This window comes from Coregonus lavaretus, assembly GCF_964263955.1.
Source record: "Coregonus lavaretus genome assembly, chromosome: 38".
Classification (NCBI taxonomy): domain Eukaryota; kingdom Metazoa; phylum Chordata; class Actinopteri; order Salmoniformes; family Salmonidae; genus Coregonus; species Coregonus lavaretus.
The window spans coordinates 16,594,811-16,666,899 of NC_140025.1; the positions used below are offsets into that span (position 1 = coordinate 16,594,811).

A 72,089-nucleotide genomic window follows, 5' to 3' on the forward strand; every position below is an offset into this window, starting at 1 on the left:
TGTCGGAGTTCCTACTATACACTGAGTGTACAAAACACCTTCCTAATATTGAGTTGTACCCCCTTTTGCCTCAATTAGTCGGGGCATGGACTCTACAAGGGGTCGAAAGCATTCCACATGGATGCTGGCCCATGTTGACTCCAATGCTTCCCACGGTTGTGTCAAGTTGGCTGGATGTGCTTTGGGTGGTGGACCATTCTTGATACACACGGGAAACTGTTGAGCGTGAAAAACCCAGAAGCGTTGCAGTTCTTGACACACTCAAACCGGTGCGTCTGGCACCTACTACCATACCCCGTTCAAAGGCACTTAAATATTGTGTATTGCCCTTTCACCCTCTGAATGGCACAAATACCCAATCCATGTCTCAATTGTCTAAAGGCTTAAAAATCCTTCTTTAACCTGTCTCCTCCCCTTCATCTACACTGATTTAAGTGGATTAAACAAGTGATATCAATAATGGAGCATAGCTTTCACCTGGATTCACCTGGTCAGTCTATGTCATGGAAAGAGCAGGTGTTCCTAATGTTTCGTACACTCAGTGTATAATATGTCTCTGATTATTACTTATGTTTTCAACATGGTACTATTGCATTCATTTTACTTGTTTCATTATTTCATACTTGTTTCATTATTTCATTGTTCAACACAATACATTGCAAAAAGGAGAAAATATCCTTTACGGCATGATATTTTTTATTTATTTTCACTACTTCCAATCCAGAGGAGATTTCTCATTTTCTGTAAACAGTTTCAGCCCTATGGGCCCTGGTTAAAAGTAGTAGTGCACTATATAGGGAATAGGGTGCCATTTCAGACCCAATCAGTCTGATCTAAATAGTCCAGTCAGAAACCATTGGCTAGTCTGACTGAAATTATGATGAGGTAATGATCTGTGTCACACAGCAGCTCATTAATGTCAGTCCCATGATCACATATAAATATAAAAGTGTTTGTCTCGCTCTACTCCTCCCTCACTCCCATCCCTTCTCTACACAGTCAGCCGGTCACAATTCGATCCCTAACCTTCCCATTGGCCCCAACGTTTGCAGATGTGTAAGGTGGAAGCAATTTGGCGGAAGCTTTATTACTACACTGCTTACACCTATCCAGAACCTTCAGATGAGGGTTAGGGCCAAGGTGGAGGGAATAGGGAGCGATTTGGGACTGGCTTTTATCCCTCCCTCCTTTTCCCTCTCTTTCCCCCCTCCCCTTCTCCTTCATTCACAAAAATACACACAGTCAGGGGCATGTCACTAAGCCCAGTCCACGTATCCCAGGCCCAATAGCATACAACTGGATTCCATCACAGTTTCAACCACCATCCCGTCTCCATTTATCTGTGAGGACACAACAGAGGGGCAGAGGCCTTCCCATCTCCATAGAAACATCCCTTGATCCCCGATTCCGATCTGTCCCATTGGTGCGCAGAAACCGTGAGACCGTATCATTGGCTAAACCCAGGGAGGTCATTCCTAGATCACGTCTGCGATTGGCTCCTTGGGTTTCTCGGCGGTGAGAGCCAGACAGGGGTCAAAGGTGAGAGAGGTGGTCCGGTGGTCCAGGGCCAAATTGGAGTCGGGGGCAGGACGACACAGCCGGCGGAAACGCTACAGGCAACAGGAGAGATGGACGGGTTGTTAGTCACACACAACATATGCCTTAATGCACTGTACAGTATGTCTTATATGCTTAGTACAGTCTTCTGCACTGACTTACTGGCCAACCTAGTCACTATAGCATGATGGGAAGGTACAAGTTATTTTCAAGGCACACTAATTAATGTCTTGTATAATCATAGGGTAAGTCACAGGGGAGATGGAGGTAAGTAAGTGTAGAGTCAGTCCACATAGTGTTGGACGGTAGGGGCAAGAGTAACAGTTAATGTGAGAGTCAGGGTTATGGTAAGGCCAAGTGTAGTAGTTGGTTGTTGGTGTAAAAAATGTCACTGTGTGACTGACCTGTGTTAGGCTGCCGGGGGTGGTGGCCAGTGCGTAGAGCGCACAGATGGGCAGCAGGGAGACAGAGGAGAGGGTGAGGAGCCAGCCTAGGGCTGTGGCCCACCCCGGGGCTACTACGCCCTTCCCCAGGGACAGAGGGGACCAGCACACCAAGGAGAACACAAACGTTGCCTGGAGAGAGAGACAGAGAAAGAGAGTTGCACACACACATTGCTTGTCTGAATATGACCTAATGGATTCATCTTGGACCAGTGTATCAGTCTGATTCAAAATTGATCCATTTATAGGGTAAGAAATGTATAGAGAAAAGTCACAACAACTAGATTCTGCAAAAAAGGTAACCAAATAATTCACACAATTGCTCACATGTATACACAGATATCCAATGACAGACACAATTGGGATATGTGAAGTTCACAGGACTCCTCCCACACACAGGGGTCAAGGGTTAAAGGTCACTCACCGTGCACATGGCTGGTGTCAGGTAGCGCCAGCACAGCTTGAAGAAGGGCAGCGGGCTGTAGCCAATCATGTGCTTAATGTTGTCATTGAACCTGTCAGGCCCTAAGGAACAGGGTGAGGGTTATTACGTGGTTCTGTGGTCAAGGCCTGGTTCTGACCACAACAATGGTTGAACCGTGGTTCTGAATTGAAAGGACCATACAAGGTCAGTCTGAAGTCCAGGCACAATCTTGAAGACCAGTAATTGAAAACTAGAAAATGGTCCTAGAGACCCCAAACCACTTAAATCAGAGCACAGACCCATATAAGACCGTAGAACCGTAGAACAGGATATTGTCTAAGGTCCTGAATAGACCACCTTTAAATCCCACGGTCATAACGACCATAGAGGACCCACTGGAGACCTGACCGCAGTCTAAACGACCTTAGTCAAACCCAATTTCCACAGCTCTCCACAGGGATGTAAAGCATGCCTACCTCAACTCTCCCTGGGCCTATATACAGTGCATTCGGTAAGTATTCAGACCCCTTCCCCTTTTCCACATTTTGTTACGTTACAGCCTTATTCTAAAATGGATTAAATTAACTTTTTTCCTCATCAATACCTCATAATGACAAAGGGATAACAGGTCTTTAGAGATTTTTGCACATTTACATAAGTATTCAGACCCTTCGCTATGAGACTCGAAATTGAGCTCAGGTGCATCCTGTTTCCATTGATCATCCTTGAGATGTTTCTACAACTTGATTGGAGTCCACCTGTGGTAAATTCAATTGATTGGACATGATTTGGAACGGCACACACCTGTCTATATAAGGTCCCACAGTTGACAGTGCATGTCAGAGCAAAAACCAAGCCATGAGGTCGAAGAAATTGTCCGTAGAGCTCCTAGACAGGATTGTGTTGAGGCACAGATCTGGGGAAGGGTACAAAAAAATGTCTGCAGCATTGAAGGTCCCCAAGAACACAGTGGCCTTCATCATTCTTAAATGGAAGAAGTTTGGAACCACCAAGACTCTTCCTAGAGCTGGCTGCCCGGCCAAACTGAGCAATCGGGGGAGAAGGGCCTTGGTCAGGGAGGTGACCAAGAACCCGATAGTCACTCTGACAAAGCTCCACAGACAAAGCTCCAGAGTTTGTCTGTGGAGATGGGAGAACCTTCCAGAAGGACAACCATCTCTGCAGCACTCCACCAATCAGGCCTTTATGGTAGACTGGCCAGACGGAAGCCACTCCTCAGTAAAAGGCATATGACAGCTCACTTGGAGTTTGCCAAAAGGCATCTAAAGGACTCTCAGACCATGAGAAACAAGATTCTCTGGTCTGATGAAACCAAGATTGAACACTTTGGCCTGAATGCCAAGCATCACGTCTGGAGGAAACCTGGCACCATCCCTATGGTGAAGCATGGTGGTCGCAGAATCATGCTGTGGGGATGTTTTTCAGCGGCAGGGACTGGGAGACTAGTCAGGATCGAGGCAAAGATGGAGCAAAGTACAGAGAGGTCCTTGATGAAAACCTGCTCCAGAATACTCAGGACCTCAGACTGGGGTGAAGGTTCACCTTACAACAGGACAATGACCCTAAGCACACAGCCAAGACAACTCAGGAGTAGCTTCGGGACAAGTCTTTGAATGTCCTTGAGTGGCCCAGCCAGAGCCCGGACTTGAACCTGATCGAACATCTTGGGAGAGACCTGAAAATAGCCGTGCAGCGACGCTCTCCATCCAACCTGACAGCGCTTGAGAGGATCTGCAGAGAAGAATGGGAGAAACTCCCCAAATAAAGGTGTGCCAAGCTTGTAGCAAGAATGTAATCGCTGCCAAAGGTGCTTCAACAAAGTACTGAGTAAAGGGTCTGAATACTTATGTAAATGTCATCTTTCTGTTTTTTTATTTTTTATACATTAGCAAAATTCTATAGAAACCAGTTTTTGCGTTGTCATTATGGGGTATTGTTTGTAGATTGATGAGGGAAAAACACAATTTTATCCATTTTAGAATAAGGCTGTTAAATAACAAAATGTGGAAAAAGTGAAGGGGTCTGAATACTTTCCGAATGCACTGTAGGCACGCATGTTTGACGCTAAACGCACACACACACAAACACACACACACACACACACACAGTTCCCACTGCTTAGGAATCCACCAGAGCAGACAGGTTCCCACCTCACACAGACTGCGCCAGTCCCCATCATCATTCCTTTCTACAGCCCCTGTGTCTCTACCTCCTGGCTCTGGCCCTTATCGTAAAACAACAATTGCCTCTTACACTCTCAACTTACATGGAAACAAATTAAAGTAGAACACCCAAAATCCCTCTACAGCTCCACTGTAGACTATCTGCAGATTTACACCCTGGCTTGTCTATGTTAGAGACTTAGTGTTAGCATTAGTGTTAGCATTTGAGGCAGATCTATGCACAGGCTTTTCTGTGTGTCTGGAGTTTTTGGGATGTTAGCGTTAGAACGTTAGTATGTTAGCGTTCGAGGCAGATTGATGCTCAGGTTTTTCTGTCACCTGAGTTTTTCTGTGTTAGCGACTTAGCGTTAGCATCTAAGGGAGATTCATGCCTGAGCTTTTCTTTGTCTAATGTTTTTGTGTGTTAGTATCTGAGGCAGCTACTGTGGGCTTCCCAGGGCCCCATGGCTGAGACTGTGTGGCGACACGTTCAGCGGGAAGATTTAGGGGCTGGGGAGACAGTAACTAATTAATAGGGCTGGCGCTGGCTCTGTCTCCACTACACTCCAGCTCACACTGAATGTCTGCAGCTCACAATAGACTACTCCAGATTCATATACTGTTGACCTGAATAGAAATATGGAAGGTAAGGGGAGAGGACGTACAAGATTTGTGCATAGTTAAACAACACCACCGGCGGCTCACTTTGTGTGTAATTGCACAATTGAGAGAGACAGCCATAGAGAGATATATAGATAAAAGTAAGAAAGAAAGAAATTACTGTGTTTCGAGGCACCCATCAGAGGGTGTGTTCAATGTTAAGTGTACATTAGGGTGAATGATGTTGTGTTAAGGTTGTGATAAGGTATTTATTGTGCACAACCTCTGGACTCACCGTAAACCCAGCCCACAGCCACTGACTGGAAGATGGACAGGAGCAGCAGACTGGCCCCACTGCAGGAGTAGTGGTCATAGATCTGGAACACATAGAGACCACCCTATCCAAAGAGAGTGAGAGAACATTACATCACAGATTTATCACCACGTCATAGATCTATACAATTAAAAAGATAGAGGGATATTATTTAATTGGGAGAATACATTTGGATAATGTACTAATTGTAACAGAGTGTCTAGCGGTATGTGAATATGTCAACTAGTTGGACATTAGATCAAATAGACAGACAGACAAACAGACAACCAATCATGTAGACCAGTGTTTCCCAACCCTGGTCCTAGAGTACCCCCAACTGTACACATTTTCATTGTAGCCCTGGATAAGCCTCAATGAGTTGAATGAGGTGTGTTTGTCCAGCGCTACAACTAAAATGTGTACTGTTGGGGGTACTCGAGGACCAAGGTTGGGAAACACTGATGTAGACAGATAGACAGACAGGCAAGCAGACAGACAGACAGACAGCCAGCTAGCCAGCCAGCCAGCCAGCCAGCCAGTCAGCCAGCCACCCAGCTAGCCATGTAGCTAGTCATGTAGACAGCCCCCCAAGCTAGCCAGCCAGTCATGTGTCCAGTAAAAGAGACAACCATCCATCCACCTAGACTGACGACTCACACTAAGTTCTTCTGCTGCTCTGTCGTTCGCTACATACTTTAGTCTGGGACTGCCATCATTGAAGTTGTTTATGGTGAGGAGGGACACAAGGGGCATTGTACAATTACAAAGTAATCAGCGATTGGATCGTCTCTAACCAATCAGAGTATCAAAGCCAAAGACACATTTTCTAACCGCCGCTTTACCCACGTGTGCTCTTGCTCTGGCCCAACCCATTGGTTTCTGGACCAATCAGACAGCCCTGAATGTGTTCGCATTCGGTGAATGGTCGGGGAGGTACTCAGATTCAGACTTCCAGAGAAGAAACTAATGTCAATGGGCATGGCGTAGCGTTTGGCCGAAGCAAGGAGTCTGGGTAGCCAGGCAATCATCCACCCACCCACCCATTCATCCATCCACCCATTCATCCATCCAACCAGACTCACCGGGGTGACCATGACCAGGCCAACCAGGAAGCAGACGACACACACCATCAGCAGCAGCAGCTCACGTCGATAACCCAGCCGGATCACCGTAGGGTAGAGGTCAGTCACAGAGGTCATAAGGGCCTCCAGGCTCACAAACTGGACAGGGGGTGGAAGGGGGAGGGGAACGGGGTAGGTTGGTATGTGTAAGATGGTTGTTACATTGCAATGCTTGTCTGTTGCATACTGTGTGTGTGTCTGCGTGTGCATGTCGATACGATGCTTGTTACATTGTAATTATTTGTTATATACTGGATGCATGAGTGGAAGAGACCCTGTGTGTTTGTGTGTGAGTGTGTGTGTGCGTGCCACACACACACCTGTGTGTCCAGCCCCAGCATGATGATCATGAGGAAGAAGCACACAGCCCACAGCTGAGGGAGAGGCATCATGGCTACAGCCCGAGGGTACGCGATGAAGGCCAGCCCAGGGCCTGGAGAGAAACACACACAGTCAGACACACACAGCCATACACAGTCAGACATACAGTCAGACAAGCACAGCCATACAACACAGTCAGACACATTCAGTGCCTTTGGAAAGTATTCACACCCCTTGACTTTTTCCACATTTTGTTCTGTTACAAAGTGGGATTAAAATGGATTTAATTGTACTTTTCTGTCACAAAAAGACTCTGTAATGTCAAAGTGGAAGAATAAAAAATAACATTTATTAAACACTAATATATTTTGATTATATAAGTATTCAACCCCCTATGCCAATACATGTAACATTTACATTTTCGTCATTTAGCAGACACTCTTACCCAGAGCGACTTACAAATTGGTGCATTCACCTTATGATAGCCAGTGGGACAACCACTTTATAATATATTTTTTATTTTTTACAATTTTTCTTTTTTTTTTGGGTGGGGTAAAGGTGGGTAGAATGATTACTTTATCCTATCCCAGGTATTCCTTAAAGAGGTGGGGTTTCAAGTGTCTCCGGAAGGTGGTGAGTGACTCCGCTGTCCTGGCGTCGTGAGGGAGCTTGTTCCACCATTGGGGTGCCAGAGCAGCGAACAGTTTTGACTGGGCTGAGCGGGAACTGTGCTTCCGCAGAGGTAGGGGGGCCAGCAGGCCAGAGGTGGATGAACGCAATGCCCTCGTTTGGGTGTAGGGACTGATCAGAGCCTGAAGGTACGGAGGTGCCGTTCGCCTCACAGCTCCGTAGGCAAGCACCATGGTCTTGTAGCAGATGCGAGCTTCAACTGGAAGCCAGTGGAGTGTGCGGAGGAGCGGGGTGACGTAAGAGAACTTAGGAAGGTTGAACACCAGACGGGCTGCGGCGTTCTGGATGAGTTGTAGGGGTTTAATGGCACAGGCAGGGAGCCCAGCCAACAGCGAGTTGCAGTAATCCAGACCGGAGATGACAAGTGCCTGGATTAGGACCTGTGCTGCTTCCTGTGTAAGGCAGGGTCGTACTCTGCGAATGTTAGAAACACCTTTGGCCCCGATTACAGCTGTGAGCCTTTTGGGGTAAGTCTCTAAGAGTTTTGCACACCTGGATTGTACAATATTTGCCCATTATTCTTTTTTAAATTCTTCAAGCTCTGTCAAGTTGGTTGTTGATCATTGCTAGACAGCCACTTTCAAGTCTTGCAATAGACTTTCAAGCCAATTTAAGTCAAAACTGTAACTCGGCCACTCAGGAACATTCAATGTCGTCTTGGTTAGCAACTCCAGTGTAGATTTGGTCTTGTGATTTAGGTTATTGTCCTGCTGAAAGGTGAATTCATCTCCCAGTGTCTGTTGGAAAGCAGACTGAACCAGGTTTTCCTGTAGGACTTTGCCTGCGATTAGCTGTACTCCATTTATTTTTATCCTAAAAAACTCCTTAATCCTCGCCCATAACATGCATACCCATTACATGATGCAGCCACCACCATGCTTGAAAATATGAAGATTGGTACTCAGTGATGTGTTGTGTTGGATTTGCCCCAAACATAACGCTTTGTATTCAGGACAAAAAGTTAATTTCTTTGCCACATCTTTTGCAGTATTACTTAAGTGCCTTGTTACAAACCCCCACACCATCACACCATCACACCTCCTCCATGCTTCATGGTGGGAATCACACATGTGGAGATCATCCGTTCACCTACTCTGCGTCTCACAAAGACACATCGGTTGGAAATAAAAATCTCAAATTTGGACTCATCAGACCAAAGGACAGATTTCCACCAGTCTAATGTCCATTGCTCGTGTTTCTTGGCCCAAGCAAGTCTCTTCTTCTTATTGGTGTCCTTTAGTAGTGGTTTCTTTGCAGCAATTCGACCATGAAGGCCTGATTCACGCAGTCTCCTCTGAACAGTTGATGTTGAGATGTGTCTCTTACTTGAACTCTGTGAAGCATTTATTTGGGCTGCAATCTGAGGTGCAGTTAACTCTAATGAACGTATCCTCTGCAGCAGAGGTAACTCTGGGTGTTCCTTTCCTGTGGCGGTCCTCATGAGAGCCAGTTTCATCATAGCGCTTGATGGTTTTTGTGACTGCACTTGAAGAAACTTTCAAAGTTCTTGACATTTTCCTGATTGACTGACCTTCATGTCTTAAAGTAATGATGGACTGTCATTTCTCTTTGCTTATTTGAGCTGTTCTTGCCATAATATGGACTTGGTCTTTTACCAAGTAGGGCTATCTTCTGTATACCCCTACCTTGTCACAACACAATTGATTGGCTCAAATGCATTAAGAAGGAAATAAATTCCACAAATTAACTTTTAACAAGGCACACCTGTTAATTGAAATGCATTCCAGGTGACTACCTCATGAAGCTGGTTGAGAGAATGCCAAGAGTGTGCAAAGTTGTCATCAAGGCAAAGAGTGGCTACTTTGAAGAATCTCAAATATAAAATATATTTTGATTTGTTTAACACTTTTTTGGTTACTACATGATTCCATGTGTTATTTCATAGTTTGATGTCTTTACTATTATTCTACAATGTAGAAAATAGTAAAAATAAAGAAAATCCCTGGAATGAGTAGGTGTGTCCAAACTTTTGACTGGTACTGTATATTGGCATAGAAAACTGTAATGTACCTGACTGGGCCACATCTGCGATGTCCACGCCCTGCTCCTGAGCCATGAAGCCCAGCACAGAGAAGATGGCAAAGCCTGCCAGGAAGCTGGTGGCACTGTTCAGCAGGCACAGGGAATAACAGTCCCTGGCAAACAACACAGACAATCACAATCAATCACTGAGTAAATATAGGGAACAGACAATCTCAATCAATCACTGACTTCAAACTATCTATAAAAAAAGAAGAATTAATCAATAAAACAAAATGCTTTAAAACATTTTCCATTATGTTCCCTAATGAACACGACCCTGGGTTTGTAATTGCCAAGACCTGTGTGTCAGTGTGGGAAACAGGCAGTGTGGGATTTTGTTCTAGTTGGGGTACGGTCTCTGTGTTTTCCCTGTCATTCCAGGCATTCTTTATGTAAAACATCTGGGGACTGGGGGACTGGGAGTCGGGGTCTGCCTCCTAAATGTCTCCCTATTACTGGGTCATAAGTAGTACACTACATAGTAAATAGGGTGCCATTTGGAACAAAGCCAGGGAGTCCCTTCAAAAGCAAATGTTCATCAACTTCAAGTTCTACGGTTAATTTTGCCAAGTCATGAGATGAAAATTGAAAGGTTAAATTATTCCTTTGCTTTATTTGTCTTGGTGAGCTAAATTGATGAAATTAGTACCACTTTGTGAATTTGGTTTGTTGTATCATCTACTGTGTGTGTGTGCGTGTATGAGGCTCACTTATAGCAGTCGTTGTTGTATTTGTTGTAGCTGCCCAGGGCGGTAAGGCTCCCCAGACAGATGCCATAAGAGAAGAAGATCTGAGTCCCCGCATCCATCCATACCTAAACAGAGATGGACAGATAGATAGAGATGGATGGAAGGAAGGAAAGATGGAGAGAAAAAAATGAGGGAAAGAGAAAGGGTAAAAGTAGAGAGAGAGCGAGAGAGAGAAAGAAGGAGGGAGCAAGACAAAAAGAGAGAGAGAGAAAGAAAGAAAAGTAAGACAAAGACAGAGAGATAGAGAGAGGGTGGCTGCATAGATAGATGCATAGACTAGAGTGTCGAATCAGAAATGCATAATTTTAGCAATGGGTAATGTTATAAAAAAAAAATGTCTGCATATATATATATATATATATATATATATTTAATTATATTTTCCTTTATTATGTTCCCCTAACCCTTACACCCCTCCCCGAATTGGAGTAAACTAATGGACAGCAACACTTAGGCTTCTACTTCCAGTTTATACATACTATATCAATTTTACAGACACAATGTATTTTACAATAGTTATTTGTTTTCTGTTTTTAATTCCATCCATCCTTCAGCTACCCTCAACCCCTCCCATCTACAGTGGGGAGAACAAGTATTTGATACACTGCCGATTTTGCAGGTTTTCCTACTTACAAAGCATGTAGAGGTCTGTAATTTTTATCATAGGTACACTTCAACTGTGATAGATGGAATCTAAAACAAAAATCCAGAAAATCACATTGTATGATTTTTAAGTAATTCATTTGCATGTTATTGCATGACAGAAATATTTGATACATCAGAAAAGCAGAACTTAATATTTGGTACAGAAACCTTTGTTTGCAATTACAGAGATCATACGTTTCCTGTAGGTCTTGACCAGGATTGCACACACTGCAGCAGGGATTTTGGCCCACTCCTCCATACAGACCTTCTCCAGATCCTTCAGGTTTCGGGGCTGTCGTCGCTGGGCAATACGGACTTTCAGCTCCCTCCAAAGATGTTCTATTGGGTTCAGGTCTGGAGACTGGCTAGGCCACTCCAGGACCTTGAGATGCTTCTTACGGAGCCACTCCTTAGTTGCCCTAGCTGTGTGTTTCGGGTCGTTGTCATGCTGGAAGACCCAGCCACGACCCATCTTCAATGCTCTTACTGAGGGAAGGAGGTTGTTGGCCAAGATCTCGCGATACATGGCCCCATCCATCCTCCCCTCAATACGGTGCAGCCGTCCTGTCACCTTTGCAGAAAAGCATCCCCAAAGAATGATGTTTCCACTTCCATGCTTCATGGTTGGGATGGTGTTCTTGGGGTTGTACTCATCCTTCTTCTTCCTCCAAACACGGCGAGTGGAGTTTAGACCAAAAAGCTCAATTTTTGTTTCATCAGACCACATGACCTTCTCCCATTCCTCCTCTGGATCATCCAGATGGTCATTGGCAAACTTCAGACGGGCCTGGACATGCGCTGGCTTGAGCAGGGGGACCTTGCGTGCGCTGCAGGATTTTAATCCATGACGGCGTAGTGTGTTACTTATAGTTTTCTTTGAGACTGTGGTCCCAGCTCTCTTCAGGTCATTGACCAGGTCCTGCCGTGTAGTTCTGGGCTGATCCCTCACCTTCCTCATGATCATTGATGCCCCACGAGGTGAGATCTTGCATGGAGCCCCAGACCGAGGGTGATTGACCGTCATCTTGAACTTCTTCCATTTTCTAATAATTGCGCCAACAGTTGTTGCCTTCTCACCAAGCTGCTTGCCTATTGTCCTGTAGCCCATCCCAGCCTTGTGCAGGTCTACAATTTTATCCCTGATGTCCTTACACAGCTCTCTGGTCTTGGCCATTGTGGAGAGGTTGGAGTCTGTTTGATTGAGTGTGTGGACAGGTGTCTTTTATACAGGTAACGAGTTCAAACAGGAGCAGTTAATACAGGTAATGAGTGGAGAACAGGAGGGCTTCTTAAAGAAAAACTAACAGGTCTGTGAGAGCCAGAATTCTTACTGGTTGGTAGGTGATCAAATACTTATATCATGCAATAAAATGCAAATTAATTACTTAAAAATCATACAATGTGATTTTCTGGATTTTTGTTTTAGATTCCGTCTCTCACAGTTGAAGTGTACCTATGATAAAAATTACAGACCTCTACATGCTTTGTAAGTAGGAAAACCTGCAAAATCAGCAGTGTATCAAATACTTGTTCTCCCCACTGTATATATTTTTAACTGTGCCGTTTCACAAAAGTTCAGAACCTATGTACATTTTACAGACCCAGTATATTTTACATTAGTTATCTTGTTGTTTTTAGTCTGACCCTTCAGCTCCACACAACCCCTCCCATCCATCTCTTAACACAATCCAGTTTTGATTTCTACTTGCTATATATTTTCAACTGTGCTGTGATGTTTCACAAAAGTTCTGAACCTTTCTATTATCATAGTTTCTACAGACTGTAAATGAAAGATAAACATTTTTGCTAAAAGTATTATTATATTATTGATCGACTGACTATGACTTATGTTAATTGTGTAGATAATCCTCTGAGAAAGCCAATGGTCCAAACCTCATGTCTATATCACAAGCCGTTCAAAAGTCAGTGGAGTTTTTACCCTTGTAGAATGGCCAAAATTAGGGTAAACTAAATCAATGGAGGCCAGAGAAAGAAAAGTGGTAAAAAATAAGGAAAATTGCACAGCATCACGTCAGGTAGGCTGGATATACAGTGGGGAGAACAAGTATTTGATAAACTGCCGATTTTGCAGGTTTTCCTACTTACAAAGCATGTAGAGGTCTGTAATTTTTATCATAGGTACACTTCAACTGTGAGAGACGGAATCAAAAAATCCAGAAAATCACATTGTATGATTATTAAGTAATTCATTTGCATTTTATTGCATGACATAAGTATTTGATCACCTACCAACCAGTAAGAATTCCGGCTCTCACAGACCTGTTCGTTTTTCTTTAAGAAGCCCTTCTGTTCTCCACTCATTACCTGTATTAACTGCACCTGTTTGAACTTGTTACCTGTATAAAAGACACCTGTCCACACACTCAATCAAACAGACTCCAACCTCTCCACAATGGCCAATACCAGAGAGCTGTGTAAGGACATCTGGGATAAAATTGTAGACCTGCACAAGGCTGGGATGGGCTACAGGACAATAGGCAAGCAGCTTGGTGAGAAGGCAACAACCGTTGGCGCAATTATTAGAAAATGGAAGAAGTTCAAGATCAAGAAGAGAGTTGGGACCACAGTCTCAAAGAAAACCATTAGTAACACACTACGCCGTCATGGATCAGAATCCTGCAGCGCACGCAATGTCCTCCTGCTTAAGCCAGCGCATGTCCAGGCCCGTCTGAAGTTTGCCAATGACCATTTGGATGATCCAGAGGAGGAATGGGAGAAGGTCATGTGGTCTGATGAAACAAAAATTGAGCTTTTTGGTCTAAACTCCACTCGCCGTGTTTGGAGGAAGAAGAAGGATGAGTACAACCCCAAGAACACCATCCCAACCGTGAAGCGTTCTTTGGGGATGCTTATCTGCAAAGGGGACAGGACGACTGCACCGTATTGAGGGGAGGATGGATGGGGCCATGTATCGCGAGATCTTGGCCAACAACCTCCTTCCCTCAGTAAGAGCATTGAAGATGGGTCGTGGCTGGGTCTTCCAGCATGACAACGACCCGAAACACACAGCCAGGGCAACTAAGGAGTGGCTCCGTAAGAAGCATCTCAAGGTCCTGGAGTGGCCTAGCCAGTCTCCAGACCTGAACCCAATAGAACATCTTTGGAGGGAGCTGAAAGTCCGTATTGCCCAGCGACAGCCCCGAAACCTGAAGGATCTGGAGAAGGTCTGTATGGAGGAGTGGGCCAAAATCCCTGCTGCAGTGTGTGCAATCCTGGTCAAGACCTACAGGAAACATATGATCTCTGTAATTGCAAACAAAGGTTTCTGTACCAAATATTAAGTTCTGCTTTTCTGATGTATCAAATACTTATGTAATGCAATAAAATGCAAATTAATTACTTAAATATCATACAATTTGATTTTCTGGATTTTTGTTTTAGATTCTGTCTCTCACAGTTGAAGTGTACCTATGATAAAAATTACAGACCTCTACATGCTTTGTAAGTAGGAAAACCTGCAAAATCGGCAGTGTTGTTGTTTTTATCGCACTGCTTTGCTTTATCTTGGCCAGGTAGCAGTTGTAAATGAGAACTTGTTCTCAACTGGCTTACCTGGTTAAATAAAGGTGAAAAAAAAAAAAAAAAAATCAAATACTTGTTCTCCCCACTGTATGATATATACTTTATTGTCCCCAAGGGGAAATATGAATTGGAAAATAGATGCTTGGATGCTGTGGGAGAACGAAGACTAACTGACAGGCTCACTTTCCCATTAAACTCGTCATCTTTCTTCTGGAAACCGCAGGACATAAAACAATATAGAGGTAAGATAGATATAGATTTTGAGACATGACGTAGTATTTTTACATATTAGTATATGCTTGTCATACTAATGCGATATTCCTGTTATTTTTCAAAGATTTATCATAAAAACAAGCGTATCTCTGTGTAATGTCAATATAGCACTGATCGTACACCAAGCGTTTTTTATTTTCAAAGCCTTTTACATTTAATTCAGCTAGTGTCATGCTAATTTAGGTTGTTTTGTCCCGCGGAAAAAACTTTAAAGACCAGCACCACAATATGTAAAATCCTCAAAAGTTGCTGCGAGAAATCTGCAACGCTCTGTCAACAGAGCTCGGTGCTTATTATCGGATGTACAGTTGAAGTCGGAAGTTTACATACACCTTAGCCAAATACATTTAAACTCAGTTTTTCACAATTCCTGACATTTAATCCTAGTAAAGATTCCCTGTCTTAGGTCAGTTAGGATCACCACTTTATTTTAAGAATGTGAAATGTCAGAATAATAGTAGAGAGAATTATTTTTTCAGCTTTTATTTCTTTCATCACATTCCCAGTGGGTCAGAGGTTTACATACACTCAATTAGTATTTGGTAGCATTGCCTTTAGATTGTTTAACTTGGTTCAAACGTTTCGGGTAGCCTTCCACAAGCTTCCCACAATAAGTTGGGTGAATTTTGGCCCATTCCTCCTGACAGAGCTGGTGTAACTGAGTCAGGTTAGTAGGCCTCCTTGCTCGCACACACTTTTTCAGTTTTGCCCACTAATTTTCTATAGGATTGAGGTCAGGGCTTTGTGATGGCCACTCCAATACATTTACTTTGTTGTCCTTAAGCCATTTTGCCACAACTTTGGAAGTATGCTTGGGGTCATTGTCCATTTGGAAGACCCGTTTGCGACCAAGCTTTAACTTCCTGACTGATGTCTTGAGATGTTGCTTTTTTCTCTATTTTTGTTTCATCAGACCAGAGGACATTTCTCCAAAAAGTACGATCTTTGTCCCCATGTGCAGTTGCAAACCGTAGTCTGGCTTTTTTATGGCGGTTTTGGAGCAGTGGCTTCTTCCTTGCTGAGCGGCCTTTCAGGTTATGTCTATATAGGACTCGTTTTACTGTGTATATATATACTTTTGTACCTGTTTCGTCCAGCATCTTCACAAGGTCCTTTGCTGTTGTTCTGGGATTGACTTGCACTTTTCGCACCAAAGTACGTTCATCTCTAGGAGACAGAACACGTCTCCTTCCTGAGTGGTATGACGGCTGCGTGGTCCCATGGTGTTTATACTTGCGTACTATTGTTTGTACATTGCTCCCAAGGATGAACCAGACTTGTGGAGGACTACCATTTTTTTTCTGAGGTCTTGGCTGATTTCTTTTGATTATCCCATGATGTCAAGCAAAGAGGCACTGAGTTTGAAGGTAGGCCTTGAAATACATCCAAAGGTACACCTCCAATTGACTCCAATGATGTCAATTAGCCTATCAGAAGCTTCTAAAGCCATGACATCATTTTCTGGAATTTTCCAAGCTGTTGAAAGGCACAGTCAACTTAGTGTGTGTAAACTTCTGACCCACTGGAATTGTGATACAGTGAATTATTAGTGAAATAATCTGTCTGTAAACAATTGTTGCAAAAATGACTTGTGTCATGCACAAAGTAGACGTCTTAACCGACTTGCCAAAACTATAGTTTGTTAACAAGAAATTTGTGGAGTGGTTGAAAAACGAGTTTTAATGACTCCAACCTAAGTGTATGAACACTTACGACTTCAACTGTACTAGGTTACGAAATCCAACTTTTTGGATGTACTGTTAATGAAACGTCAGAGAAAGACCCTACTGAACGATTCAGAACATGAATAATTGTCACGACTTCCTCCGAAGCGGCCTCCTCTCCTTGTTCGGGCAGGCTTCTTCGTTCGTCGTCATCGGCCTTCTAGCCACTGCCGCTCCTCATCTCATCATTCCATTTTTTTTGTCTTGTTTATTACACACACCTGGTTCATATCCCCTCATCAGTACCTGTAGAAGTGTTCCCTCTGCCCCCTTGTCTTTGTGTGTGATTGTTTATTGTGAAGGTTATATTAGCTCGGTGGAGCTCTGTGTATGTCGTATCGGTGGGATATTTCACCCGTGTGCCTTGTTGTTTCCAGTGCGTCTGATTTCCGCACTGGAGTTGTTTGACGCCCTGCTGCGTACCGCTGTGTTTTCGGAATAAACCTTTTATTCTCTGATTTACTCTCCTGCGCCTGACTCCTTCAAAATCACTCACCACAATAATCATTAGGGTTAGGCGGTATCCATATTTTCATACAGTATTACCGGAAGTACACACAAGGGCAGCTATAAAAAATAAAATAAACGCTAAAGACAATTTAGGCAACATGGATCTTGATTCAGGAGGTTTGGTTACTAGAAGGGCTTTACTTGAGGTGAACAAGTTACCCAGTTCACCTCAAGGGTGTTTCCGTAGGGGCAACTACGGTGGAAAGTCCACAGTATGCCAAGAGTGTGCAAAGCTGTCATCAAGGCAAAGGGTGGCTATTTGAAGAATCTCAAATATTTTTTGATTTGTTTAACACTTTTTTGGTTACTACATGATTCCATATGTGTTATTACATAGTTTTGATGTCTTCACTATTATTCTACAATGTAAAAAATAGTCAAAATAAAGAATAACCCTTAAATGAGTAGGTGTGTCCAAACCTTTAACTGGTAGTGTATGTAAAGACAAGATTAAATCAAGAATAGTCTGATGGGTGACAATATTAGCCTATCACTTGTGAATTATATATTATCACTTGTGAATGATGCCCAGCGTAAGGTAAGAAACAATGCCTTTTTTTGGCGACTTTTTCTAATCATAGTCACACACCTCATGTAGCCTAGCCCATATATATGTTTATATGCTTATATGTTTTGACAAGGTTTGTATCACAACTAAAGTGGCCAAATAACTTCTAGAAATTAAGCACATTAATCCGCTTTACAAGGGGTGTAAAGCCTAACTGGCATACATAAGCAGCACGTGAGTTTCAAGTTTGGGGAAGATAATTTTCACCATAAAAATGCACCTTTATAATAAAAGCATTACATGCATAATCGCATTAACAGTCCCTTTTGATAATGGTGTTTTCCCACTAATGGAACATTCGCGCTTATAGCCTACTGCCGTGTGTGCATTGCTGCGCTTATAATTTGAAGAAATAGCCTAATAGTTTATCACATTTTAAGCTAAACGTTCTGATCTGTTGTGTCAGCCTCATTGTGTAGAAAAAAAGTGGGATGCTACTGGTTGTATTAATTTGGGATCTATCGCATCCCACAACTGTCCCAGACTATATTTGGAATATTTATTTCTCGCACAGAATAGAATCGGTCAACTTTTGTATTATGGGGGATAGTAGATTGACATAGGCTAATGCTTTTGCAGTTCGTTAGGCCTACTCATCTTGTTTGCTGACGAAAAGTAAATGTGGACAGTTCTTCCAATATCTTCAATATGCACCTCGGAATTGGATAAGGATGCACGCAGTTGCGTCCCCGAAGTGGTAGCCTGTGAGAAAGACCCGATCACGCATGTAAGTGAGAGGTCCTTCGGGGGACACGCAGCACAAAGGGAGAAGGGACCAACGGCCACACAAGGCGTGGATTTTTTTAGGGTGCATTATGGCCACACAAAGGGGATGCCGCTGTGAAATTCAAGGCATTATCAAGTGCTTGTCAAATTGTGAATTAGAAACTGATGAAGTGTGTACTGCCTGCGCAAAAAAACAAAGCTCATGCCTTTCAAGCAACTTTTTTCAAATCATCATTAGATTCGCATCATGTAGCCTTACAATGTATTAAAAGTCAAAACATATAGGCCAAAGTTTGTAGAACAACTAAAGTTACATTAATAACTCTAAATTAAGCACATAGGAGTACCTATTTCTTTGCTAACCGCACAACACAGAACTCCCTCAAATCGATTGGAGAAAATATCCTTTCTATTTTATTCAGCTTTGTTCAATTGTATTCTTCATACTACAAAATAATATAAAATAATGTAGCAGAATTCTAGCCAAATCTTGTCTGCTAAATTAACTAGTGTAGCCCACAGCCATATGGCATAGCCAGATCAGGACCTAACATAAGGACAACTCAGAGTATGCTATTATTTTCTTCTGAAATAGACTACATTTTCTTCATATCATGTTTCTTTAGACCTGTCTAAAATAAAACATGGATTTATTGTGAAGGTGTAGGCTATATTACATGGATTTAATACGACTTTTTAAAATGTAGATGTTCCAAAGGTCTGCATCATTGGCTCGTAGGCTATGTGTGGAAGCCAGGAGATGCTAAATGTGTTTATGTTAATTAATGGTCAATTACCGTGAGACCGACAGTTATTTGCTTGACAATCACCGGCTGGCAAAATTTCGTGACCGCCACAGGCCTAATTATGATGACTTCCGGAGGACGTCCTCCAACCTATCAGAGCTCTTGCAGCATGAATAAACATATTATCCATCCACTCAAAGGATCAGAGAATGAATCTAGTATCGAAAGCATAAACTACAGCTAGCTAGCACTGCAGTGTGTGGTGAGTAGCTGAATGACAATAGTTGAACAGTTTTGAACAAATTAATTTCTTCAAAAATAAAGGAGAAGCAGCAGAGAGAGAGAGAGCTAGTTATATTTTGTTGTATTTTTTTTATTCTACTTAGTTTACCTTTCACTTACTTAGCCAGCTAATGCAGCTACTTTAGCCTGTTCAACAACCTGACTCAAACAGTGAGACAAATGCTATTTATGTTAGCTAGCTGGCTAAGGCTATTCAACACTGCAACTCTTCCAAGTGAAAGTAAGCTTTTGGTTTTATTAATTTATTGCCACCGGGGCTGGCCGGTGTAACTGCTAAACAGCTTGCTGTACACTGTATTGTGTGATTGTACATATGGATTGGATTGTGGGTTTACTAACGAGTTAGTTCTAGTAGCTATGTTGACTATGACGTTAGATAATATGGTGACAACTATGTAGGCTGTGTTGTGGTTAATGGTTATGGTATGAAGGTTTGGCTTGGAGAGGTTTTTTCACTTGGTCACAGACAGCTGTTGTGTTGTGCACTGAAGTCCACAAACAAAGGGAGAAGGTGAGGAGGAGAGCGCATAGATGCGAGAAGGATTTATACAATGAGGAAAGTGATGATGCTGTATGTGGCTTCTAAGAAAGTGAACTGTGTGCGTGGGTGATCAGGGGTATATTTATTCTGCCGATTCTGTTGCAAAATGTTTCTTAAATGGAAGCAAATGCAACGAAACAGGGACGAACCGAGCTGAATTATTTCCAATAGAAACTTCTTGTTTTAGTTGCGAAACTGAAGGTTTTGCAACTGTTTCGACAAATGATTACACCCCAGATCAGCTAGATGCAGGCAAGAGTGTGCAAGATGGTATTGAATGAGTCACTGTCTGTCACCTTGATTACTCCAATTTGTCTCTCGACCTGTGCACCTACGTTAGAAACTTGTAGGCTAGGTTGTAGCAACCTCATGATGGGTATAGGGCAAATTCAAGTATCATGTAGTAGCCTAAACCTATCGATGTTACATTGAGCTGGGTAAATGGAATATGAATGACAGTCATCCAATATGCTGTAATAGAAATAAGGCCATGCTCAAAGAAAACAAAATCATCCTCCCTAATCTTAAACGGCACCGACCGCCACCGGTATATATGGTATGTCGTCCAAGCCGAATATTCATATTTGTCTTGGTAAAATGTACTTATAACATAAGAAAGTGAAGTGTCATCATCAAAGTGCGTTTTTACCCACTCTGGGCGGAGTGGGTGGACACCCTACATAGACTGATTCAGACTAGACCTACTCCAATAGAGGGGCGCTTGGGACTGGCTAGAAAGCAGCCAGTACAATCAGTATCCTCTCAGACATTAGGCATGGTTACCAGGGTCGTGTTTACTAGGGCACACATTGGAAAACGTTCTAAAAGGTTTCACAATGTAAGCGTTTCTTATTGGACAAGTCCTGATAGTCTCTCCCTGTTTCAGTCAGTTTTCTTCAGTTTTGTGCCTAATGAAAAAGACCCAGTATGTTGGCGGGTATGGGCGTGGGTAGTGGGTGGGTATGAGGGTGGGTATGAGGGTACCTGTGGGTCTGCCAGGCGGGTGATGTTGGGATTGAGGTAGTAGACGATGCCCTGGGCAGCACCAGGCAGGGTGATACCACGTACCAGCAGGATGGCCAGCATCACGTAAGGGAACGTGGCGGTAAGGTAGACCACCTGGAACAACAGTAGGATAGCTTCTAGATCAATCATATCTTGTACTGTACATCTCAAATCCAACCGAAAATGGCATGATACCTTCTAAAATCTAGATTCTATATCAATCACATATTTAACTGTACAGCTATGATACCTTCTATGTCAACCACATATATATACTGTACATTTCAAATCCATTGGCCATGAAGGGTTAAGTGGAATCCTTCATGTACAGTACTCCCATAGCATAGGAGGTAGGATTACTGTAGGTCTATAGCAGGGCTGTTCAATTCCGGTCCTGGAGGGCTGAAACACTTTTATGTTTCTACCTGGTAGTTAATTGCACTCACCTGGTGTCCCAGGTCTGAATCAGTCCCTGATTAGAAGGAGTGCATGAAAACCATAGGAATAAGCCAGAATGGGTGTTGTGTGTGATGGTTTTTGGTTAAGCTCATTGGTGAGTGTTTTCTTGAGGTGGTTTCTGAAAAAGTATTTCTATGTGTGGTATCTGAGTCTGGAATTGCTCAGGGGTGTGTTTGAGGGTTGGTGTGGGAGATGTATGTGTGTGTGTGTGTGTATATATATACAGTGGGGAAAAAAAGTATTTAGTCAGCCACCAATTGTGCAAGTTCTCCCACTTAAAAAGATGAGAGAGGCCTGTAATTTTCATCATAGGTACACGTCAACTATGACAGACAAAATTAGAAAAATAAATCCAGAAAATCACATTGTAGGATTTTTTATGAATATGTTTGCAAATTATGGTGGAAAATAAGTATTTGGTCAATAACAAAAGTTTTGTCAATGCTTTGTTATATACCCTTTGTTGGCAATGACACAGGTCAAACGTTTTCTGTAAGTCTTCACAAGGTTTTCACACACTGTTGCTGGTATTTTGGCCCATTCCTCCATGCAGATCTCCTCTAGAGCAGTGATGTTTTGGGGCTGTCGCTGGGCAACACGGACTTTCAACTCCCTCCAAAGATTTTCTATGGGGTTGAGATCTGGAGACTGGCTAGGCCACTCCAGGACCTTGAAATGCTTCTTACGAAGCCACTCCTTCGTTGCCCGGGCGGTGTGTTTGGGATCATTGTCATGCTGAAAGACCCAGCCACGTTTCATCTTCAATGCCCTTGCTGATGGAAGGAGGTTTTCACTCAAAATCTCACGATACATGGCCCCATTCATTCTTTCCTTTACACGGATCAGTCGTCCTGGTCCCTTTGCAGAAAAACAGCCCCAAAGCATGATGTTTCCACCCCCATGCTTCACAGTAGGTATGGTGTTCTTTGGATGCAACTCAGCATTCTTTGTCCTCCAAACAAGACGAGTTGAGTTTTTACTAAAAAGTTATATTTTGGTTTCATCTGACCATATGACATTCTCCCAATCCTCTTCTGGATCATCCAAATGCACTCTAGCAAACTTCAGACGGGCCTGGACATGTACTGGCTTAAGCAGGGGGACACGTCTTGCACTGCAGGATTTGAGTCCCTGGCGGCGTAGTGTGTTACTGATGGTAGGCTTTGTTACTTTGGTCCCAGCTCTCTGCAGGTCATTCACTAGGTCCCCCTGTGTGGTTCTGGGATTTTTGCTCCCCGTTCTTGTGATCATTTTGACCCCACGGGGTGAGATCTTGCGTGGAGCCCCAGATCGAGGGAGATTATCAGTGGTCTTGTATGTCTTCCATTTCCTAATAATTGCTCCCACAGTTGATTTCTTCAAACCAAGCTGCTTACCTATTGCAGATTCAGTCTTCCCAGCCTGGTGCAGGTCTACAATTTTGTTTCTGGTGTCCTTTGACAGCTCTTTGGTCTTGGCCATAGTGGAGTTTGGAGTGTGACTGTTTGAGGTTGTGGACAGGTGTCTTTTATACTGATAACAAGTTCAAACAGGTGCCATTAATACAGGTAACGAGTGGAGGACAGAGGAGCCTCTTAAAGAAGAAGTTACAGGTCTGTGAGAGCCAGAAATCTTGCTTGTTTCTAGGTGACCAAATACTTATTTTCCACCATAATTTGCAAATAAATTCATAAAAAATCCTACAATGTGATTTTCTGGATTTTTTTTTCTCAATTTGTCTGTCATAGTTGACGTGTACCTATGATGAAAATTACAGGCCTCTCTCATCTTTTTAAGTAGGAGAACTTGCACAATTGGTGGCTGACTAAATACTTTTTTTCCCCACTGTATATATATATATATATATATATATATATATATATACACACACACACACAGTTGAAGTCGGAAGTTTACATACACTTAGGTTGGAGTCATTAAAAAACTTGTTTTTCAACCACTCCACAAATTTCTTGTTAACAAACTATAGTTTTGGCAAGTCGGTTAGGACATCTACTTTGTGCATGACAAGTCATTTTTCCAACAATTTTTTACAGACAGATTATTTGACTTATAATTCACTGTATCACAATTCCAGTGGGTCAGAAATTTACATTCACTAAGTTGACTGTGCCTTTAAACAGCTTGGAAAATTCCAGAAAATGATGTCATGGCTTTAGAAGCTTCTGATAGGCTAATTGACATCATTGGAGTCAATTGGAGGTGTACCTGTGGATGTATTTCAAGGCCTACCTTCAAACTCAGTGCCTCTTCGCTTGACATCATGGGAAAATCAAAAGAAATCAGCCAAGACCTCAGAAAAGAAAATGTAGACCTCCACAAGTCTGGTTCATACTTGGGAGCAATTTCCAAACGCCTGAAGGTACCACATTCATCTGTACAAACAATAGTACGTAAGTATAAACACCATGGGACCACGCAGCCGTCATACCGCTCAGGAAGGAAACGCGTTCTGTCTCCTAGAGATGAACGTACTTTGGTGCGAAAAGTGCAAATCAATCCCAGAACAACAGCAAAGGACCTAGTGAAGATGCTGGAGGAAACAGGTACAAAAGTATCTATATCCACAGTAAAACGAGTCCTATATCGACATAACCTGAAAGGCCGCTCAGCAAGGAAGAAGCCACTGCTCCAAAACCGCCATAAAAAAGCCAGACTACGGTTTGCAACTGCACATGGGGACAAAGATCGTACATTTTGGAGAAATGTCCTCTGGTCTGATGAAACAAAAATAGAACTGTTTGGCCATAATGACCATTGTTATGTTCGGAGGAAAAAGGGGGAGCTTGCAAGCCGGAGAACACCATCCCAACCGTGAAGCACGGGGGTGGCAGCATCATGCTGTGGGGGTGCTTTGCTGCAGGAGGGACTGGTGCACTTCACAAAATAGATGGCATCATGAGGAAGGACAAAGTTATGTGGATATATTGAAGCAACATCTCAAGACATCAGTCAGGAAGTTAAAGCTTGGTCGCAAATGGGTCTTCCAAATGGACAATGACCCCAAGCATACTTCCAAAGTTGTGGCAAAATGGCTTAAGGACAACAAAGTCAAGGTATTGGAGTGGCCATCACAAAGCCCTGACCTCAATCCTATAGAAAATGTGTGGGCAGAACTGAAAAAGCGTGTGTGAGCAAGGAGGCCTACAAACCTGACTCAGTTATACCAGCTCTGTCAGGAGGAATGGGCCAAAATTCACCCAACTTATTGTGGGAAGCTTGTGGAAGGCTACCCGAAACGTTTGAACCAAGTTAAACAATGTAAAGGCAATGCTACCAAATACTAATTGAGTGTATGTAAACGTCTGACCCACTGGGAATGTGATGAAAGAAATCAAAGCTGAAAGAAATAATTCTCTACTATTATCCTGACATTTCACATTCTTAAAATAAAGTGGTGATCCTAACTGACCTAAGACAGGGAACTTTTACTAGGATTAAATGTCAGGAATTGTGAAAAACTGAGTAAATGTATTTGGCTAAGGTGTATGTAAACTTCTGACTTCAACTGTATATAAACTACCAGTCAAAAGTTTGGACACACCTACTCATTCAAGGGTTTTCCTTTATTTTGACTATTTTTTACATTGTAGAATAATAGTGAAGACATCAAACTATGAAATAACACATATGGAATCATGTAGTAACCAAAAAAGTGTTAAACAAATCAAAATATAATTTATATTTGAGATTCTTCAAATAGCCACCCTTTCCTTGCTGATAGCTTTGCACAATATTGGCATTCTCTCAACCAGCTTCATGAGGTAGTCACTTGGAATGCATTTCAATTAAGAGGTGTTAATTTGTGGAATCTATTTCCTTCTTTGAGCCAATCAGTTGTTTTGTGACAAGGTAGGGGGGTATACAGAAGATAGCCCTATTTGGTAAAAGACCAAGTCCATATTATGGCAAGAATATCTCAAATAAGCAAAGAGAAACGACAGTCCATCATTACTTTAAGACATGAAGGTCAGTCAATCAGGAAAATGTCAAGAACTATGAAAGTTTCTGCAAGTGCAGTCACAAAAACCATCAAGCGCTATGATGAAACTGGCTCTCATGAGGACCGCCACAGGAAAGGAACACCCAGAGTTACCTCTGCTGCAGAGGATACGTTCATTAGAGTTAACTGCACCTCAGATTGCAGCCCAAATAAATGCTTCACAGAGTTCAAGTAAGAGACACATCTCAACATCAACTGTTCAGAGGAGACTGCGTGAATCAGGCCTTCATGGTCGAATTGCTGCAAAGAAACCACTACTAAAGGACACCAATAAGAAGAAGAGACTTGCTTGGGCCAAGAAACACGAGCAATGGACATTAGACTGGTGGAAATTTGTCCTATGGTCTGGAGTCCAAATTGGAGATTTTTGGTTCCAACCGCCGTGTCTTTGTGAAACGCGGTGTGGGTGAACGGATGATCTCTGCATGTGTATTTCCCACCGTAAAGCATGGAGGAGGAGGTGATATGGTGTGGGGGTGCTTTGCTGGTAACACTGTCTGTGATTTATTTAGAATTCAAGGCACACTTAACCAGCATGGCTACTACAGCATTCTGCAGCGATACGCCATCCCATCTGGTTTGGGCTTAGTGGGACTATCATTTGTTTTTCATCAGGACAATGACCCAACACACCCCCAGGCTGTGTAAGGACTATTTTACCAAGAAGGAGAGTGATGGAGTGCTGCATCAGATGACCTGGCCTCCACAATCCCCCGACCTCAACCCAATTGAGATGGTTTGGGATGAGTCGGACGGCAGAGTGAAGGAAAAGCAGCCAACAAGTGCTCAGCATATGTGGAAACTCCTTCAAGACTGTTGGAAAAGCATTCCAGGTGAAGCTGGTTGAGAGCATGCCAAGAGTGTGCAAAGCTGTCATCAAGGCAAAGGGTGGCTATTTGAAGAATCTCAAATATAAAATATATTTTGATTTGTTTAACACTTATTTGGTTACTACATGATTCCATATGTGTTATTTCATAGTTTTGATGTCTTCACTATTATTCTACAATGTAGAAAATAGTAAATAAATTAAGAAAAACCCTTGAATGAGTACGTGTGTCCAAACTTTTGACTGGTGCTGTATGTGTGTGTATGTATGCATGTATGTACAGTGAAATTATTGACACCCTTGATGAAGATTAGCAAAAATGACTGTATAAAATAAATAATTCAAACACTGAGCTATATTGTATGTTCAATAAATTGGAAAATGATATTATTCTATACTAATACAATTGCTCAGAGAAATATATATTTTTTAACAACTAATATTTTATATTAGTAAGATTGGAGAACACATTGAGAGTGATCTTAGACCATTCCTCCATACAGAATCTTTCCAGGAGGATGAAACTTGGCCACAAGTGGATCTTCCAGCAAGACAATAACCTCAAGCACACATCAAAATCCACAAAGAAATGGTTAATTGACCACAAAATTAACATTTTGCAATGGCCATCTCAGTTTCCGGACTTGAACACCATTGAAAACCTGTGGTTTGAATGGAAGACGGCAGTCCATAAGCGCAGACGAAGGATATCAAGGATCTGGAAAGATTCCATATGGAGGAATGGTCTAAGATTACTCCCAATGTGTCCTCCAATCTCAAAAAACAAGGTGAGGTATTGAAAGGTATTGAAAACAGGGGTGTCAATCATTTTGAACCCTACCTTTTTGAGGACCAAATATATTAATTGGTAAACAAAATATCTTTCTCTAAGTAAAAATGTCATACAATATAGGTCAGTATTTGAATTATTTATTTTATACAGTATTTTTTGCTAATCTCTGTCAAGGGTGTCAATAATTTCAGACCCCACTGTACGTATGTGTATTTGTGCTCACCTTGCCAGTGGATTTGACCCCCTTCCACACACAGAAGTAGCAGACGACCCAGACTAGCAGCAGACACAGAGCCAGCCTCCAGCTGACTGGCCCCAGCACATCTGGTCCACTGGACAACTGCAAGACCTCCCGCCTGGACACAAACACACACACAGCAAATAATAACCCCAATACATACAAGACTAAGCATGAGCCTGATTAGAGCCACTGTAATGCCACAGGTAGATTATGATCACTCTACTCTTGGTAAAGCTGAACCCCTAAAACCAAACCCCTGTTGGAAATGGGACCCTACCTCGTCTGCAATGTCCTTCTCCTCTCCAATCTTCTCTATGTCCCCTAATATGTACTTTGGCTATTCACGAACACACCATTGTTAATACCTCACATTTTAAAATGCCAGCCCACAGCTGCATATTAAGCCCCTTTACCTTAATTTTTAAGAAAACAAAATGCAGTAGTGTTGTAAGGAATGTGGCTGAGACTCACTCCCAGAACTCGATGACAGGTGAGGTAGCATTCTCTGGTAGGCTGGTCCCAGAGGTTAGGTTCTGACAGTCAAACAACACACAGGCATCTACAAGACATAGACAGAACTTCAACACATGATCACCTTAACTCAACTAAACTAAACTTAGCTCAACTCAACTCATAATCCATAACATACCATCACATCACATACCTCTTTCTCTTCCAAAGGAAAAAAAAAGTGGTTTAATAGCAACTGCCAAAAAAAACCTGGGTCAAATAGGTACATAGGCTCCTGTAGGTCAAATACTTTCAAATCCTTGGACCGGCTAATTGAGCTGCACTTGATTTAGTTTTTCCAGTACAATGGAACCATTGGAATAGTCCCAAAAATGCAAACTCCAACCTAATCAAGTACACCTCCAATGCTTTCAAATATTTGACAGTAGTTGACATATGTAGGCCTATTTGACATGACCTCTTTGAAAATAAGATAACCCATCAACATCCCCAACTTCCAGTAAGGTTCCAGCAACTATTTTGGATGCGTAACCAGGCCAGCCAAGTACAGCTTGGCTCAGCTTGACTCAGTAGTGTGAAAAGGGTATCAGTGCATGGTGTACCTGTGTTCCAGGTGTTGTTGCAGTGGGCCCAGGGCAGCTCTGACTGGAAGCTGTGGCCCAGGTAGAAGAGAGCCCATGCCAGGACCACAATGTAGTACACACACCCATGGAGGATCATCACCTGACTGGCAAAGCCCAGACCTGTGGAAACACATTTCAAATACTTTATTTAAATCTAAAAATCACATTCCAGGTCCAGGTCTCTCTTGAAACTAACCTGGTTAAATAAAGGTTCAATACATGAATAAAACAATACATTCAAGAAGGACTAAAACATTTCAAAAGTCACATGGACACTCATGGATACAAAAGTACCAAAAGTGTCTAAAACTTTGTCAGACCTTTATTGCATTAATAACGGCAGTTACACACCCACACACTCAAACACAGGCAGAGGCACACAGACAACACACACGCAGGCACAGGAAAAAATACATACATTCTCATGGATACACAGTTATAATTCAAATAGAACAGTTAGTGTGCATTTGCTGTGCTATTTCGTGAATTTAACCAATCACATTGAGTGGTCGTTACTAAATCATAGATTAACAAGGGTACAGTAAATGTGGACATACATTTGAGTTACATGCATGCATAGCTTTCAAGATAGGATTTCACCCTTAAAACTTAGGACACACTAAAGAGCACACACACATGCACAGACAGACACACAAACACGAACACACACGTCTACTAGTAGCTAGTACTACATGTACCAAAACACAGATGTGTTTGTTTTGTTTAACTAGGCAAGTCAGTTAAGAACAAATTCTTATTTACAATGACAGCCAAACCCGGACAACGTTGGGCCAATTGCGCGCTGCCCTATGGGACTCCCAATCACGGACGGATTGTGATACAGCCTGGAATCGAACCAGGGTCTGTAGTGACGCCTCTAGCACTGAGATGCAGTGCCTTAGACCACTGCGCCACTCGGGAGCCCATCTGTTTGTCCATCTGCTAACACATGAGTCTGTTGGCCTTCACACAACTCGCTGTAAACACACCTGCTGACTGATCTGGGCTCTGTGTGTGTCTGTACGAGCGTGTACAGTGCATTTGGAAAGTCAGCAGGTGTGTTTACAGCGAGTTGTGTGAACGACAAAGCAAAAACAGGTTTTTGGAAAGTTTTGCAAATGTATTAAAAATAAAAAACAGAAATATCACATTTACAGGTGTCTCCCGAGTGGCGCAGTGGTCTAAGGCACTGCATCGCAGTGCTAGCTGTGCCACTAGAGATCCTGGTTTGAATCCAGGATCTGTTGTAGCCGGACGTGACCGGGAGACCCATGGGGCGGTGCACAATTGGCCCAGGGTAGGGGAGGGAATGGCTGGCAGGGATGTAGCTAAGTTGGTAGAGCATGGTGTTTGCAATGCCAGGGATGTGGGTTTGATTCCCACGGGGGGCCAGTATGAAAAAATAATGTATGCACTCACTAACTGTAAGTCGCTCTGGATAAGAGCGTCTGCTAAACTGTAAATGTATTTAGACCCTTTCCTCAGTACTTTGTTGAAGCGATTAGAGTCTTCTTGGGTATGACGCTACAAGCTTGGCATACCTGTATTTGGGGAGTTTCTCCCATTCTTCTCTGCTGATCCTCTCAAGCTCTGTCAGGTTGGATGGAGAGCGTCGCTGCACAGCTATTTTCAGGTCTCTCCAGAGATGTTCGATCGGGTTCAATTCCGGGCTCTGGCTGGGCCACTCAAGGACATTCAGAGACTTGTCCAGAAGCCACTACTACATTGTCTTGGCTGTGTGCTTATGGTTGTTGTCCTGTTGGTAGGTGAACCTTCACCCCCAGTCTGAGGTCCTGAGCGATCTGGAGCAGGTTTTCATCAAGGATCTCTCTGTACTTTGCTCTGTTTATCATTCCCTCGATCCTGACTAGTCTCCCAGTCCCTGCCGATGGAGGCCACTGTGTTCTTGGGGACCTTCAATGCTGCAGAAATTTTTTGGTACCTTTCCCCAGATCTGTGCTTCGACAAAATCCTCTCTCGGAGCTCTACGGACAATTCCTTCGACCTCATGGCTTGGTTTTTGCTATGCCATGCACTGTCAACTGTGGGATCTTATATAGACAGGTGTGTGCCTTTCCAAATCATGTCCAATCAATTTGTAGAAAGATCTCAAGGATGATCAATGGAAACAGGATGCACCTGAGCTCAATTTCGAGTCTCATAGCAAAGGGTCTGAATACTTATGTAAATAAAGTATATATATATATATATTTTTTATACATTTGTAAAATTTCTACAAACCTGTTTTCACTTTGTCATTATGGGGTATTGTGTGCAGATTGATGAGGAAAATAATGTATTTAATCCATTTTAGAATAAGGCTGTAACGTAACAAAATGTGGAAAAAGGGAAGGGGTCTGAATACTTTCTGAATGCATTGTATGTGTGTGTGTGTGTGTGTACGAGCATGTGAGTGCGTCTGTGCAGCTGTGGGCCATATGGACAGAGAACAGCAGCTGTCTGGAGGAGGGGGAGAGGAGGAGGAGGAGGAAGAGGCAAGTTTACGTGAAACAGAAAGCTATCCAGAGGCAGATAGTTCTAACACCAGCTTGTTTACAAGATAGACAACATTTACAGTGTGTCGACCAGGTGGCTTCGCTAAGAAGCTACAGTCATCTGACTGGCTGCACCTGTAGGAAGTACCAAACCCGGGTTGTGTTCAGCAGGCACCAAGCAGAGAGCCGGGGTACCAGTCTATTTGAGCCACCATGCCACTCCTTGTCATGCCAAACATGTTTTGCATGACAAGGAGTGGCAAGGCGTGGCATGATGGCACAAACAGACTGGTACCCAGGTTACGAAACGGGACAGAACAGCACAAAACAGAGAAAACGGGTAGGCAATATCTGAACTTAATAAGAGATGTTTTTGTTTTCAGTTGTAAAATGTTTTGCTACGGTGTTCCCTCATGAACATGTCCCAGGTTGAACAGTTTAGACCAGTGCTAGTCACTAATATTTCAGAGGGAACCACTTTTGTAAAACAAAATCACTCTGCGTTTGGAGAACGGGGGTTGGAGGGGGTCACAAGGTCAAATTGATTCATTCATGATATTAAATGGATTTATACATTATGTTCCTATTTATTAACATGGACCATCAAGCTATTTGATTACCTGATTCTCTACTTTAGGACACTTGGGGGTATCAGAAACAAATGTGATGAATCGTTAGAATTTGACCTTATTGCCATTATCTCAATAAAAGTTATCTAGCAGAAGCTATGTCAAATCAGGTAATGGCAAATTTCAGTCTGAAGGAAGCAGTCTTTGGAATGATTGAAATGCATCAGAAAGGTATTGTAATGTTCAGGAAAACATCAGGGATGATCATCAAACAATCTTATGTATGATCGTTTATGGAGAATCAATTCATTTCCCTCAGTTATCCTGTGCAGATTCAACACTCTCCCTTCTAAAAAGTCCTGCACAGCTTGTGTCTTAGATGGAAACAGAAGACATACTTGTTCCTGAAAGTCTTAGCTTTCAGGGATGGTAATAGCTCAAAATGTTGAAAATCTAGAGCCAAAATGTATTCCTAGAAACCGCCACTAATACCACGGTTCTTTGAACTAAGCGCGTATTCAGCTGACTGAGGAAAACACATTCTTTCAGATTATTGCCACGAGCCACCAATTAAGTCACTGAGAGATGCATGTGTCTCGTGAGACGCGCAATGACTATGTCTGGTTGAGACAATGCAGTTGGAGTAGTAGGATACAGTGGGTAAGACTGAAAAGTATTTCGTATTTCCTAGACTCATCTCCTTCTAAAAATGTCTGAGGGAGACGAGGAGACTATTGGAGAATAAGATCCAACGAGAGGGTTGGGTGTAGCTTAGCTTACCTATACCTCTGCTCCACCAAGCTACTGTACCTATGTTATACCAAGCTACCTCTGCTACACCTGTAACGAGGTGTGAAAGAAGGAGTCAGGTGCAGGAGGTAAAATACCGAAGTCCAGAGTTTAATCCGTTTGCATAAATCAAATGCCCCAAGCGTCAAACAAAACTATTAGAAGGGAAAACATCCACCTTGGCATAAACACAATGAAATGTAGCTCAACCGAGCTACACGCTCTCACAACAAAACAATTACTCACAAAGACAAGGGGAACAGAGGGAACACTTATACACATACTAATTAGGGGAATGAGCACCAGGTGTGTGTGATTGACAAGACATGACCAGTGGAGTGATGAGAATGGGATCGGCAGTAGCTAGCACTCCGGTGACGACAAACGCCGAAGCCTGCCCGAACCAGGAGTGGGGGGCAGCCTCGGCGGAAGTCGTGACAACACCTGAACAGTTTATGGTTCAATCTAGAGATGTAGATATCATCATCAAGAATTTGGTTTAATTAATTTGGTTTAATTAATTTCAAACTGTACAATCCAATCCAACTAAACATAACCTAAACCCTCTCACTGTTTTGTCAAAACAAACAATAACACATGGCACCACAGATGAGTGAGAGTGTGTGTGACTTTGAACCTGTGTGTGTGTGTAAGTCATTAAGGGAAATCTAAGAGTTAAGTGTCCACTCCAGGGAATGGTCACACATCGATCTAATCAGGGCATGTGTCAGCATAACAGTTGTCAGCATGACAATGTATTAAAATCAATTGAAATTGTATTCGTCAAGTACGGCATGTATAAAAGGTGCGTGTGTGTATATGTGTGTGTACGTGCAAATAATATAATCCATTGGATTTTCAAAATGAGTAATGATATCTGATTACTTTTGGATTACTTCATTGGTTAGCCAGATGTAGACTATTCAAAGTTTGCAAAAACACATAGATATTTCTGCAAAGATTTTAGTGTACTTTTCCCCACTGAAACTAGAGACTTAGCTGAGTAAACTGATGACTTGTCATGTGTGTCATCCCAGTACTTAGGAAGTGAACAGGAAGGAGCTGTGTTGACAAATCAAAAAATTTATTTTGACACAAAGATCCTGATGAAATTTGGGATGATTCAGTTCTCATTAAGTAGGGGTCTGACTTCAGTTTTTTGGTTAAAAAGGTTTTTGTAGAAAGCCACCAAGGAGAGCAAAGTTAACAAGCAAAAAAAATATTCCACATAGATTAGAACAGAAGAGCAAACCTTCCAATGACTGAAATGGAGTCAATGGAATGGTATCAAACCAATGGAAACCATGTGTTTGATGTATTCGATACCATTCCATTTACACTGTTCCAGCCATTACCATGAGCCAGTCCTCCCCAATTACGGTGCCACCGGCCACCTGTGATTGCCACTGAAAGGTGACTACGATTAGCCAATGATCAGGTCTTTCTCACAGGCTACAAGTGAAGACAGACACTTTGGTGACGCAACTGCGTGCATCCTTATCCAATTCTGAGGTGCATATTGAAGATGTTGGAAGAACTGTCCACATGTACTTTTCGTCAGCCAACAAGATGAGTAGGCCTAACGAACAGCAAAAGCACTATCCCCCATAGTAGAAAAGTTGACCTATTCTATTCTGTGCCAGAAATAAATATTCCAAACATAGTCTGGGACAGTTGTGGGATGAGATAGAGCCCAAATTAATACAACCATTAGCATCAAAAAACATTTAGTAGGCAATGAGGCTGACGCAACAGATCAGAACGTTTAGCTTAAAATGTTGATAAACTACTAGTCTATTTCTTCACATTATAAGTGCAGCAATGCGCACACAGCAGAAGGCTAGAAGTGCAAATGTTCCAAAATGCAATCAATTAGCTGGAAAATACCATTATCAAAAGTGACCACAAATGCGATTATGCATGTAATACTTTTATTATAAAGTTGCATTTTTATGGTGAAAATTATCTTCCTCAAACTTGAAACTCACGTGCTGCGTATGTATACCAGTTAGGCTCTACACCCGTTGTAAAGCGGATTAATGTGCTTAATTTTAAGAAGTTATTTGGCCCCTTTAATTGTGATACAAACCTTATCAAAACATATAGGTCTATGGGCTAGGCTACATAAGGTGTGCGACTATGATTTGAAAAAGTCACACAAAAAAATGCATGCACTGTTTCTTGCCTTACTGCACACAAGCTGGGCATCATTCATAAGTGATAATACAGTATATAATTCACAAGTGATAGGATAATATTGTACCAATCAGACTATTCCTGATTTAATCTTGTCTTTACATATACTAAATAATATAAGTGTGAAATTTGTTCTGATTTAGAATGGGCCATTATCATGCACCTGTCTTGAAACAGGGGGAAGAAATACATGTCATCTATGCACTTAAATAGCGAATGGAGGATGCTTTTCCCAAGGTTTATTTTCATGCCAGCCAGGTAGGCTATCCTCCTGTTGTAAAGAGAAGCAATGTGCTTAAAATTAGGAAAGTTGAGAAATAAATATAGTAGGCCTAGCCATTAGAAAGCTGATGGGATCCTACTGGTTTTAATAGAGGCCATCACTCACGCAATTGCATAGCCTATAGAAATGTTGCGCAATATGAGCCCATGGGCGCTCATGAAGTGTTTGATTCGATTTTCGATTACATTTGTATTGATGTCAGAGTGATTAGAGGGACAATAGAGTGCTGAGTACCAGGCAGATAGCAAGTTTGGTAGGCTACTAATGACCATCAGCAGCATCAGAGCTTGGGAAGCCTAATTACCGTGACTAAACGGTCACGTGGAATTTGACTGCCATCATGACTCGTGACCGCCGGTGTGGCGGTAATAAGGTCACCGTAACAGCCCTATTTGTGGATGGGTGTATACCTTGAGGAGTGTGCGTGTGTGTGTGAGTGTGTACCTCCGAACAGTGGGCAGATGCTCCTCCAGGCGCTGACCCCTCCCAGGCTGGTATACTGACCCAGAGAGGTCTCCATCAGGAAGAGAGGAACACCACACAGCACCAGAAACAACAGGTAGGGCACAAAGAACACACCTGGGAGAGTGCGAGAGGGATGAACACAGATATAGAGAGAAAGAGACATAAGTACACAATAGCACTTTGACTTGGTCTCCTATTTATAGCCCAGAAACTATGCATGTATGTACTGTTTTTCCCCTTGGGTATAATACTACTATAGTCGTCTTTAAGCTATAGGAATATGCTGTCCACAATCAGGTGTGTTAGAGCTTAGAGAGTGGGTGGACAGAGAGAGAGAGAGAGAGAGAGAGAGAGAGAGAGAGAGAGAGAGAGAGAGAGAGAGAGAGAGAGAGAGAGAGAGAGAGAGAGAGAGAGAGAGGAGAGAGAGAGAGAGAGAGAGAGAGAGAGAGAGAGAGAGAGAGAGAGAGAGAGAGAGAGAGAGAGAGAAAGAAAGAAAGAAAGAAAGAAAAGAAAGAAAGAAAGAAAGAAAGAAAGAAAGAAAGAAAGAAAGAAAGAAAAAAGGGAGAGTGAGAAAAAGAGAGAGACAGACAAGTAGACATACTGACACAGAGAAAGAGAGACACACACAGAGAGATTTAATTTGAATATCTACAACCCCCTATTGTCACGGATTCAGCCGAGGCTGCCCCTCCTCCTTGCTCGGGCAGGCTTCGGCATTCGTCGTCACCGGAGTACTAGCTGCTACCGATCCATGTATCTATGTTCGACTTGTTTTGTCTTAATTGGTCACACCTGTTTCCCATCATGTAGTTATGTCTTCCCTATTTAACCCTCTGTCTCACACTGTGTGTTGTGCGAGTTTGTTCATGTTTTGGTTGTCGTTAGTGTGCGTGTTTGTTCCCTCCCGGGTGAGCGTCTATTCCACCTCAGACAGGGGAAGAGGAGCGCGCAGGAATTTGCACTGGACTTTCGGACTCTGGCTGCCAGCGCAGGATGGAATGAGAGGGCCCTCATCGACCACTACCGTTGCAGCTTAAGGGAGGACGTTCGTCGGGAATTGGCCTGCAGGGACACCAACCTAAACCTGGACCAACTGGTGGATATGTTAATCCGACTGGATAACCTGTTGGCCACCCGCGGACGTCCGGATCAGGGGCCGTCCATTCCATCCCCCAGCACCTCCGACCCTACCCCTATGGCGCTCGGAGGTGCTGCTATGAGGGAGACCGGTAGAGGGGCCGTCCCCTGCACCAACTGTGGCCGCAGAGGACACACTGCTGGTCGGTGCTGGGGAGGGCCTTCTAGGAGTCGAGGCAGTAGGCAGCGCACTGGTGAACCGTTTCAGGTGAGTAGGTACCCAACTCACCCAGAGCTCCCTGTTGCGCATATGTGTATAAATGTTGTATTTCCAGAGTTTTCTTCTCATTCCTAGCATAAGGCGCTAGTAGATTCAGGCGCAGATGGGAACTTTATTGATCATCAGTTTACCCGTAGGTTAGGGATTCCTATTGTGCCAGTTGATGTGCCCTTCCCTATACATGCCCTAGATAGTTGCCCTTTAGGGTCAGGTCTGATTAGGGAGGTCACAGCGCCACTCTGGATGAAGACACAGGAGGAGCATGAGGAAATAATTAGTGTATATCTGATTGATTCTCCTGCGTTTCCAGTTGTGTTGGGGCTTCCCTGGTAACTTCTCATGACCCCACTATTTCATGGCAACAGAGGGCTCTCAAGGGATGGTCAAGTCAGTGCTTGGGGAGGTGTGTAGGTGTTTCCGTAGGGGCAACTACGGTGGAAAGTCCAAACCAGGTTCCCACCATGCACATTGCGCCTGAATATGCCGATTTGGCTCTCGCCTTCTGTAAAAAGAAGGCGACTCAATTACCACCCCATCGACAGGGGGATTGTGCGATAAACCTCCAGGTAGGTGCTGCGCTTCCCCGGAGTCACGTGTATCCTCTGTCACAGGAAGAGACGGCGGCTATGGAAACATATGTCACCGAATCTCTGAGACAAGGATACATTCGGCCGTCCACATCCCGTGTCATCGAGTTTATTTTGTGAAGAAGGATGGTGGCTTACGCCCGTGCATTGACTACCGTGGTCTAAATCAGATCACTGTAAAATACAGCTATCCGATCGGGGTCCCCAGTTCACCTCAGGTTTTCACCCTGAGAGTAATGGGCAGGTGGAGAGCGTTAACCAGGATGTGGGTAGGTTTCTGAGGTCCTATTGCCAGGACCAGCAGGGGGAGTGGTCAGGTTATATCCCCTGGGCAGAGATGGTCCAAAACTCACTCCGCCACTCATCTACTAACCTTACGCCTTTTCAGTGTGTGTTAGGTTATCAGCCGGTCCTGGCACCTTGGCATCAGAGCCAGATCGAGGCTCCTGCGGTGGATGAGTGGTTTCGGCGCTCGGAAGAGACCTGTACACTCATGTACACCTGCAGCGGGCAATCAGGCGACAAAAGGCGAGCGCCGATCGCCACCGCAGTGAGGTCCCGGTGTATGCACCGGTGGACCGGGTCTGGCTCTCGACCCGAAACCTGCCCCTTCGCCTGCCCTGCCGGAAGCTGGGTCGGCGGTTTGTGGGGCCATTTAAAGTCCTGAGGAGATTGAACAAGGTTTGTTATAGGTTACAGCTTCCTATTAATTACCGTATTAACCCCTCAGGCCGGTAGTAGCTGGTCCACTCCAGGAGTCTGAGGTACGGGAGGTTCCTCCGCCCCCACTGGACATTGAGGGGACTCCGGCGTACTCGGTCCGATCCATCTTGGATTCGAGGCGTCGGGTGGGGGGCCTGCAGTATCTCGTGGAGTGGGAGGGGTACGGTCCGGAGGAACGGTGCTGGGTCCCTAGGAGGGACATCCTCGATCCCTCCATGTTGAGGGATTTCCACCAGAGTCATCCGCCCGCCCTGCTCCGCGTCCTCCTGGCCGTCCCCGAGGCCGGGGTCGGCGCATGGCTGGAGCCGTGCGTCAAGGGGGGGGGGTACTGTCACGGATTCAGCCGAGGCTGCCCCTCCTCCTTGCTCGGGCAGGCTTCGGCGTTCGTCGTCACCGGAGTACTAGCTGCTACCGATCTATGTTCGACTTGTTTTGTCTTAATTGGTCACACCTGTTTCCCATCATGTAGTTATGTCTTTCCTATTTAACCCTCTGTCTCACACTGTGTGTTGTGTGTTTGTTCATGTTTTGGTTGTCGTTAGTGTGCGGGTTTGTAGGCAATGTAAATAGTCTGGGTGGCCATTTCATTAATTGTTCAGCAGTCTTATAGTTTGGGGGTAGAAGCTATTAAGGAGCCTTTTGGACCTAGACTTGGCGCTCCGGTACCGCTTGCCGTGCAGTAGCAGAGAACAGTCTATGACTTGGGTGACTGGAGTCTTTGACAATTTATTGGGCCTTCCTCTAACACCGCCAAGTATATAGGTCATGGATGGCAGGAAGCTGGGCCCCAGTGATGTATTGGGCCGTACGCACTACCCTCTGTAGCGCCTTACGATCGGATTCCGAGCAGTTGCCATACCAGGCGGTGATGCAGCCGGTCAGGATGCTCTTGATGGTGCAGCTGTAGAATTTATTGAGGATCTGGGGACCCATGCTAAATATTTTCAGTCTCCTGAGGGGGAAAAGGTGTTGTCGTGCCCTCTTCACGACTGTCTTGGTGTGTTTGGACCATGATAGTTCGTTGGTGATGTGGACACCAAGGAACTTGAAACTCTCGACCCGCTCCACTACAGCCCTGTCGATGTTAATGGGGGCCTGTTCAGCCCTCCTTTTCCTGTAGTCCACGATCATCTCCTTTGTCTTACTCACATTGAGGGAGAGGTTGAGGTCTGAGGGGTGCAACCCCTCAGAGGTTGCACCCCTGAGGGGCCCCGGTGTTGAGGATCAGCGTGGCAGATGTGTTGTTGCCTACCCTTACCACCTGGGGGGCGGCCTGTCAGGAAGTCCAGGATCCAGTTGCAGAGAGAGGTGTTTAGTCCCAGGGTCCTTAGCTTAGTGATGAGCTTTGTGGGCATTACGGTGTTGAACGCTGAGTCAATGAACAGCATTCTCACATAGGTGTTCCTTTTGTCCAGGTGGGAAAGGGCAGTGTGGAGTGCGATTGAGATTGCATCATCTGTGGATCTGTTGGGGCGGTATGCGAAATGGAGTGGATCTAGGGTTTCCAGGATGATGGCGTTGATGTGAGCCATGACCAGCCTTTTAATGCACTTCATGGCTACCGACGTGAGTGCTACGGGGCGGTAATCATTTAGGCAGGTTATCATCGCATTCTTGGGCACAGGGACTATGGTGGTCTGCTTGAAACATGTAGGTATTACAGACTCAGTCAGGGAGAGGTTGAAAATATCAGTGAAGACACTTGCCAGTTGGTCCGCGCATGCTCTGAGTATACGCCCTGGTAATCCGTCTGGCCCTGCGGCCTTGTGAATGTTGACCTGTTTAAAGGTCTTGCTCACATCGACTACGAAGAGCGTGATCACACAGTAGTCCGGAACAGCTGATGCTCTCATGCATGCTTCAGTGTTGCTTGCCTTGAAGCGAGCATAAAGGGCATTTAGCTCGTCTGGTAGGCTCGTGTCACTGGGCAGCTCGCGGCTGGGTTTCCCTTTGTAGTCCGTAATAGTTTGCAAACCCTGCCACATTCGACGAGCATCAGAGCCGGTGTAGTAGGATTCAGTCTTAGTCCTGTATTGACGCTTTGCCTGTTTGATGGTTCGTCTTATAAGCGTTCAGATTACTGTCCCGCAACTTGAAAGCGGCAGCTCTAGCCTTTAGCTAGATGATCTTAAAATTATATAACAAATATATAAAAATATATATAAGTCCATTATCTTTTCTACGTACTTGATGTCTAGTTTTAGTCGTTTAACTTTACACTGAAAACGTTCTTCAATTCTGAAAAGTATTTCCAAAAATAATAATATGTTCTTTAGATTTTACTGTTTGGACATAGGCGGCCCAAAAAAAACACTTAGGCGGCCCGCCCAAGACTTTTCTATGCAGAAAACCTGCCATACCATGATGCAGCCACCACATTTTACATTTTAGTCATTTAGCAGACGCTCTTATCCAGAGCGACGTACAGTTTGTGAGTGCATACATTAATTTTTCATACTGGCCCACCATGGGAATCAAACCCACAACCCTGGCGTTGCAAACGCCATGCTCTACCAACTGAGCAACATCCCTTCCGGCCATTCCCTCCCCTACCCTGGACGACGCTGGGCCAATTGTGCGCCGCCCCATGGGTCTCCCGGTCGCGGCCGGCTACGACAGAGCCTGGATGTAGTGCCTTAGACCACTGCGCCACTCGGGAGGTTGGAAATAAGAAGGCAGTTACTCATTGACATGTTGTGTTGGATTTGCCCCGAACATAAGGCTTTGCATTTAGGCCAAAAAGTGTATTCATTTGCCGTATTCATTTGCCGGCTTTTGAAAAGCTCCCTGGTCTGTAGTTGAATCTGTGCTTGAAATTCAACACTTGACTGAGGGACCTTACATATGTTGAATGTATGGGGGACAGAGGAAGGGGTAGTCATAAAAAATCAAGTCAACCCCTATTATTTCACACAGAGTGAGTCCATGTAACTTATTATGTGATTCTTAAGCCAAATTTTACTCCTGAACTAATTTAGGCTTGCCTAAACAAAATAACAGAAGGTGAATACTTTTGCAACAGTACTTGTACAGTAGGACAGTCACGCAAGATGTTATTGTTACAGTGGTTGACCCTAGGGTTAATTTATGGCGCCCACTTTCTGTATTGTTCCATTGACGTTATACATTTACATTTACATCATTTATCCAGAGCGACTTACAAATTGGTGCATTCAACTTAATGTTGAATGTTATGATTAAAATAGTACAGTTAGCTCTGACATCTGTAGTAGCGTCTTTCCTTCAAATTTAGTTTCTCACCTCCTCCGTTCTTGTAGCACAGGTAGGGGAATCTCCACACGTTGCCCAGGCCTATGATCTGTCCTGCCACAGCCAGCAGGAACTCTGCCTTGCTGGCCCACTGGCCCCGGGCCTGCAGGCCTTCCACCTCCCCGGCCTCCAGACCCTTCTTGCTCTTCACGTGCAGGCCACCGTTCAGCAACACACCACCCTGCTCCGGAGCAGGCTGGGCTGACATGACAGGATCTGGTAAGGATACACACACACCCCTACAGAAAGAGAGGGGATGGATGAGAATAAGGCAGTCATAAGGGAAAAATATGAATCAGGCTAGAGTTAGTGAGAGTGAGATAGTGATAGAGATAGAGATAGAGAGAGAGAGAGAGAGAGAGCGAGAGAGAGAGAGATGGCAGGGAGCTTGCATCTCTGTAACAGCGAAGATGAATGACAATTGAGGAGCCATTAGGGGGAAAAACAAAGGAAAAATATGAATTTGGCTACACAATGGGAGAGAGCGAGAGAAAGAGAGAGCGTGCGAGAGAGAGGGTTTACACGAGTGCTTACATCTCTGCAGCCTGCGATGGAGTGACCAACTACCTTAGTAGGGTGCTTCCCTGACAGTTGGCCTGCCTGCGTAACTTATCTGTACCGCCCTTCTCAGGGCCAGCCCTGTGTGGGGTGTGTGTCTGCTATCTGACTTCCTCAGGCTACGCAAGGTCTACGCAAGGTCTACGTTCCAAATGGCACCCTATTCCTTATAGGGCTCTGTTCAAAAGTAGGAAATAAGGCACCATTTGGGACGCACCCAAGGTCTAGAAGGTGTGTGTCTATGTGTGTTTGGTGTTTCGGGGGTGTCAACAACTAAGGGCGGGACTGTAAATCGTCATTTAAATACTTGTACAAGTCGTAGACTGGTGCTCCTGTGCCACACATCAATTCTGCAGTCTGTTTGTATGTAAACGTGAGCAACTCCATTCCTAAACCCCCTCCCCCTATCCCATCCCACCCCATCTGACACCTTAGAGCTCACTTTGGACTGTAGCCCAAAAAAACCGGAAATGATTTACCTCTGGTTCGATCAGCCATTCCTATTGGCAAAATGGTTTTGGAATAAATGCCAAAAACACAGTTTGAGGTCCTTTGTAGCTCAGTTGGTAGAGAGAGCATGCTGCTTGTAACGCTAGGGTAGTGGGTTCGATTCCCGGGACCACCCATCCTTAAAATGTATGCACGCATGAATGTAAGTCGCTTTGGATAAAAGCGTCCACTAAATGTGAAATGTTATAATATTAACACAGGCATATGAGATCTTATACGTTTTGTTCTGTGAGAAAATATCAGTCAGAGCATGATCTTAAATAATTATAAAGCCTTTATGTGCGTTGTTTTTTGTATTAAATAAATACTTCAAAATTCACAAAAAGTTATGTTAGCTGATGAAGGTAATCTCATAGAACAAAACGTAAGATCTCCTAAACCTGTGTTTACCACAGACCTTATTTTCAGCGTTTATCCAAAAACCCTACAAAAACTCCATTCATTTTCCAATAGGCTTTGTTTAACGAACCATGGCAGACTTAGCTAATGCCTAGACAAGCCACCATTACTATTGATTTCTATTGTCAGTTGGGTTACTCAAACTGCAACTGTCATGTGACTACTATGTTGTTACCACAGTCTTTGGTTGTTACGTGTGTCTCGTGAGATAGTGATGTAAGTCAAATTCACGTATATAACCCTGTTTTTTACGGTCTCTGATATAACCTTTCCAGGAATCATATAGACTGAGGGACAGAGAGAGCAAAGACACATGTTCAACTTTAGGAGGCTTTTCACCCTTTACAATGGATATGCAGTAGCCTAGTCAGAAGACAAGGTCCCATTTTTACAACCCAGACGCAGAGGGCTATAGAGGCGTATCCTGCAATTATTTTGGACTACAGTGTAGCCGCTGTAACTAGGCTATAGAGGTTTGGCTTGCAATTATTTTGGACTACAGTGTAGCCGCTGTAGCTACACTATTATCTGTAACAGTTCGCATTTTACCGTTAACGATACACAAAGATGACATTTGCTTAGCTTCCCTATCAAGTGCAAAAGTAGTAAGTGAAAAAAACGTTGCCTACTATACCTGGTATGATAGCCTACAATGACGGATCTCCACTGCCTAGATTGAGTAACATGTCTTCCTTGTGCCTTTCATAGCACACCTCATGGGCAACACAAATAATTATGTGAGCATATGCGAACGAATGTAAACGGTGAACTTTGGAATTATTAGGTTTATAATAGATTTATAATAATCAGGTTTAATTTGGTAGGGTAAGCGAAAACTTTCCTACAACATTAAAAAGAGCACGGTGCAAATGAAACCACACAAATAAATAGCTTAAAAACAATGCGTTTTTCGTGCACAACATTTAGCATTGCACAACGATTACGGCAGGTTTGAAGTCCCTTTCGCCAAGTGTTCCCTTCGTGTATAACAACCGCGGTTATTTTAGCCAATCTAATTCCGAAGAGTAGCCTATACGTTTGCCGCGTTCAAATGCTAGTCGGAACTAGGAAACACATAAATGTCCGACTCGCTAACCGGTTGTAGTTATACACGCGCCGCGTTCAAACACGGAGCAAGTCGGGGTTTGTCTGAGTTTCCTAGTTCCGACTAGTACTTGAACACGGCATTAGAAGCGCGTACACCTCTGTCACAAAGAACAGTCGCCAATGCTAGAAACCATTCAAGGCGATATTAGGTTGCCATTCAATGGATAGGTATGTGTTACAAAGGGAATAATGAGTCTTGTTGAGGGTCCTTTTGCCTGCTAAATCCCCGAAGACAGTGCACAGCAGACGACATTTTAAATTCTCCCCTCAAAGAAAAAATCTTGCAGTTATTAAGTTTCAGTAACAGAATATGACTACAGTATAATTGCAGTCTAACTGCAAAATAACCACAGTTGAAGTATAGTTGACTTGCAAACTTACTGCAGTAGACAGCACAGGTGATCTTCGATGGACCATAAGTGAATGCACAACTAGTCCGATACTTTAATTGTAGACATTAAAACACACACGCACGCACACCCACACCCGCACCCGCACCCACCCACACACACACACACACACACACACACACACACACACAGAGCTAGTAATACCCCCAATACATACAAGACTAAGTAGAACACCTACCCATTCAATTGTTTTTCTTTATTCTTTATTTTTACTATTTTCTACATTGTGGAATAATAGTGAAGAAATCAAAACTATGAAATATGTCCTCCCGAGTGGCGCAGTGGTCTGTGCCACTAGAGATCCTGGTTCGAATCCAGGCTCTGTCGTAGCTGGCCGCGACCGGGAGACCCATGGGGCGGCGCACAATTGGCCCAGCGTTGTCCAGGGTAGGGGAGGGAATGGCCGGCAGGGATGTAGCTCAGTTGGTAGAGCATGGTGTTTGCAACGCCAGGGTTGTGGGTTCGATTCCAGTATAAAAAATAAAAATGTATGCACTAACTGTAAGTCGCTCTGGATAAGAGCGTCTGCTAAATGACTAAAATGTAAATATCACATAGTAACCAAAAAAGTGTTAAACAAATGAAAATCTATTTTCAATTTGAGATTGTTCAAATAGCCCCCCCCCTTGCCTTGATGACAGCTTTGCACACTCTTGGCATTCTCTCAACCAGCTTCATGAGATAGTCACCTGGAATGCATTTCAATTAACAGGTGTGCCTTCTTAAAAGTTAATTTGTGGAATTTCTTTCCTTCTTAATGCGTTTGAGCCAATCAGTTGTGTTGTGACAAGGTAGGGGGGTATACAGAAGATAGCCCTATTTGGTAAAAGTCCATATTATGGCAAGAACAGCTCAAATAAGGAAAGAGAAATGACAGTCCACCATTACTTTAAGACATGAAGGTCAGTCAGTCCGGAAAATTTCAAGAACTTTGAAAGTTTATTCAAGTGCAGTCGCAAAAACCATCAAGCGCTATGATGAAACTGGCTCTCATGAGGACCGCCACAGGAATGGAAGACCCAGAGTTACCTCTGCTGCAGAGGATAAGTTCATTAGAGTTACCAGCCTCATAAATTGCAGCCCAAATAAATGCTTCACAGAGTTCAAGTCACAGACACATCTCAACATCAACTGTTCAGAGGAGACTATGTGAATCAGGCCTTCATTTTTATTTATTTTTATTTCACCTTTATTTAACCAGGTAAGCCAGTTGAGAACAAGTTCTCATTTACAACTGCGACCTGGCCATTCATGGTCGAATTGCTGCAAAGAAACAACTACTAAAGGACACCAATAAGAAGAAGAGACTTGCTTGGGCCAAGAAACACGAGCAATGGACATTAGACCGGTGGAAATTTGTCCTTTGGTCTGGAGTCCAAATTGGAGATTTTTTGTTCCAATCACTGTGTCTTTGTGAGACGCGGTGTGAGTGAACGGATGATCTACGCATGTGTATTTCCCACTGTAAAGCATGGAGGAGGAGGTGTTATTGTGTGGGGGTGCTTTGCTGGTGACACTGTCTGTGATTTATTTAGAATTTAAGGCACACTTAACCAGCATGGCTAGCACAGCATTCTGCAGCGATATGCCATCACATCTGGTTTGGGCTTAGTGGGACTATAATTTGTTTTTCAACAGGACAATGACCCAACACACCTACAGGCTGTGTAAGGGCTATTTTACCAAGAAGGAGAGTGATGGAGTGCTGCATCAGATGACCTGGCTTCCACAATCCCCCGTCTCAACCAAATTGAGATGGTTTGGGATGATTCGGACGGCAGAGTGAAGGAAAAGCAGCCAACAAGTGCTCAGCATATGTGGGAACTCCTTCAAGACTGTTGGAAAAGCATTCCAGGTGAATCTGGTTGAGAGAATGCCAAGAGTGTGCAAAGCTGTCATCAAGGCAAAGAGTGGCTATTTGAAGAATCTCAAATATAAAATATATTTTGATTTGTTTAACACTATTTTGGTTACTACATGATTCCATATGTGTTTTAGTTTTGATGTCTTCACTATTATTCTGCAATGTAGAAAATAGTAAAAAATAAAGAAAAACCCTTGAATGAGTAGGTGTTCTAAAACCTTTGACCAGTAGTGTAAATGTTTTTTTTCTTCTCACTTTTCAAATTTTTTCCAGTTGTCATGCAATTGTCAATACCGTTCACTGTGCACTTATTCCCTGGACTAAGAGAGCTTTTAGCCCAGTGCTAAGCGACTGCTTACAGTTGCACATATTAATGTAGGATAGGACCAACCTTAACCCAGGGCTAGCCAATCACAGTCACCTAATTTGAATATTATACTCCAGAAATGTGACAGTCGGTTTCAGTTAGCCCTGCTTGTGTGAACACAGGCTAAGCTAGCCCAGGGCCAGTCTTAGCCTAGGGCTAAGGCAAGCCAGGGGCTAAGAACAATGCAGTGTGAAAAGGCCTGTATAACTGTGCACTGAGTAGATTCAAGTATAAGCCTTTCAAACATTTCTGTATTTGCACTCCCTCCCCATTCCCCAAGAATGCAAAGCTTATAGCCTTGTAGGCTCTAAAATGTATTGACCAGTGCATAGCCTACCCATTTTATTCATCCACGATGAAGACCTTAAATTGATTACTTAGTTTCTTGACTCAAAGTCCACATGCAATAAAGTGTGTTTATTCAATATTAAAGTAACCATATATGACAACCTTTCTATTAATTCAGAATAGATCATAGCCCACCCAAAAGCCATCACAAAAGTACAAGAATGTTGGTGGATGGATGTAGGTTAAGCAACAGCTTAACGAAGTGTTAAGGCTAAAATGACGTTTTTTTTAAATATATTGTAAAGTGGTTGTCCCACTGGCTATCATAAGGTGAATGCACCAATTTGTAAGTCGTTCTGGATAAGAGCGTCTGCTAAATGACGAAAATGTAATGTAAATGTAAATGTAAATGTAAATGTCGCTGCCACCTGTAGCTTTATCCAGTTTTTGCCACTGTGGGCACCTGCATAGGAAATGAACGAAAGGTTCTGACTAGACTATGGTGTTGTAGGTTAGATAGTGCCTAGACATTTTTAGTGTCAACGGCATTCTCCTGCAGGTATCCCCAGTTGTGTGTAAGACTTCCGAGACACCCATTACCCATTTGAGTAGAACAAACAACTTAGTTTTTAACAACATAAATATCTGCCTTTCCAAGTTTTGCATACATTCTCTGCTGAATTGGTCATGCTTTTTTGGCTGATGATGATTCTAAGCTGAGTCATGTCTGGTGTTCATTATACTAGCTTCAGTGTGATCTTACATTCCATCCCTAGTGCACCTAGCATAACATGCCACAGCTACATCAAACACAGGTGACCTTAGCAGCCTAGCTGTCACGGCCTCCCGCCACCGCCATCCCCAATGTCAACACTGGCCTCCTTCCTCCTGGGACTGAAGGAACATGAGAGAGAGAGAGAGAGAGAGAGAGAGAGAGAACCAATGTACCAAAATGCACTTCCAAAATTGACTGCAGTTGTTATTTTCATGTCAGTTGGTCTTGTTTTAGAAAAGCACACATAGCTTCATAAATTCCATCTGCCTGCTCAGGCTTGTGGACTTGTTTGTACTGTGAGGGTGGACTTGCTTGTAACGCACGCATGCACACACACGTACACATGCACCCACACACACGTACACACACGTACACACACACACACACACACACACACGTACACACACACACACACACACACACACACACACACACACACATACGAGCCACTGACCACCTTAGATGTGTTACACAATCATTCTTTCATTAACACATCACTATTCTGATCTATGATCGGCTCCTTGTTACAAGTCTGTCATCTACTCTTTAATACACGGTTTTATCATTGGCTGTTTACAACAGGGATCTGTCATATGGGGCCCTCACCATTCTGAGCTGTTATCGTCTCACCATCCCAAGCTGTCAGTTTGCCTGGGATGCTAATTGCTAGCCTCAGTGCTAAAACTGTCTCCATTCCTATTAAATTAAGCAAAATAATAGGACTGGAGAGAAGCCAAATAGATGAGAGACGAACGCCATCTCCAATCTGATGGGTTGAGAATAAAAAGTCATCCATCTGTGAAGACAAAGCTAGCTATGGTGCATTCGGAAAGTATTCAGACCCCTTGACCTTTTCCAAATTTTGTTACGTTACAGCCTTATTCTAAAATTGATTAAATAGTTTTTTCCTCCTCATCAATCTACACACAATACCCCATAATGACAAAGCAAAAACAGATTTTTATAAATTTTAGCAAATGTATAAAAAAACAACAACTGAAAAATCACATTTACATTAGTATTCAGACCCTTTACTCAGTACTTTGTTGAAGCACGTTTGGCAGCGATCACAGCCTCGAGTCTTCTTGGGTATGACGCTAAAAGCTTGGCACACCTGTATTTGGGGAGTTTCTCCCATTCTTCTCTGCAGATCCTCTCAAGCTCTGTCAGGTTAGATGGGGAGCGTCGCTGCACAGCTATTTTCAGGTTTCTCCAGAGATGTTCGATCAGGTTTAAGTCCGGGCTCTGTCTGGGCCACTCAAGGACATTCAGAGACTTGTCCCGAAGCCACTCCTGTGCTGTCTTGGTCGTGTGCTTAGGGTCGTTGTCCTGTTGTAAGGTGAACCTTCGCCCCAGTCTGAGGTCCTGAGCGCTCTGGAGCAGGTTTTCATCAAGGATCTCTCTGTACTTTGCTCTGTTCATATTTCCCTTGATCCCGACTAGTCTCCCAGTCCCTGCCGCTGAAAACACATCCCCACCGCATAAAAAAATAAATAAATAAATGATGCTGCCACCACCATGCTTCACCGTAGGAATGGTGCCAGATTTCCTTCAGACGTGACGCTTGTTATTCAAGCCAAAGAGTTCAATCTTGATTTCATCAGACCAGAGAATCTTGTTTCTCATGGTCTGAGTCCTTTAGGTGCCTTTTGGCAAACTCCATGCGGGCTGTCATGTGCCTTTTACTGAGGAGTGGCTGGCCACTCTACCATAAAGGCCTGATTGGTGGAGTGCTGCAGAGATGGTTGTCCTTCTGGAAGGTTCTCCCATCTCCACAGAGGAATTCTGGAGCTCTGTCAAAGTGACCATCGGGTTCTTGGTCACCTCCCTGACCAAGGCTCTTCTCCTGCGATTGCTCAGTTTGGCAGGGCAGCCAGCTCTAGGAAGAGTCTTGGTAGTTCCAAACTTCTTCCATTTAAGAATGATGGAGGCCACTGTGTTCTTGGGGACCTTCAATGCTGCAGAATTATTTGGGTACCCTTCCCCAGATCTGTGCCTCGACACAATCCTGTCTTGGAGCTCTACGGACAATTCTTTGACCTCATGGCTTGGTTTTTCTCTGACATGCACTGTAAACTGTGGGACCTTATATAGACAGGTGTGTGCATTTCTAAATCATGTCCAATCAATTGAATTTACCACAGGTGGACTCCAATCAAGTTGTAGAAACATCTCAAGGATGATCAATGGAAACAGGATGCACCTGAGCTCAATTTCGAGTCTCATAGCAATGGGTCTGAATACTTACGTATATAAGGTATTTCTGTTTTTTTTTTTTTTTATATATTAGCAAAAATGTCTAAAAACCTGTTTTCGCTTTGTCAATATGAGGTATTGTGTGTAGATTCATGAGATTTTTATTTTATTTAATTCATTTTAGAATAAGGCTGTAACAGAACAAAATGTGGAAAAAGGGAAGTGGCCCGAATACTTTCCGAATGCACTGTATAAGCTAACTATAAATTGAGAAATTCTTAATAAATTCCTCCTAGTTTAGGCTGTTATGGTGTCTGTCGTTCTATAAATGGCGTCTTTGCCATTTACGCCATCCCAGGCAATTCTCAACAAGTTAACAAGCTGTGTCATTGGCTGTGCTCATTCAGCCTGCTTTTTATAGGCACTGTAAAACCAAGACTCCCGCCCATAATCTGCTCCAAATCTCCATTCAGAAAATTACATTCTTGAGGTTGAGCGAGGCCAGATTAGTTTACACTACACTCTAAATCCTAATAGAACTAAAAAGGGTTCTATCGCTTGCAATTAGAGCAGTAAAAATACATGTTTTGTCAGACCCGTGATACGATCTGATATGCCATGGCTTTCAGCCAATTAGCATTCAGGGCTCGAACCACCCAGTTTATAAAATGTATTATAAACCGGGTGGTTCGAGCCCTGAATGCTGATTGGCTGACAGCCATGGTATAGCAGACCGTATACCACGGTTATGACAAAACATTTATTTTTACTGCTCTAATTACTTTGGTAACCAGTTTATAACAGCAGTAGGGCACCTCGGGGGTTTGTGGTATATGGCCAATGTACCACGGCTAAGGGCTGTATCCAGGCACTCCACGTTGCGTCGTGCATAAGAACAGCCCTTAGCTGTAGTATATTGGCCATGTACCACACCGCCTCGTGCCTTATTGCTTAATTATATTCCGCGACGTTCAAGCCCTGGATGCTGATTGTCTGAAAGCCGTGGTATACGACACAATATACCATGGGTATGACGCAAAACGTATTGTTTACTGTTCTAATTAAGTTGGTAACCTGTTTATAATAGCAATTTTAACAGCCACCTTTCGGCTCAACTCCTGCGGCGGTGCAGATGTATTTTTTTTGCCAGCGCTACATACCGCTATATCTGTCCGCTAATACAGTACTAGTAAAGGCCCAGTGCACTACTTTTGTGAGACAAAAAATTATTCAAGGTTCTTTCTTTGCCTTGACTGAGTATATATACAGTGCCTTCTGAAATTATATATAACCCATGACTTATTCCACATTTTGTTGTGTTACAGGCTCAATTCAAAATTGATTAAATATTTTTTTCTCTCACCCATCTACACACAATACCCCAAAATGAAAAAGTGAAAACATGTTTTTAGAAATTTTTGCAAATGTATTGAAAATTAAATACAGAAATATCTAATTTACATAAGTATAGCTATTAATTACACTTTGGAGGGTGTATCGATACACCTAGTCATTTGCAATGGCTGTCCAACGATGATTAACAACCAACTTGAGCTTGAATAATTTTTAAAATAACAATGTGCAAATATTGTACAATCCAGGTGTGCAAAGCTCTTAGAGACTTACCCAGAAAGACTCACAACTGTAATCTCTGCCAAAGGTGATTCTAACATGTATTGACTCAGGGGTGTGTATACTTATGTAAATCAGATATTTCTGTATTTCATTTTCAATACATTTGCAGAAATTTCAAAAAACATGTTTTCACTTTGTCATTATGGGGTATTGTGCGTAGATGGGTAAAAACATATATATTTAATCCCTTTTGAATTCAGGCTGTAACACAATAAAATTAGGAATAAGTTAATGGGTATGAATACTTTCTGAAGGCATTGTAGATGCCTAAATCATGAACTAATGCATGGACTATCAAGAAAGAACATGAGTGTCGTATATTACTGGTGCTAGAGCTCCTATATAGGCTACAGACATGCAAACACACTTAGGGTTGCAAAATTCCTGGAATTTTCAATAAATTCCCTGGTTTTCCCAAAATCACGCCTGGATGTTTCCCGGAATCATGAGGGAATAAGCAGGAAATCTGGAATCCTCCAACCTGTGCAGGATTTATTTTGGCCTGATATAGATAGGCTATGTTTCTGCTTATAACTTCCGACATTTTGGTAGGCTATTTGTCAGTCAACTTGTCTATAATTAGATACATGCAGCTTCTCTTCTGTCATTACAGTATTTTATGTTGTTGAAATACTATCAGCTTTTATGATGCTGATAAAGATAGCATCTCTACAGACAGTATCTAACTGCGCATTTGCATTCTCTCAAGATGCTGAAAGAAATTATATTTCTCCACTGCTATTCTCAAGTAAAAATGTAGCCTAAATTTGGTGTGCTGTATCATTTTACTGCAACAAATGCTTAGTTCTGCATGAGTTAATATTATGGCTATGTGAGAGGTTATAGACCTACAGTCAGTGTCCAGATTTCAGTTTCAATTTAACCCATCTGAACAGTAGGCTACAGTTCCTTTGATGTGCTGTAGGCCAATTTGAAGTCCCCGTCTTGTGACTGTGGAATTTGTATAGCGCCTCACAATCATCATACATAACATAACATAACTTTCAGAATGCATATAGAGAAGGGCACTCAACTTGTACTGCACTGATTCAGATGACTGATGATTGGCTAATATAATTGTATAATAAGATGATAGTTGGAGCTGTATTGTTAGATTTCAATTCTTTGATGTTATTGATCATAATTTGTTATTGAAAAAAACTCACTTGTTATGGCTTTACATCACCTGCCATCACATGGTTGGAGAGTTACTTATCCAGTAGAACTCAGAGAAGATTCTTCAATGGAAGCTTCTCTAACATCAGATATGTACAGTGTGGTATCCCTCAGGGCAGTTGCCTTGGGCTGTTACTCTTCTCTATTTTTACAAACGATTTGCCACTTGTCTTACACAAAGCCAAAATCACTATGTATGATGATGATTGCACACTCTACACATCAGCACCTACAGCCATTGAGTTACAGTCAGTGTCAGAATGGATAATTAACAATAAACTGGTCTTAAATACATCTAAAACCAAAAGCATTTTATTTGGTTCAAAGCAATCTCTTAGACCTAAACCTCAACTGGAGTTGTGCATAAAGGGTGTGACCATTGAACGAGTTGAAGAAACTGAACTCCTAGGAGTATAATTGGATTGTCAGTTATCATGGTCAAGTCATTTTGACAAAGTTGTTGTGAAGATGGGGATAGGTATGTCTGTTATATTTTTGACACAAAGATCAACTGTACTAGTTGTTCAGGCTTTGATATTGTCCCATCTTGATTACTGTCCGGTAATATGGTCAGGTGCAGCAAATAAAGACCTAGCAAAGTTGCAGCTGGCTCAAAACAAAGCAGCACGCCTTGCCATTAACTGCACACACAGAACTAACATCACAACATGCATAATAGTCTGGCTGAGGAGAAATTGACTACTTCTCTTCTAGTCTTTTTAAGAAACATTTGTTTGTTAAAAATGTCTAACCACTTGTATAATCTATTTGCATACACTTCAAACAGACATGCATACCCCACCAGACACGCCACTATGGGTTTCTTCACGGTACCCAAACCAAAAACAGATTTAATGCATCGTGCAGTTATTTATACAGCCATGTCATCGTGGAATGCTCTGCCACCAGAGGTTACACAGGCAAAAAGCAAGTTTAGCTGAAAAAAAACACATATAATAAACATCATAGCGCCTCACTTCTTTCTGAAGATCAAATTTAACTGTACTGGATATAAGAATATGAATATGTATATATGAATAATGTGTAAATAGTATTTTTATTTGTGTCTTGGTGTCTTTCCCATATATGTATAACTCCTATATTATTTATATTTTTTATGTTGAATTTAATGTAATATCTTATGTTGTTCTTGTCTATTACAGTTCTGTACTTTGTCATGTACGTTTTATGTGGAACCCAGAAAGAGTAGCTGCTGCATGTGCAGTAGTTAATGGGGATCCTAATAAACTAAGCTGACATAGCCAGCACTGTTACCATCCTCTATTACCACTTCACCAAATCTTTCCCAAACATTACTTTTCAGGCCCTCCCTTCTCTTTATTTTCAACAGCTTTTCTCTTATTGAATTAAACTCCGACATTGTCCTTTTTGATTTTTCTGCCTGTTCCCAAAAGCATTTGGTGTTTGGCGTGTAGGCTATTTGGTGCACGTACAGTTAGGCCCCAACGCTTAGACTTACGCACTAATGCCAGATAACCTAAAATAATGAAATAAAAACCTAAATGTAGCCTATAGATATAAATTGCACAATAATTATACATTTATAGATTTTTGAAGGTATTGTTTTCTATTTATTCAACCCGTCCGCCACCCACCCGCCATTCATCCACACAATATTTCATGACCCTAAACCTGCACGCCCACCGGATATAACCGTGGGGACTGCAGGTTATGAGTCAACCCGCACATCACTTCCACACGTATTACCATACCACGACTCAGTGGTAATGCCATTCATCCACAGAAAAGCTAACTATTAACCTACACAGGCTGGTCTGCACTGGGCTGGTCATTGAGGGTCAAGAGTAAGGAAGTGTAGAAAACAACACACACATACACATACGTTGGCAATTCAAGATCCTCTTCAGACTCCGTTGGTGAGTGTAAGAAGGGACTATGTATTGTTTTTCTCACTTTTCCAGTTTTTGTTAATAGTTGTGTGTCTGTTAAACATTTCTGTTTGACAGAAAGACACACACACACACACACACACACACACACACACACACACACACACACACACACACACACACACACACACACACACACACACACACACACACACACAGAGATCCCCTCCAACACACACAGACCCCACCCCACACACTTTTTCATATCCGTATTCCAAACCCAACTCCAGACTCCATTCAGCTACTTGGGACAAATAAAATACCAGCGTAAGAGTCTTTTCACACAGTGGCCATTGTTCTATGCAGGACAGACCTGGAGTCCCTTTAAATTAGTGGCATAATTCAGCCCAGGCCCAGTCGTGGACCTCTACTAGCGTCCCACTGGGCAGAAACTGGTTGAATAAACGTTGTTTCCACGTCATTTCAACCAAAATATTCAATGTGATGACATTGAATCAACGTGGATAACTGATTGGATTTACAAAAAGTCATCAACATAAAATAATGTTCTTTTCTTTCACACTTTTAACCTAAATCCAATGACATGGTGATTTTTTTGTTGTTGATTTTATGTTGAATTCACATTAGTTGACAACTCAACCAAATGTAAATCAAAACTAGATGTTGAACTGACGTCTGTGCCCAGTAGATTGCTTTATGGTGCCTTTAACCAGTGTCTGGGAGGCAGGGCACTGGGTCACACATTCCCCACCTCCCACTTCCCCATGTTCCCACTACTAGATCCCCAGCATCATTCACTTATACACCACACACCACTCGCCTGGAGTCAGCACTATCCGTCACCACAGAGGTCTAGCCATTGGGGTATTGCAGTATTTTGGGGTCGTTAGAAGTAGCTGTATGAGGGATTTTCTTGTTAATACTAGACCTGAACAAAAAGTATTTGAAATCTTTGCGAGAACTGTAGCTGTGCTTGATTGAGTTTGCCTGGATCAATTGAACAAATGGAATAGTCCTAAAAGTGCAAAGCCTGCCCATCTGGTACTCTAGGCAGACTCAAGCAAACAATCAAAGTATAATAACAACAACAAAAATACTGAATACTGTTGGTCACAGCTGGACATAATGTATTTGCTCTTAGTTGGTCTCGATTCAACATCTGATGCTAGCACTATGTTCTGTCCAACCCACTGTATCTACTTAAGTCACATCTGCTACACATTGGTGGTCTAAGATGTTACTTCAGGTGTGCAAATGAAATGTACATCTACCCAGACACTACTGACATTAGCAGAGTACCAGGCTGGGCTGGCTCCAGGCATAAGCGGCATAAGCTGAACTTTATGGGGGGAACTCAGTCAGGGTCTCAACTTACTATTGAGAGTAAAAATATTAGAATACACCAGGTGAAATTTAGAAATTTGGTTGTGCATCATTCAGCAATTTTCCTCTTGTTATGTCAGTCACTGACAGGACTGACAGATTTTTTTTTTAGATTGGTAGTTAGTCTAGCCAGCTATCTAAACTTGTAGTAATTGTGGCCGATGCAGATTTTTTTGTTGTTGCCCGCGCTACAGATGGCTATATCGGTCCTCTAATACAGGACTATTAAAGGCCCAGTGCACTACTTTTGTGAAAATATATATTTTTTAATAATTTGTTTTATTCCGATTTTTCAGGGGGTGCTGCAGCACCCTCAGCAACCCTACTTCCCGCGGCTATGCTCATGAGCTTTCCTTACCAGTTAAGAGTTACCAGCAGGTGTCTTGATAATAGAAAAATGCAGCAAGTCAGTGGTTCCTGCACCACATGCAATTGCTTTGGAATGTTTTGATATTTCTATAGGTCTATGATCAACCCATAAATAATCTAGACCTACATGCAACAGTATCTCTTGCGCTTTTGACAATGATTTCACATTAGGCCTATTTCACATGATTTGCATAAATACTTATAACCACTAGGCTAATAAATAAACACGTTTTTCTTTCGATTATTTAATTATCATGTTATTTCAAGTTATCCATTTGGAGCACAACATCACGTTGTTAAAAAATATGTCTAAATTGGGCATGCCAATAATTCGGACAATTAAAATTATAGACCTTTCAACATAGCCGTAGGAAGATGTTTGGGGGTGGGGCTGCTGCGATTCTTTTGCACGTGATATCGGTCTGCTAATACAGGACTAGTAAAGGCCCAGTGCACTACTTTTGTGAAAATGTAAAATCTTTCAACAATTCTTTTATTCCGATTTTCCAGGTGTTGCTGCAGCACCCTCAGCACCCCTACTCCCACGGCTATGCCTTTCAAACATTATATGCAAGGTTGTATACAACGTTATCGGCAAGTGACTTGATGCCTACTGTGTCAAAGCGATTTAGAGTTGTTTAATGGGCGTGACGAGTGTGTCGATATGATGGTGATTATTGTAGAAAATTCTGCTTTTAACAACCATCAGAATGGGTTAAAGAGAATTACACATGTCAACATATTAGGCAATAATTAAGAGTAGGCAAAGGGATCGTGTCAGGCGAAAATGATATCAAACGTTTTATTGCATTATTTGATGTACAGTCACATTAACCGTGGTTGTCTGAAGCGTGCTCTAGAGTTCACAGCTGGCGATGCCTCATCACGATTGGTTTATCCCCAATTTGCAACAATGTCAATGAGCATCATCACTATCTTTCCTTTGCGGTACCTCAAACTGTCGTGATTACCAGCTGAGATAAACTTTTATGAGTTGATTTTGCTCCTGGCTCAGAGTTCGTCTGGGCAGTGTCTTAACATCATCCAAAACATACTCTGAGCTGGGAGTTTTCATAGTCCTAAAACAGGTTTTAACATGATTCCTAAGACCTTTTCTGAGATGCTTTGTGGATACAGGCCCTCACCACTGCTCCCCTGTCTCCGACCACTTCACACATTTCCTCTTTCTCGGATGTGGCCAGTATGGTTTGTAACCCCCTAACCCTCAAACCCCCTGCCCTCCTTGTCAAACGAGCCAGGGGGAAAGCATTAATCTACTATTCCCCTACAGCATTTTTCCCAAAAAGTTTGCCGTTGGGCAGGGCTCCCCTGAGGCGATTGAGAGAGGCTGTTTAATGTTGTATTTATTGTGATTGGCACTTTAATGCTAATAATCCTTCCTAGGGATTTTATGTGCTCTGGGCTGAGAAGGAGGGTGACTGACTACTACCCCTCAGTCTGGAGTTCCTCTGAAACAATGGTCTCTCTCTCTTTCTTTCTCTCTCTCTCTCTCTCTCTCTCTCTCCTGGGATTAGAGTGGACAAACCCACTCCCACCTCCCCCCCTTGCTTGCACACACCATCCTCCATCCAAGAGGGCTAATTGGGGTTAGGAGCTAGTTTAATGAGGCCAGACTAAGCAGGCTGGCCTATAGACTGGAGACATGTGAGTAGGAAATGAAGCTTACTCTATGGAAGTACATAGGGTAAGGACAGAGAGAAGACCAGATGCTAACTTTAAAAAAATCTGTGTGCATTATTCAAATGTGTCCACGCAAATCTTCCATTGACATAAAGCATTATTTACAGTCTGAGTTATGAGTGTCAATCTCAATTTAGGAGTTACGGATGTTGATCTCAAGTTAGCAGTTACGGGTGTTGATCTCAAGTTAGGAGTCATGTGTTCATCTCAAATTAAGAGTTATGGGTTTTGATCTCAAGTTCATCTCAAGTTAATAGTTAAGGGTGTCGATCTCAAGTTGATCTCAAGTTAGGAGTTATGGGTGTTGATCTCTTAGGTTCCAGTTGCTTCTCAGAGTCAAAGTAATACCATGCTTCTTCTCAAGGAAGGCAAACATATCAGTACAGTGCTGTCAACATTCACTCTGTTCTGCAGCGCACTCTGCCACTGCTTTAAGCAAGACCATACATTACACAGTGCAAATACTGACACAGTCAATGGGGCCATAGGGCCATACACAAAAACATCAACATGGATGAAAAAAAATAATGTATGCACTCACTAACTGTAAGTCGCTCTGGATAAGAGCGTCTGCTAAATGACTAAAATCTAAATGTAAATGATGGAGGTATGTTTGTATGTTTGTGTGTGTGTGTTTTAGTGTGTATGTGTGTGTGTGCATGAGTGTAATGTGTTTATGTGTTTGTGTGTGTGTACATGTGTGTACATGCGTGTGTGTGTGTGTGTACATGAGTGTGTTTGTGTTGAATAAACACTTGTTTATTTGTGTTGACATACTGCACAGGCAAGATGAATGAGGAGGAGAGGCAGCATTCCCAGTTCCCATTATATGGAATCCTATAGGGTTCCCAGGAACGCTAGTGATCAGGAAGACCATGGATGGGGCAACATGTACAGACCACAGACCCACCTGGTGGTCATATTCCCATCCCATGCTCCAGTGATCCGGGCTGGGAAGAGACGGATCCAGACAAGCCAAACAAACACAGATTCCAACTGCTCACTGATCCTGGAGCCCAGGTCTAAATGGTCTAACCACAAGACCAGGCTACGAACCGACCCACACATATGCGCGCACACACATACACACGCACACATTTGCATACTAATGCACGTACACATACACACACACACACATACAGGAATGCACGCACACACACACACGCATGCACACACACACACGCGCCCACACACACACACGGTCTACACTGAGTTCCATCACTGAGGGCTTAACATGGTCCTCTCCCACCAGAACAGTCATGAAGAAGGCATGACAGTGCCTCTTCTCCCTCAGGAGGCTGAAACGATTTGGCATGGCTCCTCAGATCCATAGGAACTTTTTATAGCTACACCATCGAGAGCATCCTGACTTGTTGTATTACTGTCTGGTATGGCAACCTAGGGTGGTGCGGATGGCCCAGTGCATCACTGGGGGTGAGGTCCCAGCCATCCAGGACGTGCATGCCAGCCACCCGAGACATGGACTGTTCGCCATGCTCCTGTCCGGCAAGCGGTACCGGTGCATCAAGGGTCAGATCAACAGACTCCTAAACATCTTCCATCTCCTGGCCATAAGACTGTTAAATAGCAAACAACTACTGCTGCCCCTCACACACCTACACTGTAAAACCAAGTGTTTAGGATTTGAACACATAACTAAACACTTTTCTGTAACACTTTTTAAATGCGTCAAGGCATTTTGAATTTCAATGAAAACGCGTAACAATGTTTAGATTGTAAACACCAGAACGTGTTTATTCGCTGTAACACTTTTTAAACACATGAACACATTTATTCAGCACAAGGCGTTTAGGTTTTAAACAATAAACACTGGGGGTGTTGTTTTAACACTGTAGGGTGTAAAGCCGTATTTGCATATTTTCCAGCATGGCTTTTGAGTGAATGTGAGAGATACTCACTCATGACTGTGTTTGTTAGTGTCAGAGACTGTCACGATCGTCTAGAACAGGAGACCAAGGCGCAGCGTTGCGAGTGAACATATTATATTTATTAAATGCTCACAACAACAAAAACAATAAACAACGAAAGCGTGACGTCCAGTGTACAACACGAACACACACGAACAAAATCCCACAACCCGAAAGGAAAACAGATAGATTAAATATGGCTCCCAATCAGAGACAAACAGCCGACAGCTGACACTCGTTTGCCTCTGATTGGGAGTCACACCGGCAAACATAGAAAATAAACCACCTAGAACACCCACCAGCGAAACCGAAAACATAGAATGAACACACCCTGGTTCAACATAATGAGTCCCCGAACCAGGGTGTGACAGTACCCCCCCCTAAAGGCGCGGACTGTGACCGCGCCTAAATACGAGCAAAACAGGGGAGGGCTGGGTGGGCATTCTTCCTCGGCGGCGGCTCCGGCTCCGGGCTTGATCCCCACTTCCTCTCCAACCCCCCAAAGTACTCCTGGTCCTGTCTAGCCCCACTGGCCGGAGCCGGACTGACGACACGCGCCCCTGGCTTGGTGCGTGGAGCAGGAATGGACCGGAATGGGCTGGCGACGCACACCACTGACTTGGTGCGGAGAGCAGGGACGAGCCGGACAGGGCTGACGAGACGCACCACAGACTTGGTGCGGGAAGCTTGGATGGGCCGGACTGGGCTGGCGACGCGCACCACAGACTCGGTGCGGAGAGCAGGAACGGACCGTGCCGGACTGACGACGCACACCACTGGCTTGGTGTGGACAGCAGGAACGGGCCGATCCGGGCGGCCGAAACGCACCACAGACTTGGTGCGGGGAGCTTGGATGGGCCGGACTGGGCTGGCGACGCGCACCACAGACTCGGTGCGGAGAGCAGGAACGGGCCGTGCCGGACTGACGACGCACACCACTGGCTTGGTGTGGACAGCAGGAACGGGCCGATCCGGGCGGCCGAAACGCACCACAGACTTGGTGCGGGGAGCAGGAATGGGCCGGACCGGGCTGGCGACGCGCACCACCGGCACGATGCGAGGAACAGGACCAGGCCGGCCCGTACTGGAGACACACACCACTGGCCCCACGCAGAGATCAGGAACGGGCCGGACCGGACTGGACACACACCCCAGTACCTCTCGCCGTGCCTCCACACTATCCCTCTCCTCTGTGACCAGTGGCCCCCTTAACCTGGCGGCCTCCTCTTCACACCCGCTGGACCGCTCCATCGCGGCCTCCTGCTGCCCCGTCGTCCACGTCGTGAGCCCCCCCCTAAAAATTTTCTGGGGTTCTCTCCTCCCCGTGGACCAGGCCTCCCTAGCTCTCGTCAGACTCTCGATCCATTGCTTCATCGACCAGCCTCTCTCCTCTTCATTTAGCGTGGCCCAGCCGAAACTCCTACTCCCCTGATCCCAGGTCCTTCCTTTCTCCTCCTCACGCTGCTTGGTCTGGTACTGGTGGGATTTTCTGTCACGATCGTCTAGAACAGGAGACCAAGGCGCAGCGTTGCGAGTGAACATATTATATTTATTAAATGCTCACAACAACAAAAACAATAAACAACGAAAGCGTGACGTCCAGTGTACAACACGAACACACACGAACAAAATCCCACAACCCGAAAGGAAAACAGATAGATTAAATATGGCTCCCAATCAGAGACAAACAGCCGACAGCTGACACTCGTTTGCCTCTGATTGGGAGTCACACCGGCAAACATAGAAAATAAACCACCTAGAACACCCACCAGAGAAACCGAAAACATAGAATGAACACACCCTGGTTCAACATAATGAGTCCCCGAACCAGGGTGTGACAGAGACATGGTTTTTACATTCAATAACTTATATTCCTGAAGCTTTAACCAAGTGACTGCCTAAGTGAATGTGTTTCAATTAAAAGTAAACCGTTTATGACCATATATTATACATTTCATAAGGCCTTTAGTTATGGCCTAGTTATTATCGAAAATTCTGACTTATGGGCCACATAAGACCTGCAAGTCACAATACACCGGTTAGTGAAGTAATTAGTAATTCCTATCAGAATCCAGCCAGAGGGAAGATATCCAACAATTTGAATATTTTATCACCTACAACATGCACTCAGAATGACTTAACAAATAAGTATACCTAAACCATCTAAACTGGAACAACCATCTCAGTAACGGGTGCAATATATCCAACCCCTTACAGATTGGATTAGTTTATAAAGTTATTTATCTGTATTTATTTGTATAGTATAAGATCATTTAATCAATCAATGTGCATGAGGAAACATAGATACTGTATTATAATAAACTATTCTAAAAATCAACCTGTAACAAAGCATGTTGGGAAATATGATAATGTTCCCCCTCCCAAACTTTTTTTCACTCTGAGAGAGTTAACGGAAATGAGTAACAACAACCCTACGCAAATGAATAAATTCACTCTAAACAGGATGATGGGAAAGTAAACACTAGTGTTTAAAATCTGAACACTTCCTGGTTGGAAACTGACTGGAAAAAGCTGACTATTATGTTTAATCTTGCATTCTAAATGCCTGTGTTGAAGATAACACTTATTGGCAAATCTAAATGTCTGATGTTTAAGTCTTAAAGACTGATGTTTAGGTTCTAAATGTGTCACATGTTTCATGGTTTTACAGTGTACGATGCTGCTAAAATAATTATTGATTAGATGTATTACTACCACTGCGCTGCTGTTCAATGAATTGAGTATCCATCTATTTATCCAGCTACTGGTCACTATTCCTCCTATTTACATGTATACACCCCCCCCATGGTGTTTTGCCTCCCACTCCTCTTTCTATTCTGGTCAGAGCCAGTTTGCGCTGTTCTGTGAAGGGAGTAGTACAGAGCGTTGTACGAGATCTTCAGTTTCTTGGCAATTTCTCGCATGGAATAGCCTTCATTTCTCAGAACAAGAATAGACTGACGAGTTTCAGAAGAAAGTTATTTGTTTCTGGCCATTTTGAGCCTGTAATCGAACCGACAATTGCTGATGCTCCAGATACTCAACTAATCTCAAGGCCAGTTGTATTGCTTCTTTAATTAGCACAACAGTTTTCAGCTATGCTAACATAATTGCAAAAGGGTTTTCTAATGATCAATTAGCCTTTTATAATGATAAACTTGGATTAGCAAACACAACGTGCCATTGGAACACAGGACTGATGGTTGCTGATAATGGGCCTCTGTATGCCTATGTAGATATTCCATGAAAAATCAGCCGTTTCCAGCTACAATCTCCATTTACAACATTAACAATGTCTACACTGTATTTCTGATTAATTTGATGTTATTTTAATGGACAAAAAATTGCTTTTCTTTCGAAAACAAGGATATTTCTCAGTGACCCCAAACTTTTGAACGGTGGTATAGCTTCTTCTCTAATTTCTTATTTCTTGTGTTTTATTTTTTATAATGTATTAGTTATAATATTTTGATGTTGAATACTGCTTGCAAGTTAAGCATTTCACTGTACTTGAAAAATAAAACTTTAAACACACAAACATGGTTGAATGAGGGCTGCTCTCTGTAACCCAAACACACACAGTCAAGTATCTTGGTTTAGCATTGCACAACTCCCCATTGTTGACCACAAGACCAAGCAACAGGTGCATAAAACCACATAATCCCTTCACACAAATACAAATCAACCATGAACTAATACTACTACACATGACCAGCCAATATCCTTTCACTGCACCAGTACACACTTACTGTACAACGCAACCGTCCACCAAATACATTGTGTCCTCAATAAAATAAAATCACATGCTTCCCAACCCCATTTGCTAATGCCTATATGACTGATTCACCTAGATACATTTTGTAGCCCTCTAGCAGTATTGACCCGCACAGCCTCAACAAAGCCCTCAGTACAACCCACTCCAAAACACCTGTTCAGAACTGGGTCAGAAGATGTGGTGCAGGCCTGCTGGAGGTCTCTGGGGGTCTGGATGGTGGTTTGTAGGAGATCTGGAGGTTAAGTCTGGAGGTATGGTAGCCAAGGCAGCCCTTGCATGTAAGGAATGCCGAAATAGTCCTCCGAGCGCGATTGGATTATCTCGAGAAATTAAACAACAATCCCTTTCTCAGCCAGCTTCCACAGCCACCGGTGAAAAGAAAGAGTTTGTTTGTCACTCATACTGGGTGAACAGGGAGAGTAAATAAAGCCTTCTGATTGTACCGACACCGTGAGAACCAGTGTTTGGGCAACCAAGGAGGACCATGGGAAATTGAGTGTATACAACCACCCCATTAGATTAAGAAGAAAATAGCACACTAGGACTCAAATCCTTGTTGAGGTAATCTTTGGGTGTTGTGTTTTCTTTTTTGGAAGGCTCCGAATCTACAATGTTCACCCAGACCAGCACCCCATTCCCATAGAAACGTTTGGTAACCTACATACTATTAAAGTCCTTATTTTAGAAACAGAGTCATCTAATTCAGTAAGAACTATTATTGGTCCCTTGTGTTTTTCATACTGTAAACATGATAGCATTGTGGGGGAGGTTTCCTATATAATAAAGAAATTGTTTAATTAGCATGTTATTGGATTATTGCATGACTATGGTCTCCGGCTCGCTTGGCAGGTTCGCCTTGGTTTTAACATTCCACAGACAGGGCCTATTGATATGCCTGGATACCAGGACCTTAATTGAGGTTAAGCACCCTGGTCAAGGTTTTGGCGCGTCGCCCCATTGAGTTATGGGGTTTTGAGATTTTTTTGGAGAGCCCCCGTGGCCTTGTTGACCAGGGGCTGAAACAATAACATCAGAGGTTGAGAGGTTCACTGAGGTTGGGGCACTCAGACTGTTAAAAAAGCTAAAGGCTGAGTCATGGCCTCTGATCAAATGAGTGTGTGTGTGTGTGTGTGTGTGTGTGTGCAACCCAGTCCAGTGTGTGTGTTGGGGGTGCATTTCATGTGATTTAGAGAGCAAACAAAACATTTGTAGCCATAAGCCTGCCTGCAGTATATGATCATACCTCCTGAGATTTCCACTATTATTGCCCATGTGATCACCCTATAGTACCCTCAAACTCAACTCTGGACCTCGAAGCCAGTTCCACTCCTTTCTTTCATTGTTCCCTTCTAATCAGGGACTGATTTAGACTTGGGACACCAGGTGGGTGCAATTAATGATCAGGTAGAACAGAAAACCAGCAGGCTCCAGACCTCGCAGGGTAAGAGTTGAATACTCCTGCGTATAGTATATGGCTTTTCTTGGAAAGAGAATGGAGGGTTAGGTTTAGGATGTCAAGAGAGTCACACCTGAGTCTGACATCAAATGTCTTCACCCTCAGTTCCCCCTCCAGACAGAAAAACACGAACAAGATCTTGTTGTTGGGGCCAGGAAGTGGAGGTGAAGGGAGCAGAGTGCCAGGGCCCGAGGCTAGGCTTAAGGCCTAGGAGAAAGGAACCAGGTAGGGGGGTCATAGAGGGGCGGTGGGAGACTACGAGGAATGGGGCTTTGTCTGTTATTCCAAGCTGGGTTGGAAAACTCGGGTCTTGTTAGAAGATACCTCGGTGAGTGTTTCCTACTAGCCATACAATAACATGTCCTCCGGCCCGATGTACAAACAAAAACAAGGCAGGAGTGAAAGCGGAGCCGGCTTCAGAGCTGGAGCTGTGCCAGCAGCCTGGTCTCATAGACTAGACGTAACATAGTAAATGTAAACCGGGACAAGTATGATATGTTACATTTGGTATGGTTGTCATAAGACAGATGGTTACTTAAGTCAAAAGCTAAAGTAGGGTGGTTGGTCGAGGTGAATGGGTTAGCCTATAACGCAAACGTCTATCAACCCAAAGGTTTAGAGTTTGAATTTTATCACAGACAACTTTTGCATTTTAGCTAATTAGAAACTTTTCAACTACTTACTACTTTTTAGCTACTTTGCAACTGCTTAGCATGTTAGCTAACCCTTCCCCTAACCCTCACCTTAACCCTTCAACCTAACTCCTAAACTTAACCCTAACCTTAACCCTAAGATAAATATCCTTATCTAAAGCAATAAAACACAACCTCATATGACCCCTCAAGGCAGTCAAACCATAACAGTACCGTTACCATTGAATTCAGTAGGAAGGATAGAAGTAAAAAATAGGTCCAGCATTTGACTCAACATTGTCCCCAAGGGGAACCCTATGCCTCCAAAAGATCTCTGCATTAATTGTCCTCCCTTGCACTCTGGTTGCTCTTCCAAACAGAGACCAGTTTTGTAGCTGAAGGGCTCAGCTTCCATCACTTTCAGTTATTCCTTTACAATTCAGCCAGAAACGCTCAAAGAAACCATTTCAAGAGGCATCTTGCCCACTGCTGGCCAGGGTCCCACTACACTAGGTCACTAAATAGCGACGTTAGCAAACGCGGAGCGTTTGACTGCCAAAGCCAAAGAGCTGCATCAGCAGTGTGGGATTAAGAGAAGAAAGAAAATGCAATGGAAAGTCACTTTAACCAAACATCCGTGGTTGGTTCTCGATCCTGGCTCAGAAAACTTAAATAGGACCACAAATAAAACACACATGCTGTAAGACAGAATGATGTCACTGTGTAGTAGCACTGTGAGGAAGGAGGGGATGAAAATGCTGCTTTGGCACAACCATGCAGTCATTAGATTTAATGTGTAATGTACATGTATTGTGTACAGTCATTTGCCATTTGGAATAGGCAAGCAGCCATAGGTCACTGTTGTGAACGCCTGCTTGTGCTCATAGCTGCGAGAAGTAGGGGTGCTGAGGGTGCTGCAGCACCTTTTTCTTCCACAAAAGAAAAAGCAGAGCGGAGAAAAATACTACTCAGCATCCTGCCCCACCGTCGACAGCACCCCCAACCCAAAACATCTTCCCTTGGCCGTGCTTGTGGTTACAGCCCGTATTTATGATGATATTACATTTCACTCAATGCCTTAAACCAGTACCACTCTAGTGTTCTTTCTTACCCTAACTAAGACTAAGGTTTAAAGTTTTGAACACCATAGACTCTACAAGGGCAGGAAAAACATTGGTAATCAGATGAATGACAAAAGGTGATCCAACAAATCTCGATTGAATAATAACGTCTCATTTGAGGATAATTTGATTTTGTTTCACATATATTAGGTATTCATTATACATTACTTACCACCTTTTGCCCCCCAAGCTGTCTCCCTATGGACAATCCATTAGTAAAATGTCAAATGTATAGACAAAGGAATGGAGAATGGTATAGAATCTAGATATCAGGTTTCCCTCTCTCAGATATACTGTTGCGGTAACTAACCTAGCATGGTAATCAGTAACCATTCACCTTAATGAGGAGGAACTAGACTAGAGCCACACGCTGGGTCAGAGACAGTAGAGAGATTGGGATCTCCTTATCGTTCATCTCACACTGGGCTGAACTGGAGCCAAAACGGTCGCTGAGGGGCCAGGTAATGACTCAGCCATTTGACGTCCCTCTGGTATTTCAGTTTTACAAGGCCCAAGGTATATAAGACATCTTAGAGACAGGGCTGTCAGACTCCGATACTACAATGCTATACAATAAACGTCTCTCCTCAAGTTCAAGGGCCTCCTTTGGCCAGACAGTGATGAATGGAGCGTGTGTGTGTGTCTGTGTCTTTGTGTGTGACAAAAAAATCCTATGCTGCTGATGTGTTATATCTGGAGAATGTCAAGCCCCAAGATAAGGCTAGATAAGATGGGGGGTCATAAGCTGGGGGATCAAATACTTTCCATGGTGGTCCAACCCAACTCTCCCTTGACTGACATTTGTTTTTCCAGTAAAAAAGCCACAGCCTTACGGGGCCTCCGCCTCATTTACAAACTGTGGTCTCTCAGTGTGTGTGTATGCGTCAGGGGTTGGAACCGAAATGACTTTGCAATCGTTTCATTCTGAACAGAACATTAATTTTTTTCGATTCGTTCCGCTGTTCCGACCAGCTCTGAACCGGTTCGAACCCAAAACAAGTATTAGTTTATATCGTTCCTTTTTTAACCTGTGAAATTAACCGTTTTTTACATTTAGCTCATTAAATTACATCACCAATCAGTGTGGATAGAGCAGGCAAGCTAGTTGTTTACATGCGTGATGGACAGACATGTATAGCCAATGGCGCAAGAGGCAACTGAAATATTGCAAGTGGGGAGAGAGCGAGAGAGGGTTTTTGGTATTGTTCCCTGAACAGGTTCCAACCCCTGGTATGTGTGTGTGTGTGATATGACATTGACATTATTTACAACTACAGTTCATGCCCTAAATAAATGACATGGCACCACAGTGAAATCATTACAATTTCCGCGACAGCACTGTCTTCTTATCCAAATATCAAAACATGCTTACGCTCCATAAAGATGTAGGATCTTAATTTTGATCACCCTGTTGCAGGAGAACATGACTGCAATGCAGAAAATTTAAAACTTGTAGTGTATTTGAGGTTTAAAAAGGCTTCTCAAGTTTGTAATTTCCACTTTGAAATTTCAGACTTGATTTTCCCTTACGAAATGTATGTATCAACCCCTCCAAAAAGCTCCATGAATTATAACCCACATATTAATTCAAATTTCCTATAGCTGCAGGATTATTTTCCTTCTGTAGCAAACTGGCAAAAATAAAGATCCTACATCTGTAGGTGAAGCCGTTAATATGAAAACCTTGCATCAATGCAATTATGATATTATAACTCACTTTTTGTGAGGGGGGGGGGGGGCTAATAGCTTTTGTATTTTCATTTAGCAGACACTCTTATCCAGAGCAACTTACAGTAAGTAATGAGTGCATATATTTTTATACTTTTTCATACTGTTCCCCCGTGGGAATCTAACCCACAACCCTGGCATTGCAAGCGTCATGCTCTACCAACTGAGTCACACGGGTTAGGGTGCAGGTTTAATAAAGTGCCTCTCACACCTTTTCCACTGTCATTGAAGGCTACAGGGTATGGTTGTCAATTACTTTGGGCGAGTTCATTTTCTTCGTCGGGTGCTCCGGGGGGTGGAGTTTGCATATTTTAGACCATTCCATTGGTCCTAAAGTGAGATCTCCACCCACTCGGGGCACTGGGTGATGCAAAATTAAGTCACCCAATGAGGGGATTCGATTAAGCTGGCCCAGGTGCCCGGAGTTTTCACCGGGTGAAAAGTGATTATATTAGTTTTAAAACTGGGCTGTCTCTCGGGCGTGAAATAAAGTGACATATGTCAAACGTGGACTAATGATTTAGGATTCCAGGTTTTTACATGTGAAAGTGTTGTTTGCTAGTAAAAAAACACGTGCTTTATTTGCCTTCCCAACTAGTAAAACATTTTAGAGCATAACATACATTTTATGGAAAAGACGTGTGCTTCTGAACAATGCACCATGCTGCCTTTTTGACAATATGACCAGGAGGCGCAGATTACAGTTCGATTTGAGAAGGGCGGTCCTCCCTCTCTGCTTTTGCTCAGTCTCATGGCAGGCCATAGCCTGGCGAAACCAGTTTAGTAAAGCTTATCAAACAGTTTTTTAATAGAGTCCATCATCAAGTTTATAGTTTAAAGTTAATTTGCCATGTGTTGACTTACTCCTTTCAGCTACTAGTGCACTGAAAAAAAAAAGTTGAGTCAACTACAAAAAAATATTAAGTTGAGTCAACTTAGAGTCCCATTTGACTCCTTTCCAGTGTCAGTCATGGTCCAATTCATGGACCAGACATCCATAACTCAGCTATTTGTGTTGCAAAAGGCAAACAATATTTAAGTTCACATAACATTGTTTTTCAAATTCAACTCACACTGAGCAGAAATCATTGGGTTGATGGAGTATTCGATGTCAGCTCAACAATTTCCCAATTTTAGGTCCAGCCATCTTGGATATCTAAGTTCACTGGACTTTTTTTAAGTTGCATTTTTTTACGGTGTGGAGCAAAGGGCTTCATTTGTAATAAATAAATACATTGGAAGTCTTACTCACCAGAGCTCTCATAATACAAACAGCATACAAACAGCAAGATACACAAGATACACCAACTAGCAATTAAATGGTAAAGCTGATATACAGTACATTAAGTAGTATTACAGTAAAACAGGCCTACTGTATATGCAATTAGCCATTCAGTTAGCTTTACTGCCTGTGAGAAACTCTCTGGGGCCATACTTGCGAACATTAGAAAGAGTAAGAGTCTATTGACGCACCCGTATGTCAATCTAAGTAACATTATAAAGACATCCCCATACAAATCTGTCAGTTTAAGCTGCATCTCAATAGACCGCATCTGCCTGTCGGCCTTCCGCATCTGCTGTGGAAGGTGGCCGAGCTACAGCGGTGTTTGTCAGACCATGAGGCATCCTGAAAATTGGTCTTCTCACGAAAATGTATGTTTGGGCAACAAACTAATACGGGCTACAAACCCCACTGTGGAAAGGGACTCATCTGAAGGTAACCCATACAAATTAATGGAGGAATGAAGGTAGTTTTGTGCTAACAAAAATAAGGGGTTTAATATGTGTCCAAAAAAATAGAAATATTTCCTGAGCTTTCTTACATCTCCTAGATATAGGACAGACACTTCAAAACCTTATTCCTTATGATTTACACTACCGTTCAAAAGTTTTTTGTCCATTAAAATAACATCAAATTGATCAGAAATACAGTGTAGACATTGTTAATGTTGTAAATGGCTATTGTAGCTGGAAACGGCTGGTTTTTAATGGAATATCTACATAGGCGTACAGAGGCCCATTATCAGCAATCATCAGTCCTGTGTTCCAATGGCATGTTGTGTTTGCTAATCCAAGTTTATCATTTTAAAAGGCTAATTGATCATTAGAAAACCCTTTTGCAATTATGTTAGCACAGCTGAAAACTGTTGTGCTGATTAAAGAAGCAATAAAACTGGCCTTCTTGAGTCTTGTCTGGAGCATCAGCAATTGTGGGTTTGATTGCAGGCTCAAAATGGCCAGAAACAAATAACTTTCTTCTAAAACTCGTCAGTCTATTCTTGTTCTGAGAAATGAAGGCTATTCCATGCGAGAAATTGCCAAGAAACTGAAGATCTCGTACAATGCTCTGTACTACTACCTTCACAGAACAGCGCAAACTGTCTCAAACCAGAATAGAAAGAGGAGTGGGAGGCCCCGGTGCACAACTGAGCAAGAGGACAAATACGTTAGAGTGTCTAGTTTGAGAAACAGACGCCTCACAGGTCCTCAACTGACAGCTTCATTAAATAGTACCCGCAAAACACCAGTCTCAACGTCAACAGTGAAGAGGCGACACCGGGATGCTGACCTTCTAGTCAGAGTTGCAAAGAAAAAGCCATATCTCAGACTGGCCAATAAAAAGAAAAGATTAAGATGGGCAAAAGAACACAAACACTGGATTTCTTCTTGATGATGGATACACGCTGTCTGCCATCTGCCCGGTACAGTTGAAACCGTGATTCATTCATGACGAGCACACTTCTCCAGCGTGCCAGTGGCCATCGAAGGTGAGCATTTGCCCACTGAAGTTGGTTACGACGCCGAACTGCTGTCAGGTCAAGACCCTGGTGAGGACGACAAGCATACAGATGAGCTTCCCTGAGACGGTTTCTGACAGTTTGTGTAGAAATTCTTTGGTTGTGAAAACCCCCAGTTTCATCAGCTGTCTGGGTGGCTGGACTAAGATGATCCCACAGGTGAAGAAGCCGGATGTGGAGGTCCTGGGCTGGTGTGGTTACATGTGGTCTGCAGTTGTGAGGCCGGTCGGACGTACTGCCAAATTCTCTAAAGCGATGTTGGAGGTGGCTTACGGTAGGGAAATGAACATTAAATTATCTGGTAACAGCTCTGGTGGCGATTCTTGCAGTCAGCATGCCAATTGCACGCTCCCTCAAAACATGAGACATCTGTGGCATTGTGTGACAAAACTGCACATTTTAGAGTGGTCTTTTATTGTCCCCAGCACAAGGTGCACCTGTGTAATGATCATACTGTTTAATCAGCTTCTTTATATGTCACACCTGTCAGGTGGATGGATTATCTTGGCAAAGGAGAAATGCTCACTAACAGGGATGTAAACGAATTTGTGCACACAATTTGAGAGAAATACGCTTTTTGTGCATATGAAACATTTCTAGGATATTCTATTTCAGCTCATGAAACACGGGACTAACACTTTACATGTTGCGTTTATATTTTTGTTCAGTATAAGATTATTAATATATTTAATGAGGAGCTTCTTGGAGTCCCCCCCAAAAATACTAACCTCCACTGTTATTGTAATGGTGAGAGGTTAGTATTCCATGGGGGTATGATATTTGTGATTTTGTAACCTTCTCACTCATCATTATTCACAAATCATTCAGGATTATCCGTAA

General features: G+C 43.1%; 1 protein-coding gene across 2 annotated transcripts; it reads right to left on the reverse strand.

Moving 5' to 3' along the window:
- Nucleotides 1–676: 676 nt before the first annotated feature.
- LOC311112574 (sodium- and chloride-dependent GABA transporter 2-like) lies at nt 677–44,258 on the reverse strand. Of its 2 annotated transcripts, none has more exons than XM_084155709.1 (15): nt 44,137–44,258; nt 41,173–41,420; nt 35,224–35,358; nt 28,427–28,567; nt 27,825–27,912; nt 27,336–27,468; nt 21,008–21,142; nt 10,406–10,509; nt 9,684–9,808; nt 6,962–7,074; nt 6,603–6,740; nt 5,503–5,605; nt 2,425–2,525; nt 1,962–2,132; nt 677–1,610 (listed from the first exon to the last, which is right to left on the reverse strand). In XM_084155709.1, the coding sequence occupies exons 2-15, from the start codon at nt 41,387–41,389 to the stop codon at nt 1,476–1,478; spliced, it is 1,839 nt and encodes a 612-aa protein (XP_084011835.1). In that variant the 5' UTR covers nt 41,390–41,420; nt 44,137–44,258; the 3' UTR covers nt 677–1,475. The 2 variants fall into 2 exon arrangements, with proteins under 2 accessions (XP_084011835.1, XP_084011836.1); XM_084155710.1 differs by lacking the exon at nt 44,137–44,258 and adding an exon at nt 43,283–43,368 and having other exon boundaries at nt 682–1,610.
- Between the last annotated feature and the right edge of the window lie 27,831 nt (nt 44,259–72,089).

Bases quoted from the DNA above. Each gene is read 5' to 3' on its own strand.
- LOC311112574 (XM_084155709.1), bottom strand. From the start codon at position 41,389: ATGTCAGCCCAGCCTGCTCCGGAGCAGGGTGGTGTGTTGCTGAACGGT. The intron at 5,606-6,602 runs GTGAGTCTGGTT...CTCTTTGGATAG, and splicing joins GCCTGGTCATGGTCACCCCG to GGTGGTCTCTATGTGTTCCA. The intron at 1,611-1,961 runs GTCAGTCACACA...TGTTGCCTGTAG, and splicing joins CCCCCGGCAGCCTAACACAG to CGTTTCCGCCGGCTGTGTCG.